This window comes from Photinus pyralis, unplaced genomic scaffold (genome assembly GCF_008802855.1).
Source record: "Photinus pyralis isolate 1611_PpyrPB1 unplaced genomic scaffold, Ppyr1.3 Ppyr1.4_LG3b, whole genome shotgun sequence".
NCBI lineage: Eukaryota > Metazoa > Arthropoda > Insecta > Coleoptera > Lampyridae > Photinus > Photinus pyralis.
Window position 1 is genome coordinate 17,574,131 of NW_022170510.1, and position 72,089 is coordinate 17,646,219.

A 72,089-nucleotide genomic window follows, 5' to 3' on the forward strand; every position below is an offset into this window, starting at 1 on the left:
GCCCTTAATTTTCACCCCTTCGCTTTTAGGTTTTCAGTGTTTATACCGCTCACAACTGTCACGCTAAGTATATTGCATAATAAGTGTGCTAAGAAGCCTATTTCGCACGAGTATTTTGCGACACGAGCGAGCGTAGCGAGCGAGTGTTGTAATAAAATCGAGTGCGTAATAGGCATTAGCACTCGAATTATGTACTATACTTTTTCTACGACTTGAATATATTTGATAAAAGATTGATAGATTACGATCGATTTGGTTCTAAATATTCGAACTTCGAACTAAAAATTAGAACTGTCAAGTGTCAAATGTCATGGTCTATTTAAAAGGAATACAAAATACAACGTAACCTCACTTATATTCCATGAATGCACGCCAGCGAGCAAGAATTTTATAAATACTTTTTACTTAGATTGGAAGTGTATTGCAGGGTTTTGACATCCCTATTCCTTACTGCAATGTGAGTTTCATTTTAGCACCATAGATGCAATAGCCAATAGGATACAAGATACAAGTGTTGAAGTTGAAGATTACTACCTAACTAGCTCAGGTGGTGTTTGTGCTCTTTTTCATTACAGTTTTGAACGATTTCTATTGTTGCAGTTGCCAATGTATTAGGTACCTAACTATCGATAATACTAAGGCCTTCAAAACGCTGCGTCTTTTAACGAGTTTTCCCGGGAAGGAAGCATCGGACTACCCAGTATTCTAAAGCGCATTATTCCGTGTTCCATGCAAGTCGTAATTAGCACCATCCATTAATTCTACGAGTAGGTACTTATTGTAGTTTTCTAAAATACAAAATAGTAGCAACAGAGTTTGCTTAATTAACTAAACGCAGCTTCAAACCATTCTTGAGTAGCCCATTGCGATTATGAAAAATAATTGGGCACGGCTAATAAATTACATACAGGCTCCATTCCCATACAAATGGCAATGTTTAAACAAATTATGAGTAATTCTGTTCAAAGAAGTTTGCAAAATGTGAAACATAACCTACAACAACAAAATCTGACGTTACTTCATTCATTAGGCAGGGCTGACAACCTACTAAATTAACATTTCGCGTTTGACCTTTAACCTGTTACGTAATATATATATATTAAGTAACAGTTCTAATTTTCATTATGCAACCGTATGATATAATGAACGATTTAGACGTGCAGTACAGGGTGACATTTTGGGTATGTTTACGACATAGGAGTAGAAAAAAGAATTAAAGTCAACGTTTTCCTCTCCGTACAAAATGCAATTCGTTGAGTTAGTAATATTAATAAACATTATCACGCCGACAACTGGTTTTTTTTTTTCGTTATTGAATACACAAGAGGATTAGGATATATTCACTTACAAATATGAAAGAATAGTATATTATGCACCGAGTGCGAAAGTGGGTTATTTTTCGAAGAATGTTAATCCTCCGAAACCATAGAAGGTACTGAAGACGGTCAAATTCGGGAAAAGTTGCACAATAAGATTATCATGTTGTAAAGAAATCCAGAAAATTCCGATTATTTTCGAGGATATGCCAGAAAAAACGAAATTTGTCGATTTCGTTTTAATTTGTTGTTATTTCAGCAGGTACAAAAAAAATAATAACCACGTTCTCATTGCCACTTTTTAAGCTGTACAAGACACCGTTAACAGATTTTCAATACAACAATTTCGTTTCGAGAAATCATCATCAACTTTACTCTTTTATGTGGTCCGTAAAAAAGCCAATAGGTACTACGAATACAACGATGTATATGGCACACAAAAAAACAACAATTGGAAACTGGTGCTTTCAACAGAATGTTGCACCTGCGCTCCACGCCCTCATCGTGCGTACTTATCGTACATTAGAGTTTAAATCCACCCTACACCATAAAGTTCTTGATAAATCTTAGAAAGAATTCCGACAATTTTGAAATATGGGGGGGGGGGGGTCAACATCGCAGTTCCTCCCATTGTGTCAAAAATGAGCTTTAAGTTTTGAAAAGACCATCAAAAATTTCTGATACGTTATTAAAATATTTCTGCGAAAAATTGACTCAAAAGGCCTAGTCAGACTTCTTGAAATAAAAACTCCCCCTTCACTTTTACCAAGCATAGAGTTGGTTCTGGAAAATTGTGGTGCCGTATTATACTGCACAAAAAAATCCTCCATTGTTTGCGGTTATTATAAACTCTTGAAGGGCAATCTAGAACTCGAATCAGAAATGAAACATTTGATCAAGAAATGGTCCAAACTATTCCTTTGCTTCTTGAACTATAAAACAGCGCATTTTGTTAAATATTGACAAAAATGTTGTGCCCGACCGTCCGGACCCACTTCTGAGCTTTTCAACTACAGTTTTTACCAATAGCTAGAGAGTCTACATCTTGAAGGTATGCCAGATCAATGAATTCTTTCGGGAGATTTTGTTCTGGAAAGTAACGCGCAGACCAGGTAGTTTGAAATTTTGCATACGCATGACTCTAGTAGTGCCAATTAAAAGTGAGGGGGTCAACAATATTTTTCTACCTACCTTTTATGGTATTTTTAATTTATTAATAATTAAAATTACTTTTCTCCGCAACTTCTTGTCAGGAACTGGCTAGTGAGAACTGTTTTCTACTTATTACCATCCTTCTCCTTCGACCCATATCGATAGGAGGTTGGGGAGAGGAGAACTGCTTCTATCCTTCATGGAACTCTTATGAAAGGTCTTAATGAAATGAATTCATTTCTAGCAACCTACGTACAGTCCTCCTCCTCGATCACTTATCGTGATCGGTTAGAATTCCTTATATAGGTCATGAGCGGAGTGTCGGAGGAGGGTACTCACAAGTCACAAAGAGCGATTGGAACGTCCCAAGCGTTAGAACTCAACCACTTTCTCTGATTGAATCTGCTATCTATTGAAACCTACCCATAAGTATCAAGTTAATAAAACATTTGCATCTAATGCATTTCTATTACTCTAAGCTTAAACTTTCATCACAGCCATCAGTCCATGGAGCATGCTAACGTTATGCGTTCATTGCAATAACATCGACTTGACCTAGTGTACAAATCGCTAACCAAAAACTTTTTGTAGTTACCGGGTATATGTTTCATGTCACGTGGGTGAAGCTGAAGGTGCTGCCGTCCTGGTGAACAGGTGAACTAACCTGCAAATTGTTTGAAGGAATTGTGAGGTTAAATCTATTTTAGTTATTATAAATAATGTTTTTAACAAATGTTTTATTAAAAAAGGCGAAAAGCAAGTAAGTAGATTTTCTGTTTTGCATTTATAATTTTAAGAAAGAGCACTGAGAGCTGTTGTTTTTCCTTTTTGTTAACAAAGTTTTGGTTGACTCAAATTCTTTCTGCTATTGAAATATTTGGGGGGCCAGAAGGCTTAGGGATGGAATCACGAGCATTTTTAAATGAAACAAACACTGTAGAATCTGAGCTCGACTATAGTGTACATACACTTGTTAATCATTTACCGGTGTCGGAAAACTTAAAGAATGATCTTAAACAAGCAACTCATTCTGATCAACAACTTCAATTAATTATAAATTTTGTACACAAAGGTTGGCCAAAAAAGAAGTGTATACCTGAATTAGCACAACATTTCTATAAACTTAGAGAATTCCTTGTTGTTTGTGACAATTTATTATTTTTTAAACATAAGCTAGTAGTGCCTTTGAAGCTCAGAAAATATATGCTAACCAAATTGCACGAAGGTCACATTGGTATAGAAAAGGTTAAGATAAGGGCTCGACAAATCTTGTACTGGCCTTGTTTAAGTCAAGACATAGAACTGCTCATTAAATCTTGCAAAATTTGTGAACGCTTCAGTAGAAAACAACAAAAGGAAACACTTTTAAGTTATCCATTACCAGATCGACCATGGCAGAGAATAGGTGTAGATATTTTTTCATATGCCAATAAATCCTATTTAGTAATCATGGACGCATATTCTAACTGGTTAGAACTTATTCTTATAAAAAATAAGTCTGCACATGAAGTAATTTTAAAATTAAAGTCAGTTTTTTCCAAATATGGTTGTCCAGATCTATTAGTGTGTGATAATGTTCCATTCAATAGTTATTTAATGTCACAGTTTTCAAAAGAGTGGAATTTTGATATTGTAACTCGTAGTCCGTATTACCCGAAATCCAACGGTCTTGCTGAAAAAGCAGTTGGCATAGCAAAGACCTTACTTAAGAAATCAATTGAAGAAGGAAAAGACATATTTGAGAGTTTAATGCAATATCGAAATTCTCCGTTGAAGCATATTAATTATTCACCAGCACAGTTGTTAATGGGGCGCATATGCAAAACCAAAGTTCCAATATCGGCAGATTTGTTAAAGCCTAAAGTTTACGATGACGTGCAAGAAAAACTCGGTCAAAGACAAAATTATAATAAAACATATTACGATCATAATGCACGAAATTTAAAACCACTAATGCCGAATGATAATGTTGTAGTTTACGATCATGCATCAAATCAGTGGAACCCTGGTAAAGTAATTGAACCCCATAGTTCACCAAGGTCATACATTATACGTAACAATTCAAACAATGTGATTCGAAGAAATAGAGTAGATCTTAAGAAATCGTTAAATGAACATGTACCCGATAATCACACCCTTGATGATGATGTTAATATTGAGAACATTCGTGATGCAAATGTAGACGTACCAATTAAGACAAATGTGACTGCCACTGATAGTAATAAGGTAGAAAATAGTTTCCAGTACCAAACTCGTTCTGGTCGTTCTGTAGTTAAGCCTGTTAAGTTAAATTTATAAGGGGAGATGTATTATATGGTATCACCATTGATTATATACTTACGAAAAGATAGGCCACCTCCTTGTTAAAAAGCGTTATAAATATGTATGTACTTACAGTTACGGAGCCATCTATGTAATAGTACATCTTATTAAAATAAACGTTTCAAGTGCAGAATTCTATTAATTTTAGCCAAGATTTTCGTCTCAGATCCATAGGAAAGTAATATTGATATTAATGAAGAGAAACTACCATTCATAACACTCGTATTTAAAAATGGTATCGTGTTCCCTTCTTATCACAAGTAATTTTATAATGACAATGTTTCCCTTTATGTTCAAATTTTCTTCAAAACGATACACACTACAGTCTTCGTATTAGCATTGAATAATAATTTTATGGTATTGTATTAGGTACATACTACCAATAAATTCAATGATACTACCATTGTATTTACAATGATACTACATAGGTACAGGTACCTATCCAATTTTGTCTTTAAGGCAGCGCGATTGATTTATGGAGATGCTTTAGTTTTACCTCCTTATGATTGTTTAGGAATTTGCTTACGCGGCGCCGGGATCTCATTGATGTGCGAATAGGGTAGATGACAAATTTTTTAAAATCCGTTATAACTGTTCGTTTACCTCTACTATAACTTTAAAAAATGATATTTCAGAAAAATAAATCATATTATTGCAGATTTATGCAATTTAAATTGTAAATTTTTATTCTAGCGCCAAAACACTGTTTTGTGTCATGGCGGTGTCTGTGACGTCACAGTCCTGACAATTATAAACACATAACCCCAGCGTAAATAGTTTAAAAGATTTCGTGATGAATTATAACTGCTATAAGTGGTGCCCTACCATGGGGTACACCTTGTGGTGGCGGTAGGGCTCAGTGGTCACATTTTTGTGTAGCACAGATAAGTATCCCAGGCGGGTAAATCTGGTTCCAAAGATCCTGTATCATTCAAAAGCTTCATGGAGTAGAGAAATCCAAAAGGATTCTCGACGATTGCTGATTAAACGTAATATAGAAAACTGTATTGACATGAGTAGCACATTTTTCACGTACGTTAACTCCTGAGGCGTGCGGTAGACGACAATTTGGACAACTTCCGAAACCGATTCGGCCATTTGCCCATAGAGTTTCGAATAATCGGACTAGATCATGACTTGTTAAACATGATAAAGAAGACTTTATCGACACTAGTACTCCTTTGGACTTAGAGGGGTTGTAAAAGTCCCGTGATGGTAGGGCAAAGAAAATAATTGTTTTCTTCGTTGTCAACTAAGGAAACTGCACACAATTTTGCGTGAACCGTATATTGCGGGCAAATTTTGACTTAACTGTGAATAAGTTGCCATCACGCTTAAGAGTCTTCTGTTCGACTGCACCCAATGTAAAGTTCCATAAGAGCGCCCGCCATAAAAACTGTTTTTCCAAAAAAAATTCTTTTAAGAACTACTTTATAAATTTAGACCTTTATCTACAAAATGTTCGTAATGTAAAAAAGTTGCGCTTACGTACAGTTGGACATAGCTTACTGAATCATGTCCATATGATAGCTTCGATGACCTAAAAACATAGCATCTTAAGTACACATTCCTCTTAAATAACTAAATTTCTTGTAAAAACCTATCTTAACTTAAAAACCTACAAGATGCAAGATGCACTTTGATGCAAGAAATATTCCCATCATTACATGAATTTTTGGCAGATTTGCTGCTATCAGCGTTCGTACACCTACTTTCCATTCATTTCTGGTTTTAAAAACTGAACTTGAGGATAATACAATCACTATAAAATGGAACAAGCACTAAATTAAAAACGTGGACAAACTATAGAAACGCACAGAGGATTAGGATAATGACGTCACGCGCTCTGATTGGCGTTTGATATCACGTGACAAATGTCGTTATTTTTTTATTTTAGTTTTACTAAAATATAATAGTTACTCGTGTACATTACCAAAGAAAGTTATTTTACGATACCCTGGCACCTTACTCTATCTTATGAAACAAAAATCTATTTATTCTTTTTCCACTGTCATGTACCCTATTGTGTAAAACAAATAACCAAAAAAGTGACGAAGTGCGCGCAACAAACGAAATTTTAATTTTTTTACGGGATTATGGCGAGAGTGACAGTATAGATTTTTTATATCGGCCAACAGATGTCATTGTACAAATTGTTTTGTTTTGTTTAAATATTATGGACAATTTTTTTTTAAAATAACAAACATATACCTTTTATTAAAAAAACACTTGTTTTAGAAATTAACGAAAACTTAAAAAATAAATTTCCTATATGGTTAGATAAAAATAATAAATGTGTAGAACATAACCTGTATATAATAGATTTACTTGTAAATTGTAAACTTTATAAAATGCCAGCGACAATGTTAAAATCTTTCAAGACCGTTAAAGCTCAATCGTCATCTACTAGAAAACTAAATATAAGGCAACATAAGTAGTTATATGTAGGTATAATTGTACTTAGGTATTTTTACGAAGGTACGGATTTTCACATTTAATGTATTTTGTTCCAATTTTTAGTTTATAGTTATAGGGAATATGAAGTATGAACATAGATAGTATTAAGCTCGGTGTTAAGTATAAGATAAATAGGTGGGCATGTTAGCAGTTTTGAATTATTTTTTGCGGTGAGAGATTGAGGCGAATATCGAACAATTTACACTTTACATGCATTAAACTAAAAAAATATATTGGTATAAAGAAAACTCGACTAAGTACAACTTTTTTTAAGCTTCATTTAGTATGCTTCCTAACATTAAATTGGCATTCTTCTTTGAAAGGTTATTTGCGTAATGGTTACGTAAAATCCGTGTATTTTGTATAGCAATATCATAGGTATATAACTCACAAATACAAATTGCCATAATTCTTAATTTTGGTCATCGGCATCCCTAAAATTTAATTCATTTTAAATTTAGTAATATTTATATATGCAACTAGTGAGCAAGAATAGATTTTCAGTAAAAAAAACAGTAAATACTACCGTCTAATGACTACTACGTTTTTCTTTCGTTAAAATGATATTCGAATTTTTGGAGTGGGTATTCCGAAAAGGTTATACTATTAGTTCATGTTCAGGTAAATTTAATTTTTTCGGAGTCGCCATTTCTATCAGTTAATATGCGAAACAGTCGTTCATTCATGAATGAAACTCGAAAGCATAAAAATTACTCTGTCATTATCAGCATCACTATACATATACCTACATATTAAATTTCAAAACATTCTTGCCGTGAAAATTACAGTTATAATCAAAACTAACTTCTACAATCAAGACGCAAACAATTTCATTATGAAAAGCGCTATCTGTTGTAATTTCTTCTCAATTTTGTGTGGAAGTAGCACTTCGAATTAAATAATTATCATTTTATGTGTAACGTTTCTTGCTGTACTGTGGCCTATCTTGTTCGTAGTATATAATCAATGGTATCACCCTGCATGTTGTTATGTTTAGTATCACTGCTGTTATACAATAGACACAGAATAATGTTCAACATACTGACATGTAGAATGGCTAAAAACATGTAATAAACGTTAATCCACATTTTATCTGTATCAGTTGTCATCATCGTTAATAATACAGTTTCTGGCCTAACAAAGTAACCGCGTGCAGCCAAAGGAGTGGGGAACGGTGAAGCGACATATAGCAACAAACAATACCCAAAATTTATTACATACCTTCCACTTCATAAAAAACTTGTATCTGATGGTGTAAACAAAAACCCATAATTTGTACACCATCGTTGAGGTATGACGTATGTAAAATTGTAATCACAAGAGTAGGTAATTTATGCAAAATTGTTATGTAGCATAGGTATATTATATATGTATATTTCGCTTAAATAGTTTAGTTTACGCACGTTATCTCAGAGTCTTACAACACCCCAAGAGAAATATACGAGATGTAGGGAGAGTTTACAAGCAAACGCTATGTTATGTATGCCCTTGATATACTTTTATTTACATGAAACTCGAATTGACCCAGTGCCCCTCAAAGCTACCGTGGAATCAACTACGAAAACATATAATATTATATTAACACAACTGCCAACTTCTAAATTGTGATGGTTTCTCCTTGGGTTTCTCTGGTTACGGTTCGCAGTATATCTCCTAACACTTAAACTTAAATGGTACTGGAGTGGAAATGGTGAAATAATTTAGAAGTTATAATACAATAGGTAAATAAAATGCCCTCTAGCGCCTTTATTGTAAACCTGACGCAAAAAGTGTACAAGCCTTTTTTGTAGATCTCATCAAGATACGTCTTTTTCGTAATTAACATTTTTCAATCTGATACTTACTTTTAGAGAAAAATGCAAATTAAGAAAAATAAACTAAATAGTTTATTAAACATCTCAAAAACAAAAGAGCTTTCAAAAAATAGTAATGAACTTTTTTGTAGAGTAGAGCCATTTTGGCGTGTATGCGAAAAAAAATTAAAAAAAATTGTTCAAGCCGTAATGGCTCTTTTAAACTTTTAATACCCTCAACAACCATGAAGATGGTTACGGATCAAAACCAAAATAGGACGTTTTAATAATTTTGTAACAATAAATCTCATTAAAAAAACAATTAGAAAAGCACTATAGAAATGTTTGCTGATTTAACAATTGTTGTTAAACAGGTTAATAATGGTCCAAATGGAGAGCCTCGTGAGTGGTCACACTATGAATAAAGTCCGCGAACGTTTGGGAGATAAACTAGAGATGATAAAATTCGACCCATTTAGTAAGTATTACTTATGTGATCATGAATGATTCGTTTATGAGTTTTCATATTTAACTCTTACAAAAATCTTTATGATCAGTAATGTGGACAGGGTGAGACTTGAGGACTGATATTTGATTGAGTATTTGATTAAGTGAGTGGTGCAGAGGGATTTCGTACACCGTTCCGGGTGCCCTTAACTCGTAACAGATAAGAAACATTCACCTTGGCTTATGGCCTTATTACCATATTATCTTGCACCACATCACAAGCAGATCCTCTAGTTTCCGGAAACATTACTGTTTCACCTACTGTATATATTTTATTACAGACTGTTTAATTTTTGTTGCAGTTCAGCAGAAATCAGTCTACAGAGAAAAAAAGAAAATTAAAAGCATTAAGTAGAAATTGTATAAATATTATAAATGCAAGTAATACACATCCAAATAGCTTTCTAGAGTAACAAAATCACACAATTTATCTTTGAAAAGTTTAAATAAATAAACTATAATAAACATACAATTTTTTTTATCTACACATATAGGAAGAATCTAATAAATTAGCAAAAGGGCGAAAGTCATAAATATTGCAGTTAATCAATTCTTTAGCGTTTTCTATCTGCTGGACACTGGTATGGACTACCACCGTTACGTTCCCATTCCTTGTTGAATTCGTTTTCCAATATTTCTGCTCCTCGCTTTCGAGTCAATCCTGTTTCTTCTAGAGAGAGTTCACACATTTGCATGTCGTCCTTGCCTAAAATTACAGTTTATTGTGTGTGGAAAGTGTTGCCACCATTACCTGCAAGTAATAGTATTGGAGCTTTTTCCGGATGTAACTCCATCTGTCTGGCAACATACTGCCCATCAAAATGCGCAAACCACCAGCCTCTTTTATGATGTTCTCCAACAGCGGTCGCTTGCCCAGGACGTATGAAAGGAATACGAAAATAACGATGGCTATTTTCGATAACTGCAACTTTTTGTTGTATTCTAGGCGCTTTTGTCGCCGCATCCATCACGGATTTTGGCGCACGTTCGTTTTCGTCCATGGTTGTGCGCTTGCGATTCTTTGCTTTCCAAGCGTGATACACCTTTAACCGTCGATGAAACTCATGTCGGCATGCCTGTGTTTGTTACTGTCATTTGTTATCGGAAATTGGTTATTGACGTACCTCCAGCAGTTCAATGTCACAGGATGTATTGATGGTGTCCCGTAGTTCTGAGTATTTCATTTTTGACAAATCATATTTTCCTTTATTGGCTGTTTGGTTGTTCTTCAACTGATCATACCTATAGTTACAAAACCACGTATTAAAATTCTTAAACTTGACTGTTTTGGGCTAAGAACTAATGTAATGCCAATGTCTGTTTTGCTCATATATTTGGTTGCATTACATTACTTCTCTCTCTCTTTTCTCAAGGTTAGTAATAAGGTAATACATAAAAAAAATAGGTACATATATAAAGATGCATGTATAGAGAACTGTGATTGTGAGGAAATCAAGCAACACAATGCCAACATGATAACTGTACACAGCAAGAAATTATTGATACAATGAGTATTGTTCAAGTATTGATTTTTATTAATGTTCCACAGTAGGGCCAAGTTTTACTACGGTAGTTCAACGTTAGTTCAGTTCACTTCATTGGAGAATTTGTGAATTTTAAGCAATCAAACTTCTTTATTAAGTCAATCCGGCCCTTAATACTTTTAATTATGAAACTAAAGAACTGCTAGCTGAATTTCTATTAATTGAATGAAATTGACTATTTAGCTTAATTGCCTATATTTGTGTCGTTATTGGGTTAGTAACTAATTGAATTAAAAAAAATACCTGTTGAGTTTCTTTATTTGCTGAGTAGATCCCACTGGGCCGCTGAATCATGGAAACAACAAGCTTTGACAGTAAGCTGCCACCACAGGTGTACGTTATACTAATACAAGTAAATGTGACAGAAAAGTGATGATGTTATTCATCATTTTAACATAAGCATCTAATTTCTCATTTGGTAAAGTAATTACTATTTCTATCACCTTGTTTTGAAAATAGTAGTAGTATGTATACAAGATGTCCTCACCATTGATTCACTATAATATATGGTTTTTGAAGTTTCAACCTAATACTTTCGGTTTGAATCATGGTCTGAAATAAGAGGAGTGTATGGATCCCTATCTTTAGAATAAGCACAGAGAGAATTCCGTTTATTGTTGATTGAATGCGAGAGAAACGTAATATTTCGAGTCAGCATATTACACTCCTACTAGTGGAGTTTTATGGTGTTTTCTTACAAGAATCACGACCGGGTGCATTTATCTCAAAACGCGGTTTACGAATTACAAACATGGAGTATTGTGGTTGCTTTTTATTCATAAACGGTTGAAGATAGATATATGGCGTCGATGAATTGACAAGTTCTCTTCTATACATATTTTCTTATTTCGATTGGCCATGAGTTTTGAAACAAATGCGTGCGGTCGCGATTTTCGTAAGAAAGAAAAGAGTGAACCAACGCTTCGGTCTCTTTCTTATTGCATCGACATTGATAGTACTTCACGATTTAACAAACAGTTTATACGCTCCCCTTTATTTGACACCATATGGTTTTAATTGATTTTTTATTCAATGGAACGCCTTGATCATTTTATATTTTGTGTTCTTTAATTTTTTTGCAATATTTGGGAATTATTAGCCGTATATTCCCAAAGTGCCATGTCAGGTATGATAAGGATATACGAGGCGTGTATTTAAAGTAAGTACCGGTTTTCAATTACACCATCGCAATCCTACGGTCGATATTTAGCGCATGCGCACCGTGTATCTACATCTGGTGGGAAGTCACAGACTGTCATTATCTCTCTTTTTCAGTCCTCTATCTCATTCCATAAAAATCCAATATGGCCCTCGTATGAAATAAGAAAGTTGTAGCCTGTTGCTTCTACATCTAACGTCTTATGGAAATTCTGATTCAGATTCTCCGAAAAAAAAGTGCCCCTGGGAACCGCCCATTTCCGACAGTTTAAGCTAGGGAAAATGGGAAAAACATTTGACAATTTTCAGGTTTTCGGTGATCTCACTTATTGAATGCTCTAGCATTAATATTATTAGGAGGAAAATACTCTCGCGTCATTTATGTTTACATGGGTTTTCAACTTGTTTTTTTTTTAATTTCAAAACAGTAAGTACTTGCCTACTTTAAAAACATGCCTCGTAACCTCTTAAATAAGAATCAACCTAAAAGCATGAATTTGACCCAATGATTCGTCCAATAATTGTTCTGGTCAGATCACGTATGTTTGGCAGTTGTCACAAAAAAACAAATGCCTTCTCTTGTTCAAACTGTGATATGACAGCTGTGCCTTCTGATTTTTTACTTGGTGTCTTTTTAATTTCTGTGCATTTTTACAAAATAACCATAAGTAATACCTTTTTCCAAAACTTACAAGTGTTTTTGTTCATACATGCTTGTTTTTTTAGTGACTTGACTGTTGAAATCGACGAACTTATTAACAACCGTACATTCGTGCTAGACAGAGAAAATACGCACAACCAACTGCTACCGGAACAATTATTGATCTCCTGTTATTTGTGTTCTCTATTGATACCACCTGCTAATTAATACCTACATCATGTATATTACTAGTTAGGTATGAGCCACAGCAGGATAGGTGTAAAAAAAACAGTTTGTAAAAAGTGTCATGTTTTCTGTCGAGAATTTGAAATGCGCATGATGAAAGTGCCCCAGTTTGTAATTTTAATATTAAAATAAATTTCGGTTCGCATAGTGTTATAGAAAATCTAATGTTCCTTTTTATAAACCGTTTCCAGTCATATTTCTGAAAGAGTGATAAATCAAAAGTAGAAAATTGGCTGATGAGAATATGGTGTGGACACCCCGTACATACTTTGCTATAATACTACGAGCTACAATTTTTATCGTGCACTTAAATCTGTACAAGTGCTATGTACAAATATAAATGTACAACAGAGGAAATGAATTACTTTGAAAACTTACTTTCTTATTACAGATGGGCTTTCTTCAACTTGCCCGTTACTTTCTTGTGCTAATCGCAAGGCTAACTCATGATCTTGCCTTTCTTGCTCTAACTGTTCCTCATAAATGCGTTCTTCATTTGCTTCTTTTTCGTGGATAGCTTGTAGTTCTAATGCCGCTCTCCTATCCGCGTCTTCCTGTAAATTAAAGTGTGATGTCGAATCAGGTTGTTACTGTCTACATTACTTGTTTTAGCCGTTCTTCCTCTTCTTGTTTGCGATGCGCCTCCATTTCGGCTTTTTTCCTTCTATTTGCTTCTTCTTCCCGTAGCTTTCTCTCCTCCTCCTCCTTTCGTTGTCTTTCTCTTTCCATTTCTTCTTGAATTTTTCTAAGTCTTTCCTGTTCTTCGGCAATTTTCTCATCTTGCACTTTCTTCTTTAAGATATTCATCTGATCATTAAACTTCTTTAATAGTTCGTTATAAAGAGAATCAATTACTTCTGCCGATATTGCCTCTTCTTTCTAATTTGCACAAAATTATAAACAAATTATTATACAACTCGTAGGTACTACCTTAATTCTTCCAACTGCAAGCGAAATTCCGCCTTTCAACGAATTGATTTCGTTCATGTTGTTTTCTTTGCCCTTTTTTAGTTGATTTGCAATCTCATTTAACAATTTGAGATTTGCCTCTAAGGATTTCATCTTTCGTATGCCAGTAATTCTGGGTTTCTGTTTTTTCTTAATCAAGTATCCTCGCACAGTTTTTTGGATTTTAATTAATGCCTCTCTGCGATATAAAATCTTATTTTTCACTATAATCGTTATTGTGAGAAAACAATTATTATCAGATGTATACTTACGTTTAATTACGGTAAGTGCACAAAATTGCGATTTCAACCATCTGGATTTGGTAAGCCATTTCTTTACAGTTAACACTATTTCTTTAAGATTTTCGGGGTCAGATTTCATAATCTTGTCAAACTCTGCATACTTTCCTGGTCTGAAGAATACTTTTGTGACACCAAATTTAAAATCCTTTTCTCTAAGTTTTAAGCTTTGCAGCATAGCCTACAAAAATAAAACCCAATTAAAAATCATCAATCAATTAATAATTAAAAACTTTACGTGTGCTGTGCAGTAAATTGACTAAACGTATAACAGGTCATGTTACAGTCTTAATGTGGTAGGTATAATGCAGAAAAAATCCCTTTTTTTGAATTATCTCTTTTTCATTGAGTTTTCTAACTCAATGCTCTTTTTTGACTTTTGATAGGTACCTATGTCATATAGGTAGTTGAGGTTGACAGAAGGGAATTTAATCCCGAAGGGATGAATACAAGATCAAATTACAAGACTCGTTATGTTAATTCTCTCTTGTAGCATTCTTGTAGTCAGTAATCCTCGTAGCCTATACATTTGCGTTTATTTAAAGGTCCACTCAAACTGACGCAGGGAGCGGTAAGTTTGTCGTTCACGCTCAAAAGTGTTTAAACAATGTAGATTTAAATGGATACCAAGCCCATTCTAAGTGTGCGGACACAACAGAGCGCCTACCATCGCTCCACTCATCAAAAAATTGCAATACTAGATTAGTGTGGTTACATCGAAGCGTCGACCATGGCTCCGTACAAAGCTAGGAGCGAAGGTGGGAGTTGAGGTCTAGTGCACAAAATTGAGCTAAATATTTTATTTCCCTCGCCCCACTGCACTTGCTGTATTGAATTGCTGATGGATAAAGAAAAATCAATACTTCTTCAAATCCCATTGGTTGGCGATGGCACTACTGGCGGTTTTTGTTAAGTTTATCTGCAAACTGTTTTAAAAGATAATATAATCAAAGGTTTCTACCTATATTTTCATCCTCATACAATTAAAAAAAACGGATTGGGTCTTTTTTAATTTTTATTCTCCATACAACATACGTTTTACCTTCTTCATGTGTTGACATTCGTTAGGTATAGGTACAAGTACCACTTTTTAGCATCTGAATTAAGAATCTGAGCAAGAAGATGCTGAAAAACTGATACAAAATTCTGGTGCTCCAAGCTTCGATGCGCGTGTATCGGAGCCTTATAATTTCAAAATTAAATACTTTGAGTGTTCCAAACAAAAATAAAAGGCAAAATAAAAAAAATAAATAAAAATCACACAATGAATTTGCAGACGTTACCCTAACCCTTCCGTGAAATATCTAGTTATAAGTTGTGGTGGGGCAATGACAATTTGTCCCTTCCATTATTTATGCGCGTTCGCGCCCCAATGCGATTACGATGAAGCTTGTTGCGCCCCTAATAGTTCATTAAAAGGAAGTGACTATGTGCCTCCAGTTTCACAATGATCTCTTCTAAGTCTCACTGTCTTGCACGCGCGCGAATAAAAGGAAATCAATTTAAAAGCACATACCAAAGTAGGTATGCCATCTAGACATCACTCCCTTACCTCACAAAAAGTCCTTGGGGGTAACTTTTTTAATTCAGCGGGTAAATATTGTTGATACATATTATAAAGTTCACTAAACGGTGTCCTACTAGGGTATCCATGTCCCATAAGGTCTAATACGTATGTCATTCCTGAACACTTTAACTGCATAAGACTAAGAGCACCATCAAATTGCTGATCGATCATTCTATTATTAGGCTTGATGCAGCGTATAAAATTTGTGCCCTAAAATCGAACAGATCAGTACACAAGTTAATAAAGTAGTCATATAAAACATGGCAAGTCTCTGTATAAAACACATACGTTACTTCTAATCTTCTCCATTAACTCCGCAAGTTGCGTTTTAAACTTGTTTCCAACGCTGATGAAGGTCAGTTTGCCTTTTTGAGCGTTAGCGGTTGCAAAAAGTAATTGAATAAATTTATTGGAACTTTCCTGGACAATTCCTTCCAGGGAGGCGTGCAAGGCGTCATTATTTTTTTCAATGAATTGAACCTATGAAATAAGGTGATGATTATCTATCAATTTTAGTGGGTGAAGCGTTACGGTTTGATAACACACAGCACCGGCGAAATGCCTAATCATGAATCCTTCGTCATCTCTTAAATTCCTATGAGCTTTCAAACGTGATGAGCGAGGTAACCCAAGCCGAAAATGATTCTTCCATCGGCTATGCAGTTCAGAAGTGAAATGCATGTATGACGGTTTGGGCAGTTTCGATTCCTCATCCAGTATAGTAAAAATACCATTGTTTTTAGTTTCGATAAGATCTAAAAATTAAGGATCAATTCATCGCCCCAAATTGCATGTGAACGCTTACCAATACAATCTTGATTATCTACAAATTTGATCTCAGGAACATTAAGTCCTTCCCTTTTGTATAATTCCTGTTCAAATTTAAGCACAGTTTCATTAAAAAATTGTTGTAATTTTTCGTTGCAATAATTTATACAAAATTGCTCAAAACTATTTACAGTAAAGAACTCTAAAACAACAAAGTCATCTTTGTTCTTGTATGGATTGTATACTTACCAAAACCCGCAATGTCTAATATACCAATATAATAACTAGATGCCGAAAATGGAATGCTTTGATTAATTCGATGCACAATGTAGTCAAATAACTTGCTGTAGATAGCCTTTGCCAAAGCGTCTCTTGCATTGGCGGCTTCATACATTTTTAAAGGCACCCTGAAGTTGCACGATTAGATAAAGAAATAAAAATGGCCAATTATTACATTATCACAGTTCCCTTCACACCTCCTCTACTACTTTGCATAACTCTAGATACTAGTGATTGCCTCAGCTCCGAGGCATCTATTCCTAGTAATGACGATGATATAAGAAGCGTTTTCTCACTGGTTTGCGACACCCTACAACCACCCCTGGTGTCTTCTGGGTTGTCTTCAAAATTTATATTTCCAAGATGTAGCACTGCTGCCACCATAGAGTATATTTGTTGCCTCTCGGAATCATTTAATCCCAGATTTAATAAGGCTTTGTCAAGAACTTGGAAATTTTCTACATCGTCGACAATTGTGTCATTTAATGGACCATGCAGTACTTGATCGGCACTCTTTTGACTAGAAGACAGAAGCTTTTCATTTTTCAATGATGCAAAGTATCTTGTACATCCACTTTTTAAATACTGAAATTAAATTACACTGTTGTTAAATGTTTATAGTAAATTCTCTTACCTACATTAAAGTGATCAGGTTGTGTTAATTGCAATTGTTGCCTAAGACGTTCGGGAGCACCCGCCATAAGGCTATAAAATACATGATAGCTTCGCTCCTCGCCCGTAGAAGAACATATGCGCGACTTTTCCAATAAATAATGCGAAATGTAACCTCCAGCAACCTGAAATTTGTTGTCAAAATGCACCTCCATAAATTTCCCAAATCGAGAACTGTTATTGTTTCTAGTAGTTTTTGCATTGCCAAACGCTTCAAGGACAGGATTGGCGTCCAGAATTTTTTGTTCAACGGAACCTGTACTGGAATTGCAAAGAAAACGTAACAAATGTTTCGTAGATTCTGTCTTTCCGGCTCCCGATTCTCCCGAGACGATAATTGATTGTGATTGTTTGCAAACTCGCATGTCGCGAAACGCTTTGTCTGCAATTGCAAAAACATGTGGAGGTTCTTGACCTAGTGATTTGCCTCTGTACTTCTGGATGGCTTCTTGTGAATACAGTGAAGAAATTTCTTTGTAGGGATTTACAGCAATTAATATGTTTGCAACATAAGTCTATAAAAATAACTGTTAAAGTGCAGGTTGTACTATAAAAAGTGTTACAAACATAAATTCTGTTTTTGTAGTACATTCTTTTCACGTTATTTAATAGTGTGCTCTCATTTAGGTACATCATTTCACCTAAAAGTATGATGAATTGTATTTGCTTTATAGAGATTTTGATTCGTCGACTTATGATTTGGACAAGTGAAAATTTGGAATTTTTATGTGGTGTTGGGGTTACTACAATTTCATTAAATTAATTTGTTAGTTCCTGAAGTTAGTTCCTCCCAACCACGAACTTATAAATTAAGATGGACTGCTGATCAAACAGATGTGCACGTTTTATAGTTATTTTCTATGGGAATTTTCCTAGTGCTCAAGTTTTGAGACTATTGTAACTTTGAAAAATGACATGTGTCACTGTAATTGATTTAGAAAACGTGAGGGCTTGTTTATTAGTTGATTTGAATTTCGCGCCAAGTGAGTGCACATGATGGCTGCCCCCATGTAGGTGTCATTTGTCAATTCAGCATTAGCAGTTCATCTTAATTTATAAGTTGGTGGTCCCAACATTATTTTTTTAAATTATTAACGATACAAGCTCGATTATATGAACACCATAATGAAACGGGTGTAAAGTTAAAATCATGAGGCGTAGTTTAATTTAACGTTCATCATTCAAAATTTAATTCATTTTATTCGCGTTTTGAGTTATCTAAACGTTCTCGTGAATTGAAAATCAAAATTATCAAGTGCCCATATTAGTAGATGTCATGGTAATCGCGTTGGTCAATTTTGACGTAATTACTTATGAATTCATAAGAACCACAGCCGTCTATAATTACAAGCCATGCTGAGAAGTTTGGCAACGTTGTTCGAAAGTCAATCGGTGGGCCGATTCAAGTTTCTCTTGAAAAATGGTATTTTTCCTCTCTCCTGTGTTTCGCCTTGGTAGTTTTAATACAGAAGAAAGATACTTAGGCAGCTTACAATTGTACATATATTTTATTTATTTACAAAAATGGATAATAACATTTTTATTTGACTTTAAAATTCGGAACGCTGTAAATTGGTAAATGCATTATAATGAGTTTTCCATCGAGATCTCCGAAATTGGTGAACTTCTGTCGAAAGAGGTCGAGGTGAAGCACACGCTTGAGCACTTAATTTCGGTAAAAGGACAGTAAATCGCTCTGCATCAGCGAGGTTTTATTAACGATCAGGTGTGATTCGGAATGGCAGACTTTAAGCCAGTCGCTACTCCAGTGGGTCTAGGTACGAAGCTTTTAAAGAGGGGAGCCCCGTAGACTTCAAATTACCGTATCGTGAACTCCTGGGACTAAGTCGGAAGGTTCCTTCAGAAAATCGACTAGACATGTCCGTGCTAGAATACCTGAAATACAAACTAATTGTATTTTTTCACGATAAACACTTACCGTACTTACGTACCACGTAGTGTGTAGGTCATATTTGAGCTTGTACAGGTACTTTGAACAAATACAAGTGCTTGTAAAGGGTCCAGTAAGGAGTAATCTGCTTTAGAGGTTATGACAAAAAATCGATATATTTCGATTAGCAACTTACCTGCATAATAATTTCTGTTGATTCCATACGGAGTAACACAAATTGTCGCAATCTCGCTCACTTAAAACAAGTAAATAGGAATATTACACCCAAAACACATATAAAATACACCTGACATCTGCCAAATTGAATTAGGAAATCGGCCTACCATGCAGTGTTGCCATAATTCTCAGCACGGCTTGTAATTATAGACGGTTGTGTAAGAACACTAGTTCTTTTATGATAGCTGTAATGCCATTCAATTGGCCATCCACATCTGTCATAATGACACCGTCCTATATTAAAGCTATTAACTTAGACCAAGGAGCAATTTAAGCCGAATTTAGTGCGCTTTTTAATAGATTTTTGTGATTAGGTTGACAACACTGTACTACAGTCTACCTATTTAGGTCACAATAAAGAAGATGGAACAGAATCCTTGTAACATTTGTGTAGGGTGTCCAAAAAGTTAATAAACATCAAGAATAGATAATTCCCATTTTTTAGGATTATTAGAGTTTTGGATTAATTAATAAAATAAATATACCTATGTTTTATATGATCGTATAATTACCTAGGTACCACTACACTAGTACTAGCGGTATAACAGAAATTCTTGAAAGATACTGCATTTTTTTTATACCAAGGTGCCACTTGGTACAGTTGTTCCTTAGAGCCATTTAAACGATTTGACCCGAAGAACACTTGACATTTTCCGTGTGGGTAGATTTTAGAGGGGGTGGGGGTGATTTATTGTAACATTTTTTTAAAAACTAAATATGGCCTAGAGACGAGATCTGGATGTCGATTTCGTATGATTTTAACCCGAGGAATCCAATGGTAGCGCTAGAAATGTAATCCGGATACCGGAAGTCCGTGAAAAGCCGCCATTTTTAGAAAATGACAGACTTTTGATCGAATTATATTTTTAAGGCACACCGGGTCGTGTAAGGTGTCTAGACTTATGTTTTTGGGGTCAGGGAATTCATTTTTGATAACAAATATAACCTACTGGCATCGGAACTGCATGAGAGGCTTCCCTACTGCACTTTTTGAAGACATCGCGCGCGGTGAAACCCAAGATATTCCAAAGTTGTGATATATAAACTTATATTATTTTGTTTAATAAAAATACACATTAACAAGACATAAGATATATTAAAACATGGGGTAAAAAATGTATAAGCCTATGAAGAATCACCAAGTACATCGCTGACCTCCTCTGAGATTGCGTTATCACCACTGAAAAGGCACCTCTAAATAGCATGATGCGGGTCACTCTGTAATTGGGCGCATGCCTGTTGAGGGCTCAGAACAAGAGAGGGATAATAAATAAATAAATTTTACATATAAATATTAAAGGTTCGGTAGTAAATTATGTATATCCAAAAGTATACAATATTCTTACCCTTTGTTTGAGCAATCTCCCATACATTTTTGGCATGCAGGGGAACATGGTAATCCGTGTCGCCGCAGCACGAGTTGGAGGAGCACGTAAGGAGAGCGGCGTATGTCGCTGGCCATATCTGGAGATGTGCAAACCAGGTGATGAGAAGCTCTATAAGTCCAGAAGGATGGGGATGGACTCTTGAAGACAAAGGCAGGAAGGTTCTGTATTGTAGTCCAAGCTGCCACAAGTATGGAAGGCAGTCCGTGCTCTGAACAGGTGTGGTTGCGCGACAGGCTGCGAGACCCTTCGGTGCAGCTGCCGGCGACAAGGATTGCCATGTCCCCCGGCATGCCAAAAATGTATGGTAGATTGCTCAAACAAAGGGTAAGAATATTGTATACTTTCGGATATACCTAATTTACTACCGAACCTTTAATATTTATACCGAGTGAATATTCCCAAAACGAACAAAGAGAATTAACATGGGAAAAGGGGTTTTTGTAGATAGTTGCTCCCCATGTTAACTTAGAGGGTTGACCATGACACCAATCGAAAGAAGATTTTTTCCTCGTCTAATGATATACGAATTAGTTCATTTTCAGGTGTATTTCTTACTATATTATCAAAAACTCGAGAAATCCACTTACCAAAATCATGTTAAGCCATGACTAAGACAAAAAGCAGATTCAAACGTCGAAATCAATATCAGTTTATGACGCCTGGCCTGGCATTAATTTTTTGTAAAATGCGGTTCACTGAGGAAAAAGTATTTATAATAAACAACGTTTACAGCGGAAATGTTTACTCTAGTACGCGATATTTGTTTTCCGTGCATGTGAAAACCTATTTCAATTCGTTAGGAAATTTCCATGGCTTAACATGATTTTGCTAATTGGATTTATGGCCGAATTTTTGATAAAATAATGAGAAATACACCTGAAAATAAGCTAATTCGTATATCATTAGATGAGAAAAAAATCTTCTTTTGATTGGTGTCATTACAAACCGTCTAAGTTTGGGGGGCAACGATCGGCAAAAAACGTTTTTCGCATGTTAATTTCCTACGTTCGGTTTTATAATATTCACCCGGTATGTGAAATTCTTTTTCAGTGGTGATAACGCAATCTCAGAGGAGGTCAGCGATGTACTTGGTGATCCTTCATAGGCTTATAAATTTTTTACCCCATGTTTTTAATATATTTTATGTTTTGTTAATGTGTATTTTTATTAAATAAAATATTACAAATTTATATAGGTATTAAAACTTTGGAATATCTTGGGTTTCACCGCGTGCGACGTCTTCAAGAAGTGCAGTAGGGAAGCCTCTCATGCAGTTCCGATGCCAGTAGGTTATTTTTGTTATCATAAATGAATTCCCTGACCCCAAAAACATAACTCTAGACACCTTACACGACCCGGTGTGCCTTAGAAATATAATTCGATCAAAAGTTTGTCATTTTCTAAAAATGGCGGCTTTTCACGGACTTCCTGTATCCGGATTACATTTCTGGCGCTACCATTGGATTCCTCGGGTGAAAATCATACGAAATAGACACCCAGATCTCGTCTCTAGGCCATATTTAGTTTTTAAAAAAATGTTACAGTAAATCACCCCCACCCCCTCTAAAATCTACCCACACGGAAAATGTCACGTGTTCTTCGGGCCAAATCGTCTAAATGGCTCTAAGGAACAGCTGTACCAAGTGGCACCTTGGTATAGAAAATGCAGTATCTTTTGGTATACCGCTAGTACTACACCTTTTACACAAATTATAGTACACCCGTTATCAATTTTTAAAAATAAATTATTTTTATATAAGTTTTCAATGATATCTCTCTAGTCAAATAGAAGAGATTAGTAATAAGTACAAGAGCATATATTAAGCACCATATAAAGGGCAAAATGCAGTAAAGTCGACAGAAAAGAAAGCCAAACTCTGCATTGACTACGCCAGTTTTTCACTTCTTCAGTACCTAACCAAAAAAAATAATTTCATGAAAATGTGGCAACCCGAATGATCAATGAACAAGTGTATCAAGATTAGGGGACAATCCAACATCCGGAATTTACTCTTGTCCACTACACAGACTGTCTTGAACTGATTTACTTACAATTATCTTCATATTCTTTGTTGTAGTCGCCCGTTTGATGAATTTCACTGAACGCACAAACGCGTTTGGGATATTTTGGGTCTAATGGTTCCACTTCCGTACCATCAGGTAAAAGCTCCGAGATTTGCCCAAGGATATAACCCTCTATGGGATCTCGAGCCCACACAATATCCATCTTTATCTAAAATAAAATAGAGAATGTTAAAAAAGTTAAGTGTAAGCGATATACATGCAGTAAGATTGAATTTAGGGTCCTTTCGGTCTTGTATAAAGGGATAATTTTTAAGAGGAACTCAGTTCCACTTTTTGGAAAGCAAAAGTTTATAAAACTACTCGCTAAATCATCATTAATTTATGTAATTCGCCAATCTACTTTATATACCTAAACTCATCACATTTTATTAACGATCCTCGAGATCGTTTATAATTTTGTATTGCTGTCTGTCTGTCAGGGCTCACGTTCCATTCTCTACCTCTGAACTTTCTCGCTGGGCCACTGGTATGTAAAACAACAAGAATTTGATTTTCTGATTTGCTTGGAAACTTTTAGGATTCTTGTGATTTCTGCGTATTTGCGATCGAGAAAACAAGTAAAAATCAATTCTCGGTAGTTAGCTAAATGAAAGTAAAATTCTTAAAATGGTCCAGTAGGTCCTGGCTTTATTTGGATAATCTCTTGTTTTTATTAGTTTTGACAGTTCACATTTGAAATTGTATCTTGTTTGCATAATTACATTATGTTTAATTTGTAAAGTGTACGGCGAAATTATAACACTCTGTATCGCTAGCTAAATGTTTGAGGACCTATGTTTATATGAACGTTTAGTTATAGAATAAGGCAAAGAATTAGTGCCTTTTGTATTTACATCATATTTAGGAACACCCTGTATAATAAATTAAGGTTAAGGTTACGGGCGCAACAATACATGTCAGATATCATATCTATTATAAAATCTTAATCCTCAAGGAGTTGATGGCTTTTTAATGTTGACTTTTATATGAAACATGTCAATATGCCCAATTACATACCTAGGTATTTGAAGAGGGTGGCGACGATGAAACAGATATTCGGTTAGAAACGAATGAAATCATTTTTCCTAATTCATAGCGTCGTACTGTGGCCACGTTTTAGTCTGCACTTATGACTGGTATGATTGAGTGTTTTTATTTCCAAATGATACAAATTTTAATATAAAAAACATAAGAATAAGGTAAAAAAATAGATATTTATTTTTAGAAGATCTGCAGTAGGAAAATAAAACTAAATTCACCATGATCAAAACTTAAAAATTGACTTTATACATAACACTAGCCCTTACATATTCCAATAGATCTGCTATGTAAACTGTATTAAAAAAAGTCCTGTGACAAAATCGCTTTTCGAACCTTGCGATTGGTTGATTACACGATCGTGAACGCTGATTTCACATGCGCACTCTGAGCGAGCACGAGTCGAATGCTATAATTATTTTGCGTTCAACATTTGATTGACAATAGTGTAGTAGAATTTGGAAAGTACCTATACACTTTTTAATATCCCTCTGTAAGATCAAAATTCAAATTATACATGATTCTTTTATGCAAGGATGCAGCACAATCTAGAGCACAATCTTACATTTTTACAGGTACCCTACACTTTGCCAGGCGCCTCCAAAGTTTGAAAAACGTACACTGGCCGCCATAAATACATGAACACCCAGTGTACTTGATGAACATTTCAGGACAACTGTCTTTATTATTAACGAGCTTCTGCCAGTTCATAATTTTGCAATGTCTGCCTGTCTGTCCGTTAGTACGATATCTTGAAAACGAATGGGCCATGAGTTGGAAAATGCGCTAAAAAGTTATACACGGTTGAAAATTTTGGAGGAAGTGTTCGAAATTGAGGTGTTCGGTCAATTTGCTGCAATTCCAATTGTCTCAAAAGTGACTAATGTGACTACCAGCAACCAGGTCAGTTCATAAGATTCTGAAAAAGAACAAGCTTACTCAATAGAAGATACAAGTTTTACAAGAATTTGGCGAAGATGATTAATCAATTACGATCGGAGAACGAATTAATGTCTCAAGGAATTGATGGAGAATGTTTCCAAAACATCGGCTTTAGAGAGAAATCTAGTCTCTTCTGGAACGGATTTGTAAACAAAACAAACACACCTCGAAACACACTTATTTGACGAAAATCCACACTTGTTTCGAGAAGATCTCCACTTCCGCACAAAATCATTGCTTGAACAGATATTCTCAGAAATTAAATTCTTCACTCAATATATTCTTAGGAGGAAATTTAACAGGAGAGGAGAAGATTGTGAACCATTTTGGGCATTTAATAAAATAAATTTTGTGCAGTCAGAACGTACAATTTGTGTGTGCAATTCATTTATTTTGTGTTATTTATGGTCCGTAACTCAATGGGGTGGTCTCTAGTTATCTAAATGAGCACTGCAATTGACGGTTCCTTTTGAAATGAAAACGATGTACCTATAGTAGGTACCAAAACAAGTCATGTTACTTACCTTCATACCTCCTAGTGCATGAATCCTCGGCGCGAAAAGAGATTTAGGTCCTGTTCAATGCCAAAAAAATTTGGTCACTAAATCTCTTGTCACTCACTGTGTCTTTCGAAACATTACGCATGGTAAGATATAACCTGTTGCAACAGCGAAGTATGATAACAGCTTCACGCATTTTAATTAATCGTATTTACTCACATTAAACAGTAATTTTCAAGATCAGTTCCAATTCACAAAGGAGATTAAACAAGAAAAATAAGAAATTAGTTCTTAGAAAGTCGGTTAATCATAATTGATCCGTCATTATTTATTGTTTAATCTATTATCAGTATAGCAGTAGCAGTAACGGATATCTGTGGTCTGTAATTTAGAGCGAATTTAATTTAGGTAGGACTAGGAGCAAGTCACTTTACTTGTGCACGGCTAACTTAGAATGTATGATATGATAATGTGTGTACCAAATTCGAGGGCGGCCATTATTGAGAACTCGGAAACAGAAAGAAGTGAGAAGCAAAGTTGCTTATTTTGGGACCGAATCTAACGCTGCTCAAGAAGTGAACGAGTTCTGAATACTTTCGGAGATAGGTAACCAGAATAAACTGAAATTCCATAATTTCTTTTTTTGTGACTTTATATGAAGAGATTTTCGAAAACAAGTGACACTTTCTCCTCTACAAGTCCTCGTTATTTTGAAACAAATACATGTATCACCCTATTGTTTAATTACTACACGCTGCCAGCTGCCATCCGAAAAGTGACAATAAAGCAACATTTACATAAAAAAACAGATACGAAAGACATACGTTTCATAGGTGGATGAAGTAACACCATTCCACTCTTCAAAAAATGGTTAGTGTAGGGAAAAAAGAAATTTACTCTTCATTCAATTAATAATTCTAATTAGTTCGCGGCAGTGGATAATTTTTTATGGTACGTTTTCCCGCAAATGCCTCTGGTCGAGTCCCATGTTCTTGGGACTTTTTTATTTTACTTCTGTGTGTGTTTATTACTAATAATTCATTTAATGTCTACAGTCAAGCAACGTTACTCCCAGTTAATACGCGTGTTTGAATGGGTAACTACTCGAAAATTTCGCTCGTTGTTACTATTTGAAAAAATAGTTCTATGGCGACAGGGCGCTAAAAACTCATATATTAAAAAGTTTCGACAATTTTACATCCTTTATACCTAATGTACACTGCTAATTCTAATAACGGTTTTGCCAACAAAATATTTTAGTTTTTTAACTGTTTCTGTTTTTTTCGTGCTAAAATCTGGCACAATTTTAAATACTGGAATCAACCAACAAACGAGTCGTGTTGGTTCGCAACAGTTGGAAAGCGTGTACCTTTTTTTACGCTATTTATTCTATTATACCCTCGATTATACCAACGGGCAAATTTTCCATTTTCCACGAAATTTGCCCGATCGGTATTCTCGCGGGATTAGAGCACTGTACGCGGGTGCACCATCCTGTTGAAACCTACAGTTTCCAAGGTGTTTTTTTTTGTGCCATACATCGTTGTATTTCGTAATAAAAAACGCTACTCAATACAGTATGTACTTTTTTACGGATCATATAAAAAAAATAAGTCTCCGAAACGAAACGTCGGCGTTGTATTGTAATTCTTTCAACGCTGTCTTGTAGAGCTCAAAAAGTGGAAATGAGAAAGTGCTTTTATTTTTTTTGTATCTGTTCAAATATCATCAGAAAAAAATAAAAACGAAATCAGCAAATTTCGGTTTTTCTGACCTATCTTCGGAACTAATCGAATTTTTTAAATGATAATAACTCTTTAATTGCGCATCTTTTCTCTAGTTTGACCATCATCGTATTTGCTATGGTTTCGGAAATCCCGATGACATCTCATCTATATCTTTGACATAAGTAGTGTACATTAAAAAATGGTCAATTATCCTCAATTACTACTTATTAAATTAAAGTCATTCTATCGGTAAACGCCAACATTTCAATAACATAACATACATTAATTTGAAATTAAGGTTATGAGTATGCACCCACATTCAAATTGTATAACTATAAACCTATATTTATTACTCATTTATGTTATCTTCATAAAGTTTAATAAGTAGTGCGTTCAGTTTCGATATTTAAAATATATGCATTTTCTTATTTTTTTTGTTCATCATTTGCAATGTGAGTATACAGGCTCATTCAAATTCGAGAGCCACCATGGGGATGTTGATGCAGTTAACCTCAATTAATCATCCTTGAAACTGATATCTATCCTAGGCAAAAATGCTTGCTTCCAAATTATGGTATATAACCATTACCACCTTTTATACGTCTCGCTATTTATTTTCATTTGTTTGAGATTCCATCGTTATACTCGGACAAAAACAAAGTTTACCCCTTAAATTAATAATTCTAATTAGTTCTCGATAGTCCATAAGTTTTTATGATACGTTCTCTCGTAAATACCTCGGGCAGTCGAGATTCACGTTGCTGTGTTACAACTTCACGCGCTTTTTTAGCGTAACACAACGAAGTTGAGGTAAAGCTTATGTGCTCGTGTTTCCGTCCGTCCGTCCGTTCCATCGAGATCTCGGCCCCTGGGCCACCTAGAGACTTCGCGTTTTCGCTAATTGATAGCTGTTATGGTCTATATTTGCCCATTTCGATCAGTTTAATTTAACTCCATATTTTGCGCAGACTGCGCAATGCCAACTTTCATATTTATAGGGATATTTCTCTGAAATTTTAACCACAGACCCTTCTAGTAAAGATAAACATTTCGCGCATAGAAAAAATTATGTGGGCATGCGCAGTGACTGCGCAATGCCAACTTTCTTATTTATGGAAATATTGCTTTGAAATTTTAACCTCAGACGCTTCTAGTAAAGGCAAACATTTCGCGCATAGTAAAAATAATGTGTGGGCATGCGCAGTGATGTGTGCGCAATGCCAAATTTCTTATTTATGGAGATATTTCTTTGAAATTTTAACCACAGACGCTTCTAGTAAAGGTAAACATTTCGCATATGGTAAAAACTATGTGTGGGCATGCGCAGTGACTGCGCAATGCCAACTTTCTCATTTATAGAGATATTTCTTTGAAATTTGAACCACAGATGCTTCTAGTAAAGGCAAACATTTCGCACATAGTAAAAATTATTTGTTGGCATTGCGCAGTGCATGCGCCGTAACTGCACAATTGCCAACTTTCTTATGTATGGGGATATTTCTTTGGAATTTGAACCACAGCTGCTTCTAGTAAAGGCAAACATTTCGCACATGGTAAAAATTATGTGTGGGCATGCGCAGTGACTGCGCAATGCCAACTTTCTTATTTATGGAGATATTTCTTTGAAACTTTATTTTACTTATTTAACTCCTCTCTTTCTCTGGACGTGGACGTGCTTCAATATGCAGATTCGACATTTTGTGTGCTTTCGATGGCAACGCATCGTTTCAATACTTTGTGTTACGCGGCAATACCCACGAGTGGGTTTTGGAACATTTTTTTTTACTGTTGTTTGCGTTTATTACAATATTACCTACTAAAAAAGGCAAAATTAAATAAAATACGTACAACACAATGCAAATGACACAGCTTGTCGGCGGTGTGTAAGAACGTACATTATTGTGTTACTCTGTCACTCATATGGTAGGACACCTACGCTTTGTCTACATAGGTAATGTGAGTGTGACTAACTGTGGTTAGTGGCAATTTAGAATTTGCTTTACGTAAATTTTGAATTATAGCGAATGCAAGATGGTACACCATGTTATTTATATTATATTCGGTTTGCTGGGGGAAATCTATCAGTAGTTCTAATTGAATACACTACACTACCTACGCTGTTCGATTTACCTTTTATTAGTTTTATTAATTATTTTGGTCGACATTTTGGTGGAATAATAAATAGTTCTCATTTACCTAGTCATTTGTCCAAATCAGGTGTGCGTGTGCCAGCAAATTGTATATTTGCTAAAGAAATAGTTTTCGTCTAATTGCTAGAGCACAATCCACAATCCCACGTAATCATGTGTGTGTGTCATCAAATCTATTGCTCGTGTTATGTGCAAATGTCACGAATTGACCTTCATAAGTAGTATAGAGATAATTAATTTACAAATTGTAGGTCTAGGTTTCTAGCTTAATATTTTCCTCTGGAAGTAGGTAGGTACCAGATAGAGATCGAGGAATAGCAATGACTTCTAAATCCCCTTTATAGGAAACTTATAAAAGCGTGCTTTCATTGATTATGTAATCAACAAGCAATAATTTGTCATTTTCGTTTTAAATACTTGCGAATGGTAGGTACGTACGGTATCTATATTATTTTAATTGCAGTTCTATGGGCGCTATCAACAGCCGGTGTAATATAAATGCTAAAGCTAACAAGTAACTATAACAGTAATACAGCTAGTTTTTTTGTAAATACCTTATTGTGCATTAATGACGGGTCACGCACGCTCCTCACACAGCTTCCTGTTTCACAATGGGGCACGATTTGCAACTGTCGTGTATAGCCGGTCATAAAATGGGATTCCAGTCTCAAAAACATATGGTATTTATGCGAAGCAAGCATGTTACGGTCTATCTCCGTTATTGCATTAATACATTGACTAAATGTTCTGTCACGCTTTTGCCGAGACGTTGGCCTTCTACGTCCATTGTTTAGCTAAAGGTCAATGGGGTAGTAAGTGTGCTATTTTGAGTTGAGGGATGTTTAACACTGTATATTATTAAAACTTTACTATTAGCGCATATTTATATACCTATACAGGGTAGTGACTTGCGTCGCGCATCATAGGGATTTCAATGTAAAATTCATAACATGCCATTATTGGCTCCCCAAATTATGTTAGAGCAAAACTGTATTAAGGTTTTTTATAGACAACAATTTTTTACGTCAATCAACCGCGTTAGTTTCCAATTTTTGACATAATGAAGACAGAAAATTGGAAAAATAACTCCCGCATCTTTTTCAATAATCTGTGATGCCATGGAATTTTATAATACAAAAACTACAATATCCGTCATGCCATGGAATGTCTGCTATAAAATCAATATCAGCGAATTCAACATAAAGAAAGACCAAATTACTAAAAACGATTTCCTAATATAATAATTTACAATAAATGTTCGAATAAGTCACCATTAACTGCAAGACAGTAACCAAGTCGATCATAAAATCCATTTCGAACTGCTGCTAATTGATAACTGGACATCTTTTTGTTTTAGAAAATTCCATGGCATCGCAGATTATTGAAAAAGATGCGGGTTTTATTTTTCCAATTTTCCGTCTTTATTATGTAAAAAATTGAAAACTAATACGGTTTATTGACGTAAAAAATTTTTTTCTACAAAAAACCTTAATACATTTTTGCTCTAAAATAATTTGGGGAGCCAATAATCGCATGTTATGAATTTTACATTGAAATCCCCATGATGCGTGACGCAAGTCACCACCCTGTATATACCCGAGGTTTAAGGAATATTTACTAACACAGAAAACCGGACATTCATATGTTCTTTGTAACAAGAATTATAAAATAACGGACGGACGGACGGAGAGACCGACGGACAGACAGACAGACGGACAGCAATACAAAATTATAAACGATCTCGAGGATCGTTAACTAGTAAAGCGGCCATCGTCGCGCAAGTGGCCAAAGCTTATTTTATGTATTATTAGGGCACGTAAGTACTAAATATCCTTCCTAAAACCGGGTGATTTTTAAACACCTAATGCCGTCTCCGATTATGTACTTTGGTTCCGGTTCTCTAAAAAAACCTTATCCCATAGACGCTGTTTCTTGGGTCGGTTAGTTGAAACAGAACATATCATTCGACGTCAAACAACGATAACTTAGGTGCGATGCGCTTGTAATTTTTTAAAAAATCACTAATTTCTAAAAATGTAATTTTTTATTTTGTCGATTTCTACGGTTTTGAAAAATGGAATATTATAACTAATATTGTGAACAGATGCAGTATTTTTTTTCTCTAAAACGTATTTAGCCTTTTGCTCTAAAATAATTAGGGGAGCTAGTAATTGACTATAAAAAAATTACCATTGAAATCCCTATGCTGCGTCGCGCTAGGCACCACCCTGTATATACCACATGTAACAAGCCAATTGAAAATGGGTCTAATCCAATGACACCGTAGGGTCACACCGATGTGCTCTGCGGCTTTTTTAGATGCTCTGTAGGGGTTTATTATTATAAGCGCTATCCATTATTGAACTTCATTCAGTTTACGGACTATAGCATACTCTTAAAATGCAAAGTATTTTTAGCAGCTATAAAATGAGATCACTTATTTAAAAAGAGCGTATTAAGATAATGGTCTTTTAAGCCGAATCAATTTTTTTTTCGCTTTTTTCTCCTTTTCGAATATTGTAACTCCGTTTAAACAACTTCAACAACATTTTCACAACGGTTAATGAAATAAATGAAAATGCTCTAGCTAGAAGTCTAGAATCAGAATAATCTACGATTTGGTTGTAGCCCACATGATGTCCCTGTTGTCCCAAATGTTTTGTTCGAGAGTTGTAATGTCCAACAAATTTTTTTACTTTTTTTCTCAGCAACTCGGTCATGACGCCCCACGCATCTAGAGTGGTCGCGCGCCACCCTATTAGTTCTCTTTGGTTATCACAAAATCGATTAAAATCGGTGATTGCTTTTTAGGATGGATGAGGGGGGGGGGGGGGTGAAAATTTGTTTTTTTTGCACAGATTATCAGTTTTTGGTCTAGGTACTTAATTGACGTGGCTTTCTTCCGCTACAGGAAGGTAACTTTGTACAGAGCCGCCCTTAGCAAATGGGAGGCCTGGAGGGAATTATTTTTGCGTGGCCTTTTTTAAGAATGATTGCCAAGGGGTGTAGTGAATGCTCCTTGGGGTGGGGGGCCCGAAATTTTTGCAAAATTATACATGCAAAGTCTTCATTTTAAGCACTTTGAATGACTTGTCACGAGGCGACAGGGAGAGGAGGATGCAAGAATGCTTTCTCACCGGCCAGTGCGAAGCTCGGGCTCCGTCACCCCTTCACCTCTATTAAACGATGTTTTGCATTTGCATTATTTTGTTGGCGACTAATGACTATCTTGTACGAATGAGGTTCGTAGGTTTTTTAATTAATCAATAATTATCTCTCCTTTGTAGCTCAGTGCTAGAGCACTGGGATACAAAACCGGAGGTCGGGTGTTCGAATCTGGGCTGAGGTAGGAATTTTTCATCTGTGGCAGAGATGGGAATTTCCTTAGATTAGTTTCGAGCATTCTGCCGGCTACTCCGAATTAGGTTTTCCTGCAGTTTTCGTAATTCGTAAGGTATAAATACCCGAGTAGTATAGAACAACAAGACCTTCTGCAGGGGCACCTTTAAAAAAGCATTATGCGGGTCACTCTTTAATTGGGCGTAAGCCTGTTGAGGGCCTAGAACAAGAGAGACAATAAACAAACATATTGCGCCGGTAATCAGACCGATATTTTATATATTATATTATATATTTATATATTAAAATATTATTATATTATTTTCATTCGACCAAAATTTTTTTTGGCGAGAGTAAACTGCGAGGCCTTTTTCAGCGCGAGGCCTTGAGCGACCGCTCCACTCGCTCCACCCTAAGGACGGCTCTGACTTTGTATAGCCACTAGAGCCAGTGAACAGCATACTGTGTGGCTATTGCACGAATCTTCTGCTTCATTTTAGACTGTTCAATGTTCATGATCCAAATATTACTTGAAAGGTGCTTTTGCTGTTTCTTTTAGGTAAGTGCACGATTCAAGAATACACATAGGAGGAGTTCAGTCAAACACGCGTACAGAAGAATTTTATATACAAAGATAGCTATGCATGTAAATGCATAAGCATGCATATAAATCCTTTCATTCCATAAGTAAAACGGTGGTTTTATTAGTACCTAAACATATACCAAAAGGTCGACGATCCTACATATTATGCACTGGCCACTGTGATAACGTCTAAATTAAGTTTTTTGCTTTTAGAATTATTACCAAATGCATGTAGTACATGCAGATTGTGTGTGGGAGGGGCTTATTGCGGGCTCAAGTACGTCACAACGGCAGAGCGTTTTATTGGTTGTATGGAAGTGAGGCAACCGTTTAGTATACGAACCGTGGGTAGATCTTAGACCATATATGGTCTAAGGGGTAGATACATCAGCAAAGTTTTGGAAAGTTCTGAGCTGATTTGAAATCATTTTATTTTAAATTTAAGCAATCTGACAGAAGCCGGGAAATCAGTGCCGGGATGGTCAACGCCGGGATGACCGTGGCCTGTATTCTTTCATCCAGATCAAGACGACATTCTTCCTTGACTTTCCACTTTGCTATCAACATAAAATCTACTTCCATATAAATTCTACACAATACACAATGGAGGCGTTCCTCAAACCAATATTGTGCAAGATCAATAAGAAGAAAGTAGAAAATACGTATAGGTACTTAATATAATAGAGAAAAGAGTGAGGAATTCCATCCTTATTCCTTACCGACATTGATTCTTGACGCTTTTGAATATTTTATTACTTTTTATTATACCATGTTTATTACTTATTTATTAATAGATATGCATAGTTCCGGTTAACACGGAATAATAACGCCATTGTTGTCATACCCCTACATCCGCTTGTTTGAAATTGAAGACCGGAACGACAGTTGCATCCATAAAATGGTGATTTACCTACCTACAGCATATAATACGGTGATGATAATGCTACAGGTTATTTTAGAGACTTCTTTCATGTTTTGTTAAACAAATTAATAACATAAATTGACGAGTCATCGTACTTTAATTAAATAAAATGCGAATTGCTTTCAAGACATTGTTAATATTTAAATTAAACTTTTTCTATCCGCTTTAGAATTCCTACTATTTAATTTGTTGCACATCGCCCAAATACGTTACGGTGAAGTGGTTAGTTTATACCTAGGTACCTACATATAATTATATCGACGAAAACAGAATGGTGAAAAAGGATGTAGCTCTATTTACGGTAATTATAAGTATTAAATTACCATTTATCAACCATGTGAAGCATTTTATCAATCGCTGTGCAGCCCGTTACGAGTGTCACCCTTACCATTCAAGTAGACACAGACATTAGAGCTAGGCAAGAATTCCATTTCGTTATCCGAATAATCCCTGTTTAGAAATTACGGCTTATGTGAAGTGCTTGTAGAGTTTAAATTTTCAAATAAATAGGTAGATTAGCTAGTTTTCACCAAAAAGTCATACAAGGTACCTAATAATTATTTAATTCCATCAATCATTTTTATTTATTTATTATTATCCCTCTCTTGTTTTCGGCCCTCAACAGGCATGCGCCCAATTACAGAGTGACCCGGATAATGCTATTTAGAGGTGCCTCTGCAGAAGGTGTTGTTAGTTAAAATGGAGTCATATCTACAAAAATAAACAAAAAAATGCTTGAAACGTTCGTAGAAAATAAAACATCTAAATTGATATTGTAGCGAATTTTCTAGAGTGATATCAAGGCTCCACCACGTCGGTAAAGGATTAGTCGCCGGCGATACGGGATAAAAGCGGATGTGACACATTCTTTCCATGAAGTATGATATGCTGATTCGAGAATTCTCTAAAACCTTCTCGTTTGCTATATTTTATAAGTTGAATTGCGTTATAAAGTTGAGTATAAATAAGTGATATATAATAGTTTACTGTTATAAATCAATTGAACAAAATATACTATAGTAGGATTTTCCGATGGTTTCGCGCACGTCATCGATGTATTACATCTGAATTAAGTATGCTTACATAGTATCTACAATCGATAGAACAGAATCAATATGTAGGAAACCATACGAACAATTCTGTATTGTGGTTGGTATAGTGTAAGTAGAGGATCGTTGGTGTAATGGGTATACCAACGGCAATTAGCACTGTCAGTATGGTTTCCGAATTTCCGATATACTTATTCTGTTCAATCGATTGCAGATACTATATAAACATACCTAATTCAGACGTAAATGGTAGCTTATACGGGATAGTAAATTGCGATAGTACTTCTGAGAGTAACTTGCGCTAACGTTTACATACCGGGTGGTGCAAGGTAAGTAGGAACATATAGGGATTTAACATGGGAAATTAGTTTTAAGCAATATCCTGCCCTCCTGTACATTTCACAGAAAAAAACTGTAGACTTTAAAGTTGTTCAGAATTAAAAGGTGCATACAAAACTGTTTTTACATTTATTAAGCTTTTGGTATACCCGCAAATTTAAAAATAAATTTCAACATTTTTGTTATTAGTAGCAATTCATAAAACAACAAAAGTCATGGCTATTGCTACTAATAACAGAAATGACCGATGACCTGCGGCTGCGCGAATAGTAGTTTTAGATTTTAATCAAGTAGGCTCGGTAAATTGTTTTACCAATGGCCGTTTGCACCGACAAATTTAAGCGGGGCTTAGCCTAAGCGTAGCTTTAAATCCATGGCAACGATTATCGAGACAATGGTTACCATGGATTTTAAGCTACGCTTAAGCTAAGCCCCGCTTAAATTGGTCGGTGCAAACGGCCATAAGAATTGTTATCATTAGTAGAATGTGTTGCTTCCGTATTTATATTGTAGAGGACTATTTTTAGCGAATTTTTGAAAAAAATACGCTATTATATTCGTTATGGCTGGCTGGCCGGCTGTCCGGCTGAGATCTCAGCAACTACAATAGCTAGAGACTTCAAATTTTCACTAAAGCTTTCTGCTATAGTGTAGATGTGCAGAATCTAGTCTATTTTAAGTTAGATAGATTACTTGTGAGATCGATAATTTAAGAAAATAATTTCGATATGGTTTTTGGAGGTGCTATAATTTTACCGTTAGATAGCGCTACTACCATAAAAACTTAATTATTTACTTTGTGATTTGTACAAAATAAAGACATACCCTCAATTGAAATTAAATAAAATTAATTATTGAACGCAGACGCAGCCAAAATTACTCGTGAGATCGATAATTTAACTTCGCTAATAAAATACTGACCCGTATTACCAAAAATGTGCTTTAATCATGCATATGCTGATTTACAACTTAGTTAACTACATATTTAAACAATAATAGAGTAAATTCCCTCGATTCTCTCTTTTTCGCGCAATATTAATTGAGTTATTAAAAGTATAGGTAGTTACGTTACGGCACATTTTTAGGCCACTTTGTCGCAATTCGGCAATTAGCGTAATTTAAATAATTTAAATTGCATTTAATTAAAGAACAGATTACATATTTATCCAGTGGGATCAAGGCTTATGGGGAAATTTCACGTCTTGCACAATAATCAACAGTTTCGCAAACAAATAAACAAAGCAAGTTGTATTTAATATTCATTTGCAGAGCAATTAATAGAAGATGCTCATTGTTAGGTAATTGCTTCACATCTACTTAGAGGAAAAGAAACCGAGCAAAATTCTAGATTTGGCTTTATATTAAAATGTTCTTTTAACTGGACCGGCGAAACGAAAAAGGCAAAGGTAACTGTACCGAAGATGAATAGTAAAGTAATTTAGAGTAATTATATGGAAGTAGATATACTTGATATTACCTACGTTCCGCTAGCTACAAGTGCTACAACATCTAACTGTTTAAACAATTACACTTACAGTATCGTGAACATATTGCTTTGTTTTTAGTACACTTCTCAAACTTAATTAATAGTGAATTCCATACGTATACGAAGATCTAGATTTTCGTGCTCCGCAAGTAAGAAAATTTTTTAGAGGCGGCACTCAAATTTAGGACAATCGACAAATAGGCTGACACCCTAAGACAGTGGTTCCCAAAGTTGACTGGACTCCGACCCATCTAAAAAAAATTCCAATCTTGGGACCCACCTCTTAGTTGTTTTACAGAAAAGACTATACTCAGATTTCCTTGTAGCAAATCGTGGAACTACTTATCTTATTTGTGATAATTGAAATTTCAAATTTATCATGCCCTATTTTTTTTAAATTCATGCCTTATACAGTGGCGAATCGGCCATTAGGGCTCATTCAATATTCGCTCGCGACCCAGTTTTATGCTGCCCTAAGACAATTTTTTATATGTGTCCAAGATAAGGACGTCTATCATGGGGATCTCCGAAACCATAGAAGATACGACGATGATCAAACTAGAAAAAAGATGCGCAATTAAATAGTGATTATCATTATTTAAATAAAACTAGAAAATTCCGATTACTTTCGAAGATATGCTAGAAAAACCGAAATTTGCCTATTTTTTTCTGATGATATCTGAAATACACAAAAATAAAAATCACTTTCTGATTGCCAGTTTTTGAGCTCTACAGTTTTGAGTAGCATTTTTTATTACGAATACAATGACATACAGCACACAAAAAAACAAAGGTCGGTTGTTGGTTTCAACAGAGTGGTGCACCCACGCACAGGGGAAAGTGTTTAAGGATAAGGTGTAGGAATACCTAACAATTGGATACCTTTCATTTGGCACTATTATTTTAGATTTCCGCTAAAAGAAAAATTGCACTAGGATCTTAAACCCAGCTAGCACCACCTTGAATTTGCTGCAATACCTTCAGGCAGTGTTATTCCGTCTAACCGGTTTCCATAAATTAACCTAACTAAAAATGTATTACGTCACATTATTCAGTTTCGAACTGCATCGCCATTTCAATATTTTATTTACTAATCCGAATCTGCTTAGAAATCCAATGACGGATATGCTAGATGTCCGACGTGATGTTGTGTGTCCCTGCACTGACACGCTCTGTATGTATCTATGTAAGTAATTTAGGTACAGTCACTACATCATTGGCCCATGTTTCATTATGATTTTATTTAGCTTTATTCGAGGCTTTATTGGTATTATTAAGCATACCTGTAAGAATCGCCGTCATTTTTACGCACCTATCAGGATTATTTATTTTTTCCTCATTTGGGGCAAAACGAGGGGCAAAATAAAATGATACCCTTGTTCATTCAGGAAAAACAACAGGTCCTCGCCGAAATCCGCGAGACGAAGCTACTGAATGTGGGACTATGTCGCTGGTAAGGCAACTCCGTCTGCACTGTGTCCCGCCCCGCTGTGTAGTCGCTAGGGTGAAGGGGCACTAAAACCGAATGCACGTGTAGGTAAGTAAAATCATGCTTATAAATTATATGTATTGTGACTACACCACATCCTGAAAAAATCAGATATGGTTAGAAACTGAAGTTTCCGTGTAAACGGGCTGTAACATGGTCCAAGGCTGTAACACATTAGACACCGCACATCCTGACAGCACACGGTATGCAGCGAACTATTAACTTACACAAGGTTTAAACATACGGTTGCCGCCTCGTAGCTTGATGCATTGTCGAGGAACGACCATAAATCCATACTTCACACATAGGAATTACATTTGAAAATCAAAAGTTCCTTCCCACTCCGGTTAGATGGGCAGTGATACCGGAAGTTGCAATATGTGATGGGATAGATTGGAATAAAACATGTAAAATTGTATTTGACAAATTTTTCGTATCTCGCTTATCTCGAAGGCACTGTATGTAAGTGGCAGCTGGTGCAGGAGATCTGGTCAATTTAGCATCTGATTTTGGAAGTAAAGGAATCATAAATTGAACATACCCCTCCTCCCCCCAGTGAGGGAATTTATTACTCGATTTATTACTCCAATGTGCGCCCAAGAACCAAAAGGTGGCGATAGGTCAGAAGAACACAAAACGGCTACGTTTTACTCCAAAATCAAAACGGTGTTACTATAAAAAAAAATTGACACAACTTCACTGGGGTGTGGAGGTAGAACTTGCTGGATTGACAGCCGCAGCAACTGGTTTTGAAAGTGAGAAGGCACAACAATGGTGGTACTAAAATTAGCATAGCAACCACCGAAACAAAAAAAACCTTTTACGAACAAAAAAAATCTGGTTTCATCTATCTATATACAGAATTCGAGGACACCATGGAGGTATAATGGGGGGGGGGGGGGGGGCACGACACTTATCGGCTATCGCGCTACAACAGATCTGCCATATTGGTGTGACACAAATGTAATCTAGGTCTTGTTAGCAGGTATTATTAGTTAATTGGACGATTATGCCCAAGTGTTTTTGCGAAAAAAGTGGTGTTGATAAGAAGGAAACTTGTGGAATCACGTTGGACCGAGACGTACTAAATAAATTTCTCAAAACATTCTTGTAATTTGAGATTCCCAAATGAAAACTTCTCTGCTCGTCGACAGAGGTGGATCGATTTTATTGGCCGTGGTGAATGGAAGCTTGTATTGGTTAAGGGAGAATAAATTTCGATTCCTGTTTTGTTTGGTGGTAGATTATTTCGCTAGTTCAAAATAACAGAGGTGATTGATTAAAGCGATTCTTATAAAATCCAGCCCTGTCGTGTCGTCCATGTCGGTATGACCATAGGCCCCGCCTACTCATACAAGTTCATAGTGCACGTCACAAGTCTTGTTACGCTCATTTATTATCTTCATGGAGGGCATCAAGGAAAATTAGTCCTCACGTCACAGCGGGTCAAAAGAACAAAGAAGTTTCAAAATTTACCACAATCCCCAATCTGAGTGTTCGGAGGCCCAGGAGAGCTAGGCAAAGTGATTTTAAAAAACGCATTAAACGAAAGTTGCATCGATTTCCGGCTTAACCGAAAGTGAAAGTTACAATGTGCGACAGAACAGATCGTAATGTCACATATAAAATTACATTTGGCAAAGTTTTCGAATCTCGCCAAATAAAAGAGATGTTGAGGTGACCCTCTTATTTCGAACGCACTGTATAAGCGAGAACGTGGTCCGCACATAGGGGGCGGTCGAAAATGAGGGTAATGTACTAGCCGAGGCACTAGCCTACAACACCACCTCACCCCATCCTATATCTATCGCATTTTTACATCAGAAGTGGGATGTATCCAAATCCCGAGTTCGAAAAAAGTGTGGTGTGTGAGGGGGAATGCGATGCATCTCTCTTCAGAAGACAACAAAGTTTCAGACAAATTTTGATTTATTTGTGCAACAACACTTAGCCGAAATCCTTATAATAGTAGGGAACAATAAACAATTTTCGTCTATATCTCTCGTGTGAGTAGGGGCACTAGTGAAAATTCTCTCTCATTTTCCCTTTTCAACCACGCCTTATGTACCCACTTCCTTTTTCGGGTTCGAATCGACTCTTCTTCCTTATCAGAAGCTACAGTAAACATATCTATAATTAGTTGTCTGTAAAATTAGCCATTCCGCAAATTTTCAGAGAAAATCACTAGAATCAGATGACAACTATGACCAACGAGTGGTATGCATATAACGTTATACAGTGAAATTTTTTTAAATGCGAACATAGGAGTTTGCATGCAATGTAATTTCCCTATGTTCGATTTAAAAAAAAACATATCAATCTTAGTCCATTGAAAAGTTACATTTGGGGTTGTGTTTGTCAGAGGACACAATTTTATTTTTTAAATATCAAGGGGGGGTTAGTCTAAAGTTAAATCCAAGTTTGTGGGGTTGCAGCCCTTGTCCCGCGGCCGCCATCTTGAAAAAAGGGGTGCAAATGGTTTTTATGGTTTATCTGACGAACTATTGGTCTCACAAAAAATTTATTCAGACATTTTTGAATAAGAATAAAATTCTCTACAAGTTTGGTCGAGTAACTTTTAGTCGTATAACCAAAAGTAACAAAGTTATAAACGAAAATTGATGAACATTTTGTAAAAAAATTTCAATTGGTCGTTATAACTTTTTTATAGTCATTTTACAAAAAAATAACCTAAAATCATTTTTATAGAGGGGTTTTCAAGGAATATTTTTTATTACAAACTTTTTCAATTTTATTCATTAATTAAGATTTTACAGCGCTACGAAACGAATACAATTCTCTAGATTCATAAAATCAGAGTGTTCATTTTCGAGAATACTGTGCAGGAATAAAAGATAGTAACCGTGTGGGGATAAAAGAACATCTACGTATTAGTGTTGTCTTTACGAGACGGCTGCTCAGAAGACCCCGATGTCGCAGGAACTAAGTCTTGGCACCGTTTGCGTCGCACGAAGAAACATCAGTCGACAGAAGTACAATTCGATAACACCGTACCGACGTTATCACAAGAGAAATTTCTTGGCAATGAGAAGAACAAGGCTAATTTCATTGTACCTATACTTCTCAAAAATTCATTCTCAGAGGTGGGTTTCACTGTCGACCAAGCACAATCCGATGCAGACACCCTCATTGATGTTCGTTCTGCTTTTGTTGCATCCCAATCGTTTGACTCAGTTACTATTGTAGTTGAAGATATCGACATACTTGTGCTGCTCACGACTTTTGGAGCAAAGAAATATATTTTTTTAAACCGTGAAAAGGACGTACAGCCTAGCAATTGTATTCTCCGTCAGGTTTTATGCACGAAAACGTCATTGCGGATAATTGACTGTTTCTCCATGCTTTTGCAGGACGTAACACAACATCATCAGCTCACAACACTGGCAAACTAAAATTTCTCATAACACTGGAGAAACATCCAGAGTTAGCAAGTGGAATAGCGTTGTTCCTCAATAAGAGAATCGATCCTGCTTTGCTCACTATCATTAGTGAACATTTTTTCATCTTTTTATATGGTGGTAATAAAGATGATGATTCTTTTAACAGCATTAGATACAAACGATTCGCCAAATCAGTGACAAAGAGTAGGTACATTTAACTTGTTTTCAATTCCAACGCAGTCTGGTCCATCAAAAAGACTATGGAAACAGTAATTATGTCATTTAGAACATTAGAAAGGTACGTTAAAATCATTAATATTTATGTATAGTTTAACACTGGAGCGCTATAAAATCTTAATGAATGAATAAAACCGAAAAAGTTTGTAATGAAAATCATTCCTTGAAAACTGCTCTATAAAAATGGCCTGATGTCATTTTTTTTGTAAAATGACCAGAAAAAAGTTATAACGACCAATTGAAAATTTTTTACAAAATGTTCATCAATTTTCGTTTATAACTTTGTTACTTTTGGTTATACGACTAAAAGTTACTGGACCAAAGTTGTAGAGAATTTTATTCTTATTCAAAAATGTCTGAACAATTTTTTTGGAAGACCAATAGTTTGTCAGATAAACCATAAAAACCATTTGCACCCCATTTTTCAAGATGGCGGCCGCGGGACAAGGGCTACAACCCCACAAACTTGGATTTAACTATAGACTAACCCCTCCTTGATATCTAAAAAATAAAATTGCGTCCTCTGACAAACGCACGCTAAGCCCAAAAAAATGCAACATTTCAATGGACTATCTATTGAGTAGTTCAAATGAGTAGTAGATACAATTGACAGCTGTCACATTTTTAAAAATACCGCCGTCCAATTTAATTACGAAATCGGTTAGGTTATTGCTTAGATGTCAAGGAGGACACTTCGAACATTTATTGTAATTGTTTTCGGTATTTATTTTCTTATTTTCTTCATTTATGTATTGAATAGATCAAATTAGTGGAATACCAGGTGCACATTACCTACAAATAATTGAAGCTTGGTTCACAATGAGTTGTGGTGTCAGTGCGTGGCCTGTGAGGTCAAGTTATCGTAAGTTTAAGAAAAATGTATCCTAAAGTTGCTATGGGCTCACATGGCTTCTTTAAAAAAATCTTACCGAGTGCTCTTCATCGTAAAAACTATAGAGTTGCTGTTCATAGTCACACAAGTTGCGCGATTTGGGAATATGAACCGCGCACACCTCATAGATTGATGTGTTTTTTAAAAAATACATTGCATGCAAACTCCTATGTTCGCATTTAAAAAAAACTCACTGTATATACTCTTTCCTATGACTGATATGTACGATTTACCGTCACCGATGTTTACTGAATGAGACTGAGCGGAACGGCAACGAAACTGAGACGTGACTGATGTGTGAATAGACCTGAAATCTAAGCGGAGCCTAATAAATTATCCAAATTGTTTACAAAATTTAATGGTGAAGCATCAATTGGCACTTACGAATTACGATTTTGGTAAACATTTTGGTCCATTGAGTATTGACTATCCCAAAATTACCTCTTTTGTTTGGAGATGTATCTTGATCTCGGTCTTTCTATCATTGTGACTTTCTAAACAAGAATTACACAATGCCTTTAAATCCCATGATGTAAAAATGAAACGAAATGACTATGAAGCAGTGGGAACAAGTGAAGGGAGTAATGATGTTACAGGTGATCGGTCTCGCTATTCCAAACAATGTTGTCGGTACTTCGTCGACAAAAACACGCAATTTCAGCACAATAACACTATATACGGAAATAGGTATATATTTTTATTTTTTGTATTACTTTAGTTGGGTACTGAGTAGCAAGTTAGCGGTACGTGGAACGTCGCAATTGTATTGGGTTGGGTCCTGCAAATGATTGAGATTGACCTTATTCCATTAAGTACACAAACAATACCTCAGCTTTAGAGGAAGAGAATCAAAGATGAGTTCGATGACCTCGATTTGCTAATGATATTTGTAAACGCAATCTCCTAGCTTTGCAAGTTAGGCGAAACATTGCGAACGAATTGCAATTTAGTTTGGGCAAAGATCATGATCTTTAGTTTGGAGTAAATCTGGTGCTTTCATCGCGCCGATTATCTGCCTAGTCGAATGTTTTGTAAGGGTAATCATTTCTTCTATTTTTAATAGATAATGGCCAAGACAAATAATAACAAACATTGCCCATCGCAATTATAGTTTGGCCATCCGTTAAATTGAATCGCTCTTCTACGTTGCGCAACCAATTGGCATGTAGGTACCAAAATAGTTTGATTTGTTTGGTGATTACTTGAAGTAATTTCATTTTATAATTTTTTTAAAGTAAGGTCATTAACCGTACTTCGTAGGGTCCACAGTGTATCTCGATTGGCCCTCAATTACAAATAAGTGTTTTGAGAGCGTTACAGTTTCCTAAAAACGATTAAGCCGGTTGGGAGAAATAACTTATTTTTACTGTGAGTAGGTAATCCACCTAGGTGCGAAATTACATTAAAAAAATGATAACGATTACGTACTAATTACATACAGCATACACAGAGAGTGAGAGGGTTTAAATATATCTATGATTTTATTAAATAACCATAAATTCCGTTTATATCTATACTTACCAAAGAGAAAACAATTTTAAAATCAACCACACTCAAATTTCTAATTTCATGACAGAAATTATTTGGGGTATCAAAAACTTACCTACTACAATAATCCTCTGGTAATTAAATTTTATAGAAATAATCACCTATAAAACACAACCGTACTACTTATAACTCAAAACGATGAATGTACGAAGGTTATTTGACTACGTGTAGGAGACACAAACGGGAAGGATGATAAAGTAATTGAAAATGATAGACGTTGCGCAGACGTACCTTCAGGTAGAGTATTTATGCAACCACTCACCTGTCCTACACTACTGCTGTGTGAGTGGCGGATGATCGGTAGGATTTTTATTTTTCTTAAATGTTCTATCGTTTAGTTAATAGAAATCGTTCAATAAGAATCGCTTTTTGCTCAATAATAGAACTGTAGTTTGACAAATTTACTTGAACACAAACCGTTGGTCGTACCCTACCCGGTACCCACTTGAAGCAGTTAGTCTTGCCGGTCTTACTCTTACAAGTAGGAAAGTATACTGTTTCAGTGTTCCAATGAGCCAATCGTCACACATACCTATAGCAAAGAGTAATTATTAAGCATTCTTTGCCTATAGTTACATCATATCTATTTAGATGATATGATATCGAAATCAAATTAAAAGGAAATAAACCCCCGTAAGTACTTGTAAAGGTAGGGTTTTACTCAAAAGTGATACCTCCTTTTAGCGGCCGTCAAAGTACGGTGGGGTGGGAGACGTCACAAAAAACGGTCCGCGTCTTATAAGCACACTGGTTTCACACACCGTAAAGCCTCGGCTACGATACGAGCGGTGCGCGACGAGCGGTAAGCGGCAATTATTTGAGCGGCAAAGCGGCGCCGCTAACACTTTTAGTTGTATGATTCTGTGTCTGAACCGCTGCCCCTGGCTAGGATAGCGTGAAGCGGCTGCCGGCATTATAGCGTAGGCGGTACAACTGAATATCGAGGTAAACGCTGCACTTTGTGACAAAAGCATCAAACTCGGTACACATGTTCATTAGGTCCAATTAAAACTTTTGGCCCGCAGCACCCACCGAAATTTTCGTGTGGGTTCAACATTTGAACACTTTTGTTCAAAAGGGTGTTCAAGGTTTTAACCTGTAAAAATTGATGAATTTCGGCGTTCTAGGGGTCGTTTCTGAATAATTTAGGGTCGCTGGTGTCAATGGCGGCATTAAAAAAGTTGTATATCTGACCCTTAGGCCCCAAATTTGGATTATTTTCAAAATAATGGTTAAATTTTGAATTTGATAGTTTTAACTCTGCGTGATGTTTCGGATGTCGATTCCAGCTAGTTTGGACGTGCACTACACGCTAGAATTGTTATATTGAAGTTACAACAGTTTCTAGTGTGTAAATAGGCCCGTTAATCGTTCAATAATTTGTTCAAAATTTGGAAATTCCATACTTGAAGGATTTTGCCGTTCTTGGTGTCGTTTCCATATAATTTGTGGTTGTTGATGCTGATTTTGTATTCAAAAAACAGATGCGACTCATACCAAGTTAGGATCTTTTCATATTATTTTACCTATTAAGAGGGAATGTTCGCGCAGTCATACCCTTGTTGTCCCGGATTGCAACAACTATTGAATGACAAAGAAAGACGTAAGAGACGGGCATTTCATTAAGATTCGGAAGTGGGCATGTTCTTTGACGGGGTATACCACCTATGCTTCCATTTGTTGAGATTATTAATTAAACCTCGCTGTTATGATACGTAGGTATACATTTATTATGATAAACCTTATTTGTAAAAGAAACAATGAAAGGAAATCTGACATAACCACACAAAACGCGCGAACGCGAACATGTTAAAACTGTTCTGTAAACCATAGAATAGAATGTTGAAGGTCAAACAAATACAAGGTGTTTGCAAAGTAACACACCAAATATTACATATTTCAACACTCCCACCTATTTGAGTGTTACTAACTGAAAACAAAAATCAAAAAGATTTCTACAAATACATATGCAGACATACTCTAATACAGAACAAAATATTTCAAAAATCAACTTAATCTAAAATATTCATATTTTTCAGGCAATGATCTAAAACATTCTTTGTAACAGGTTTAGTTAAAATGTCTGCTAACTGATCACTAGAATTTACATAACAAACACAAATGTTACCCTTTTCAATTTCATCGCGCACAAAATGAACTTTAATGTCTATATGTTTGGTTCGATTATGGAGCTGCTGCGCTTGCGACAGCTTGATAGTTGACTGATTATCAACTTTGATTGTAACCTGGGGATGGTTTATTCCTAACTCCTGCAAAAACGACTTTAACCATAGGGCTTCTCGAACACCTAACGCCAAAGCGATGTACTCCGCCTCGGTTGTAGATTGCGCAACGACTGTTTGTTTCTGGCATTTCCATGTTACAGGGGCATCTGCGAGCATGAAAATATAGCCACTCGTAGATTTTCTTGTGTCTATGCACCCAGCGTAGTCAGCATCTGTGTATCCGAACAGGTTTACGTTGGAAGATTTTGCATAAACAATTTTGTAATGAGAAGTCTGTTTTAAATAACGAAAAATTCGTTTAACTGCTTGCCAATGTTGATCTTGCCAATTATTATAAAATCGGCTTACTTGATTTACTGCAAAGGAAATATCCGGACGACTGCAAGTAGCCAAAAACATCAATGAACCAACAGCTTCACGATATGGTTGATTTTGGCTAGATACTGTATCGACCGAGGCCGACAAAGAAATTCCGGGTTCTGAAGGTACTGACAAAGGTTTAGCAGTGCTCATATGGAATTTTTCAAGGAGTTTATTAATGTACTTTTGTTGATGAATATACACTTTACCATCGGACAAATACTGTTCAATTTCTAGGCCAACAAAATTTAGTTTAGAGTTATTTAAATTTACAACAATTTTGAACATTTGTTGCATATTATGGATCAGTACATTAACTGCGGCTTTTGACCTTGAAAGCAACAAGCCATCATCAACATAGATAGCCAAATAAACTTCACTATCAGCAAAATGACCAATAAAAACACATTGGTCTGTCTTTAGCTGCTTAAAATGATATTTGTTTAAAAATGTTATAAACTTACGGTTCCAACAACGGGCACTCTGTTTTAGACCGTACAAACTGCGGTTTAGCTTGCACACTAAATTATGTTTCTTTTTATTTTCGAATCCCGTTGGTTGTTTCATATACACGCACTCCGATAAGTCACCGTATAAGAAAGCTGTCTGTACGTCAAAGTTCGAAATTGTCATGTCCTTTTCAGTTGCTAAAGCAAGCAAAACACGAATAGAATCATAGCGCACTACCGGAGCGAATGTTTCTTGATAATCAACACCTTTTTCTTGAGTAAAACCGCGCGCGACAAGGCGAGCTTTATAACGTGTAGGTGTACCGTCTGAAGCAGTTTTTATGCGAAAAACCCACTTATTGTCAACAACTTTTGCATTTTCTGGTAAGTTCACTAATTCCCATGTATTGTTGCACTTTAAGGCATTAATTTCTTCTAGCATGGCTCGATGCCATTCCTCGGATTCTGCACAACTTATCGCTTCTTCATAGGAATTAGGTTCAAAAAGTGTACAGTATGCGTAGTCTTCTAAAAATTTAGGCTTCGAAAGCTTGCTTCTGTCTCTCAAAATTCTTGTAGTAGCATCATCTTGCTCAAATTGATCATCTTCGTCGCTGGAATATTTTTCGGACTTGTCGTCTTCAAAGTGTAAGGTAAAGGTTTCCTTTTTTGTTGTAAGTATTTCGAATTCGTTAAAATTAACATTACAGCTAACTTCTATTCTTCTTCTTTCAGAATCCCAGAGTCTGTAGTTCGATGAATGACCATCATAGCCAACTAGCATTAATTTTCGGGACTTCGGATCAAATTTAGTACGGAATTGGTTTGGTATGGCCATATATGCTGTACTTCCAAAAGTTCTGAGATGTTTTAATTGCGGTTTACGGCCAAACCACTTTTCATAGGCGGTCATGTCTGCTACTTGACTATTGGCTGTTCTATTGAGGATATAAACGGCACAATTTACGGCTTCTGACCACAGTTCCTGAGTAACGTTTTTATTTATCAGCATACTTCTAGCACATTCACATATTGTCCTTATCTCACGTTCTGAACGACCGTTTTGCTCATGAGTGTAAGCAGCTGAATATTCTGGCAAAATTCCTGCTTTTTGTAAAACATCTGTAAAAGCTTTACTCATGTACTCCCCACCTCGATCGCTTCGGAGAATTTTAATTTTATTCCCGGTCTGGTTTTCTACGAGGTTTTTATATTCGATGAATTTCTCTAGGACTTCAGATTTTTGCTTAAGAAAATAAACGGTACGATAACCACTACAGTCATCTTTAAAAAGTAAGAAATATGTAGATCCACTTGGTGAAGGAATATTGATTCTGCCACACACGTCGCTGTGAATTATTTCACCAGGTTTCTTAGCTCTTTTAAGGGATAAACTTTTATGTGAGACTTTACACTGCTTACCAAATTGACAACTTTCACAGAAAAACGGTTCTTTATCTGATAACTTTAAATCTGAGACCAAGTCAACTGTTTTCTTAATATAATCGTCATTAATGTGACCGAGACGATTATGCCAGAGTTTGAGCGAATTATTTGTACTTTTAACCGTACTTACATGACATTCAGATGCAGATTTCGGTCGAAATTTCATTATCCACAAGCTATCTTTTCTGTGTCCGGTACAAACAACGTTTTCTTGCTGATCACGAAACTCACAATGATTTTTATACGAATGAAATGTGTAATTTTTATCAGTCATTGCTCCCACCGAAAATAAATTTCGACTAAGTTCAGGGATATATAAAACATTAGTGATTGTTTTATTTTGCCACTTATTGTTCGCGAACACCTCTATTTCAATTTCACCCTTTCCGACCACAGATATTAATTTATCGTTAGCTACTCGAACAAACATTGGTTTATTAATTTCTTGGTATTCAGTAAACCAATCCATTTCGCTGGTCATGTGTACACTGGCACCTGAATCGCAAATCCATTCAAATTTTTGGATGTCTGAGCTTGCACTATACAAGGAAGATATATTGCAAATAAAAGCGGAGCTAGATGAGCTTGAAGGTGCTGAATTGTCATTTTTCTTAAGATTTGATATCCTTTTTCTACATTCTCTGATCCAATGGCCCTTTTTCTTGCAATAATTGCAAACCGTATTTTTCTTTAAATCGTTGATGTTCCTATTCTTGGGTTTTGCAGATTCGGATTTGGTTTCGGTTTCTAACTTGCTTTGTAGAGCTTTTACTTCGAGTGCGAGTCGTGATATTTCTGAATTATCGTTAGACATGCGAGTCTCTTCCTTTAGTAATCGGGCAGATAGATTTTCGAAGGTTTGTTGTTCGTTACTTACGGAATCCCATGCGGTCCTAAAGGCATTGAATCGGGATGGCAAACTGTTGATGACCTTTGAACAAATGGCGCTCGTGCTGATGGTTTCTTTTACATCTTTTAGTTGTCGGACTAAGAGTTCAATGCTGGAAATATGTTCGGCTATTTTGCTGTTTTCCGGCATCTTGTATTCATAAAATTTTTGCCACAGTAGTTCCTTAGAAATTTCGGTTTTCTGCTCATGGATGGCAATTAGGCGGTTCCACATTTTCGCTGCATCATCACAATTAATTAGATGTTGCATCTGCTCTTGACCAATTGTTGCTAACAAAATTACTTGCGCTTTCGTATTCTTCGCTTCCCAATCCTCCCAATCCTTGCTGGTTTTATTTTCGGGTTCCTTGGTACTTCCGTCAACAATAGCCATTAACTTTTCGGATTTTAACAGAATGGTAATCCCAAACTTCCAGAGTTGAAAGTTGGTACCGTCGAATTTCGGAATGCTGGACGTATCAATTTTTACAGAACTAACCGACATTTTCACCTTTGTTTATTTTACGACTTGAACGTAAATTTTATTCTGAAACGAAGGCAAAATGGCGAATCGCACACGACTTAAACGCGACGAAAAAACGGATGCCGATTTTGTTATTTTACCTCACCGTGTTCTGGGCCAATAACCTGTTGAGATTATTAATTAAACCTCGCTGTTATGATACGTAGGTATACATTTATTATGATAAACCTTAATTGTAAAAGAAACAATGAAAGGAAATCTGACATAACCACACAAAACGCGCGAACGCGAGCATGTTAAACTGTTCTGTAAACCATAGAATAGAATGTTGAAGGTCAAACAAATACAAGGTGTTTGCAAAGTAACACACCAAATATTACATATTTCAACACTATTACTGCCCTCCTGTCATCGCTTGTTGGGAAATAAGTACTTCCATCAGTCAGTCTTGAGCTCACTTCACAAGTAACATCTCTCAGCGAGCTAGTTCCGTCCGACTCGTGCCCCTGGAAATGTGGATATCGCAACGATACCGCGAAACGCGATCGATCGCGACGCAGTGTCTGGGCGTGCCCTGAAGTCGCCGAGGCAGCCCCCAAAGTACATCAGACGGCGGGCGGTACGATTAGGTCGCGGGTCACAGGCATTTTTAAGCCCTGCGTGTCGCTGTAGGAACTTGGAGCAGTTACTACCCTATGCACACACGCTAGAGGCCGGTTATCTGGTGCAACAGCTCAACGAAGAGAAGGGGATTAAAGCTGCTTTTATTCAGAACAAAGCAAAGTGGCACAAAGCCTGTGCGTCGAAGTTTCAAGGGGCTAAATTTGATAAACTTTTACTAAAAGTTCAGTCTTCTACCAGTGCTATTGATGTACATGAAGAGGCTCTCGAAGGCTGGCGGCCAGAACCAGCTTCTGGCTGGTCATGGTGGTAACGGTCCCTCAATATACGCGTAGGGTTCCTACAGCGACGCGCAGGGCCTAAAACGCCTGTGACTCGCGGCCTAATCGTACCGCCCGCCGTCTGATGTACTTTGGGGGCTGCCTCGGCGACTTCAGGGCACCCCCAGGCACTGCGTCGCGATCAATCGCGTTTCACGGTATCGTTGCGATATCCTCACTTCAAGACAAGGGCGTCGTCAGAGGGGGGACAGGAGAGGGCAGCTGCGTCCGTATAGAGATTAAAAAAAGTAGTAAAATGCAAAGCAACCAGTCCAAAAACCAAAGTGTCCTGGTTTTTTTGACCGATAATTCCTTATTACAATTATTGTGGTTGTAGAGGTACCTACAACTAATAATAATTAATATAAAAATAAAATAATTAAAATTAATAATAATTAATAATTTTTTTATCCTTCATATGTCAACTTGCCCCTCTCTGGGCCATCAGCTGGCGACACTCTTGCTTCAAGGGGTACCTCGCTGCGAGATGTTACTTGTCGTGGAGTGAGCTCAAGACTGACTGATGGAAGTACATATTTCCCAACAAGCGATGACGGGAGGGCAATAATGGAAGCATAGACGGTATACCCCGTCAAAGAACATGCCCACTTCCGAATCTTAATGAAATGCCCGTCTCTTTCGTCTTTCTTTGTCATTCAATAGTTGTTGCAATCCGGGACGCGCGTATTGGCATTCTGTACTATGATTCAGAGCAGCTCTGGTCTGATTCGCAGTATACTATGGCTTCACGTTATGCGCAAATGAATAATACATTATGTACTGCGATTCAGAGCACCTATATGGTTTAGTGTTTGTTTTATTACTAAAATCAGCTAACCACTTGTCGCACCAAACACTGTTAATATCTTCACCCGTTTTTTAAGTCGAAGTTTCGCTTTAAATCCATGTTCTACTCGTTCCAAATATTCGATCATTGAAAATGTATTCTCTTTACACATTTCAACCAATACCTCTTTATAGTTCATTTTAGTGCAGTTTGAGAACCTTGATCACACACAAACCACAAAAAATGTACCTTTCGTGCAAAGGTAACAATAAAAACACACGTCTTGTAAGTGTCTGACAATCTAAAGATGTTTAGAGATAACCAAACTATTCTCCTGCGCGATTTGACATTATTTCTGAATCGCAGTATAAATTTACTAAATCGCAGTATAATTTTGACTAATGTACACGCGCTTTGCAGAAACCCATTATATACAGGGTTTCAGAACTCTAAACCATATCGGTGCTCTGGATCGCAGTACATAATGTATAATCAATTTGGGCATAACGTGAAGCCATAGTATACTGCGAATCAGACCAGAGCTGCTCTGAATAATAGTACATAATGCCAATACGCTCCGGGACAACAAGGGTATGACTGCGCGAACATTCCCTCTTAATAGGTAAAATAATATGAAAAGATCCTAACTAGGTATGAGTCGCATCTGTTTTTTGAATACAAAATCAGCATCAGCAACCACAAATTATATGGAAACGACACAAAGAACGGCAAAATCCTTCAAGTATGGAATTTCCAAATTTTGAACAAATTATTGAACGATTAACGGGCCTATTTACACACTAGAAACTGTTGTAACTTCAATATAACAATTCTAGCGTGTAGTGCACGTCCAAACTAGCTGGAATCGACATCCGAAACATCACGCAGAGTTAAAACTATCAAATTCAAAATTTAACCATTATTTTGAAAATAATCCAAATTTGGGGCCTAAGGGTCAGATATACAACTTTTTTAATGCCGCCATTGACACCAGCGACCCTAAATTATTCAGAAACGACCCCTAGAATGCCGAAATTCGTCAATTTTTACAGGTTTAAAACCTTGAACACCCTTTTGAACAAAAGTGTTCAAATTTTGAACCCACACGAAAATGTCGGTGGGTGCTGCGGGCCAAAAGTTTTATTAGGACCTAATGAACACGTGTACCGAGTTTCATGCTTTTGTCACAAAATGCAGCGAAAAAATTTGTACCGCCTACGCTAATTACACTCAGCGTACTGTATACCGCTTGCCGCACATTAATAAAAAGGTAAAATCTGGCAAACAATTTTAAAAAACTGTGTGACAGAAGTGTAACTTCTCATGTCCCGGTAAACAACTAACACGTCAACTGAACCGTCCCCAGCCGTGCTCCGACATGAGGAGTGGAGGAACACGTTTTCTCCCCTCCGTGCCTATGGAATGACGTCCATAATGATTTTAAAAACGCGCTCGACCACACAAATCCGCAGCTTGTCTTCAAATGAACAGCGATTTGGAAAAAGAAATTTTAGAGTTGGAGGAAAGAAAAGTAAATGCTCTTATGGCAATGCAGACTAAAGAGGAAAGCACGGATTATCCCCATTTTTTTAATGAGTTTAATGCCTTTTATACAGCAACTAGATCCTTGGAAAAATTGGAACTGCGATCACAACTTCAGACTTCAGTATTGGGAGCCTACAAACCACGCGTGTCCAACAATACGCAATATATGTCTTTCCAGTCTTTCTTACCAGAACGGGGGTTCTTCATATTATTACAGATAAATCAGTAGTAAAGAATCATGTTCCTCATTTGTCAGTCACGTCTTTCCACCATCGATTTTCGAGTAACTGTAATGACGTGCATGTTCTTCTACAAGTAAGTAATGATCGAATCTCGTCTTTGTACAAATAAGTGCTTGCGTCGAAAGAAATTAAAGAAAACTCTGCAAGACCAAGACCTCTGTCGGCGAAACAAAGAACATCGTAAAAGAAACCTAGACTAAGATAATAACAAATTTACTATAGGTATTAACTTACATCTAAAACTAGTGGATTACAAACAAAACGGTTTAGATGGCGTAAGAATATTGACGTCGAATTTAAATATAAGCGAGGGCGAATACTAAATTTGAATTACGAGAGACAAGAACGTAACAAAGTGAAGCTAAATCACGCAAAGCACATGACCTAATATCTTTAATTATTACGCTAATAAAGCAGAGCTAGATTAATCAGCGACTCACCTTATCGATTGCCATATACAACACAATATGAAATATTTATTCGCTTTGAACTAAAACTATGTGGCGATTCTAAAAGATCAAGATAGGTAATAGCACAGACAACATACGCATAGTATATGTTGTCTGTGGTAATAGCAAATGGTTTGGCTTTAAATATCTGTTCAAAGTAATTAAAGCGATTTCGATGGATCTGATTACAGTATTTCAAACCATGTCTTAGAATTTAAAGGGATCTCCGGCAAATCTTCGAGGATTCTACGGGAATGGTCGGAGATTTTAGGGGGATCTCTGGGGATTTCAGGGAATCTCCGGGGATTTGGTTGGGTTGGTAGAGAAGACCTTGGCTGAAACCCCGTCCACTTAAAAATAAAGACCAAAATAATATAAATAAAAATAAAAGAAAATTTGCGAATATCATTACCCTGGCACGATGACTACTTTTTACGATTGATGGAAATATGTAACGTTATTTATATAACATAACAATTTATTTCTACATATGTACATTTACAAATTAAACTTTAATTCTAAATCTTACTATTACAGTGATCTTATCTACTATTACAGTGATCTTATCTTCCTCGGGAATGATTGTATATATCAACATAGTTTATTCTAATCGAGGTGAATAAATGTGCAAAACTTATTGAACGTGCTTCATTATGCCCTTTATTTTGTTTAGATGCAACAAAGCGTATACTAGAAGACCATGCTGTATAGGTGCAATTTTGCGGAAGTGTAAATGTAATTGGTATTCGCATTCATAAATCATCCTCTCTTCCGTGGGTAGATATTTACAAAGCAATGAATACAGTCGCTCTACATTCACTCATGAACAAATATCGGTAAAAAAGCGCGCAATGCTATGGTTGTTTCGCATTGACTACAACTTGGGTCGGTTGGGGCTTGAAACATTGAAGTAAAAAGGCAGTGTAGGTGACGAACGCTACCGTTATGGTCGCCAGAACATACATAAATAAGTTCAATTCTGGTTGTCTGAATCGATTTTTACGTAACCATTCTAAAACATCAGTTTCCGAATGCAGATTGCCTCTGAAGATGCTGGGGAAACGTTTTCTAAAGTATACGATAGCTGGAAGTTGTGTAACTCCCCACTTTCTGGCGTATCTCGAATCTGACATTTTGACAAATGTTATGTCGAAATTATCAGTTTCGCTGTCGATATTTTCCAATTTCTCGTTAATCACTTTACTTTCTTCAGAATGTGCTTCATCTAAAACAAGAGAATTAACAACCGCATAAACATAATCGACGTATCTTACAAAAGAATACTGCAACGAATTCATTTTCGTCCAACAGCTTGTCTAACATTTTCCGATTTACCTCTTCAATTTCATTCTTTATTTCAAATACATCTTGCGAAGTTAACCAGTCGAGAACTCGATCACCCTGTGTTAAATCCCCATCATAAATCATGGGAGTTTGTTTTCGGAAATATATCAAAGCGGGCAAGCTATGTAAACCGTGTGTCGCAGCTGCCTCTGCGCTGCAAATTTTGACAAAGTCTATTCCAAACAAATCAGCTTCGCCATCGATTTCTTCCAACTGTTCTAAAATTTCATCACATTCGGGACAATCCTCTTCATCTACAATACAAAGTGATATCAAAAACGCACTAACGGCAGGCGTGCTTACAAAAGAAAACTGCCAGAAGGGGTGACTCGTTTAGTAGACGTACCAACATTCTCTCATTTACAGACTCAATTTCATCTGCCAATTCGCGGTTGTCGTCGTCAACCAACCACTCGAGAACCGACTGTTCATTTTGCAAATCACCTTCGAAAAGTAAGGGATTTCCATTTCTGAAGTAAACCAACGCCGGGAACGTTTTGATGCTGTATCGCTTTGCTAGTTGGGGATCCTGAATGCGTACTAGATGAATGCCATAAACATCGCATTCGTCGTCAATATTTTCTAAATTTTCCAATATTTGTTCACAAACATGGCAATTTTGTTTGTAGAAATATACTGCTAAATATTGCGTATCTTCCACGTAACTTTCCAACATCACCCTCGTGATCAGCTCGATTCGATCCTCGGTGCGTTGCTGTATTAACCATTGCAGTACTTCCTCCTCTTCACTCAGATCCCCTTCAAACATACTTCCGATGCCGTTTTCAAAATAAATTAAAATTGGAAAATCGGTAGCGCCGTATCTTTCTGCTATTTTAAAATCTTGCGTTTTCACAAACATAATTCCGTGTTTTTCGCAGTCATCGTCTATGTTTTCTAACTCGTCCAGTATTCTTCCGCATTGCTCGCACATGTCTCCATCTGCCAAAGAAACGTAAGTTAAAGAATTATTCGTAGGAAGTGTACACACAAACACTCATTATCATAAAACGGATTGTTAAAGGGCGAGGATATACAAAAGTAACTCATTTATAGAGTTCTGCTGTCCAGTACGCTGTTAAAAATAAATACTAAGAGTTTCCTACAAGGAGAAATACTAATCCTACTAATAGGGTAAAATACCATGGGCCACGGGTGCCGGGTGCTCTTCTGATGCGACTCGATGCTTAGATTTGCGTTTCTGTTCTTGGGCATTGCAACTGTCACATAATGTCTTGTTCCCTGTACATATACATATAATACACACTAGTTGCCATACTACCATTTCTTTTGTACGAATTTTAATAATGTTAAGCAGTGAGTTACTTACAGAAATAAACAGCTACAGCTTCCTCGTTCTCTATAAGATCACGCAAACTATCTCCTTCCATCGACTCAATGACGTCTCCAGACGGATCCTTTTGTGTAAGCAACCATTGCAATATTTGCTGTTCGTCATAGAGATCTCCCGCGTAAATTACGGGATCTTTAGAACCCATTTTGAAGAACAAAATTGATGGTAATGCGAAAACGCCCAACTCCTTAGCCATTTTCTTATCGTCAATTTTAACGAAATTGATCCCCGCCGCATCGGCTTCGTCATCAATATGCTCGACCTCCTGAAGAACTTTGGGACATTGTTTGCAATCGCTACTATCTAAAATAAAGAATAAGTATTATTGACACCCTTCAATTCAATCCTACATAAAAATAAAGCGACGTAATCGGTTCGTTGGCGAATCTTTTCAAACATTTTCCTATTAATCTTTTCTATATGATCCGTCAGTTCCATATTTTCCGGATCTGTTAACCAATCCAAAATTTCTTCTTCATCGTCAATGTCCCCATCGTAATTGATAACTTTCCCTTTACGGAAATAACTCAAACCTGGCGGATCTCTAAATCCGTACTTCTTCGCCATGAGCCTATCTTTCATTTTAACAATTTTTATTCCGTATTCCGCCGCTTCGTCGTCGATAAGTTCAATATGTCTCAGTATTTTGGGACTTTTCGGATCTTCTTCTTTATCTGCAAATGAATTTGGAATCTCGAAGTATTTCCAATGCGTTATAACTTACAAAAGACAACCGCTAAGAATTCCTTTGTGTCTATGTATTTAAAAAGCGTATCTCTATTAATTTCTTCTATACTTTCGTCGTTCTTCTGTGCCATCATCCATTCTAATACTTCTGTTTCATCTAATAAATTTCCTTTAAAAGAGAATTGCGTTAGGGGTTAATTACCATGCACGATCTCGTAAAAATCTTGTTTGGAATGGCTAGTCCAACAGAAAATGTAACTTACCAAAAATAAATAATTAGTGTTCCGCAACACAATTATTATTTTCCGGATACATTTCGTTTAAGTGACTTGTAAAAAACAACTACTTTATAACAATAAAAAACAATTTATTATTGTACATTTTTTACAGTATTGTATGGTGAAGCCCATATGCCGTGGCAGTGATGTTAGCGCCAAATATCAAGTAAGTATTAGAAAACAGTATGGAAATTCATGAATGCAACCCTTCTTGCAAACACGTAGAGCAATCAGTTCGAAAGTTTGTCACTTTGATTGGTTGAATTCAGGAATTTAAAAGGTTGTCATTAAAACGTGCTGTTATGAGTGTTATAATTTAACAAACAATAGTCATAATAACTATATGAATGAAATATTCTTAAAAAAACTCGAAAATGATAATGTCAATAAATTATAATTACTTATATTTACTTAGATTAATGAAAAAAAAAATGAATGAGCAACATAATACCAAGACAGCAAATAATGCAATTTCATAAGTTTGTGTATGGCGAAAATTCTCACTCAAAAGCCTATAATAGTAGAGAGTGTAATGAAAATTGTCAGATGTAGGGAAATAATTGGATGTGCGGATCTTGGAGATCACTTTTTACGTTCCTCGTTGCCGATGTTCTTGTTCCACTACAGGAATATGGATCGAATAGAGTACACTAGAGTTACCACCACCAAATATATTTACCGGTGCCAAAAAAACCCTTTTTCCCTTTTCCCTTGTCCTGTTTGGCGGCAGGCTGCTGCGGTTTTCCCTTTTCACTTGCACTTTCTTTAGCAGCTGATTTGGTTTTTGGAGGTGAAGGTGCAGGTTTTGGCGGAGATTTAGGGACGGGGTTTGAGGGTACCTTACGGTCACGCTTTACGGTATCAAACGGCTTATTCGTAGACGGCTGGGGTTTTTTAACGGCCACTGGTCTGCTCGATCCGCTTATCTTTGGCACTTTCGATGGAGCCTTCGGCTTAGAAGGACAACATTGGTAAGGTTGGTAGGAAGAATGAGGAACTTGATTCTTTCCGCCCATTCCGATGTAGAAGCAACCATCGCCTGCAGCAGGAAACGTAATGTCAGAATTCATCCAAAGCAACTTTTACAGAAACTTTTTTGTATTTATTAAGAGCATTGACGCAACGGCAGCGTTAGTACACAAGACGATACAAAGGAGCGAGTCTGACACTATGTCCTGCATGCAGCGTGGGTTAGGAGACATGCACAGGCAAGGACGACCTGCACCGCTGGTAGGTAGTAGGAGGTTCAAGGCTGCAGCAGGTCGTGTCCTTCACTCAATGTAAAATTACCTGACGTCGTCTTTTCCATAAAAGTACTACCTCCATCTTTCTTTGAGCTGCTCAGAATCGGTTCCGAGGTGTCATCATCTTCCTCATCGTCGTCCGACGTAGAGTCGTTGTTTGAATCTCCATCACCTATAAGACATCACAAAAACATGCAGCTGTCATGCATTAACACACTGTTTTGCGCCCGAAGCAAAAGCTATTTGAAATAATTGTGTTATATGTAATACAAGTGTTTATGAGAAATTAATTTTAAAAATGACAAAAGTATTATAACATAATGAATCATTTCTTACTTTTCTGTTCTATTAGCCATTCCAGAACTTTCTCTTCATTTCTTAAATTTCCTACAAAACAACTACATGTTAGATAACAAGCAATTTGTTTTACACTATTCATTCCATCATGACAGCTGAGAAATAAACATCACACATAAACGTCCTTTAACTTAAAGCCTCTTGTTGATGAACATAGAGATTCCTTCCAACCTTATAGCGTATTTTGATACGAAATATGTATTTCTCTTCGCAATACGCCCATACCCATATCAGCACATTCCGGCAATATAACTGTATACAGGGTGTTACATATAAGTATGTAAAAAATTCGTTGGAAACGGGAATCAAAACAATCACTTTTTCCAAATGGAAGCCACCCTCAAAAAAGTGAACCGCTTTAATTTTTTTCTGGGCAACGCTAAGAGTTAGAAAGACTGGTGACACGTATTGTATTTAAATAGGTTTTGCAAAATTTTTAATTCCTACCACGAAAGGGCGCACTCCTAAATGGGGTGCGAAACAAATTTTGATTTCGACGAAATTTGGTATCTGGGGGTTTTTAAACATGAAAATCACGAATCCGAAATTAGTTCTTGAAAATAAAAAAAAATTCCACTACAATTCTTGGCTGGACAACGAAAATGGAGAGAATCCACGAAATTGGTTGTTTACATACTTGATGAGTTAAGGAACGAAATTGTCGAACACTTGTTTAAAAATTTTTCAAACAAAAGTTATACTCACTTGAAGATTGGTTCTTCGGGTCACAAAGTGTCCCCCGTTTACCAGTAAGTCATCTAATTTCGCATGTATATTATTATAGTTAGTTAAAAATGTCATAAATTGACAAAGAACAAAAAATGAACGATTCAAGTCAATATTATGATACCTACTTGGAATAAAGCTTATTGATTGTAATGGAACTCGACTCACTTAAATAACATTTTCCCACCACCCGCCGCCACGCACAATCTACATCTTCTTGGAATCGAATTTGTAGACTTACCATGATCGACAGATCGAATTTTGTAATATCATTGAATCCTACTATCGACTTAAATCGTTATTTTTTGTCATTTGCGATATTTTCAATTAACTACATGCGAAATTAGATGATTCACAGTAGGCGGGGGACACTTTGTGACCCGAAGAACCAATCTGCAAATGAGTATAACTTTTGTTCGAAAAGTGATTCAGACTGAATATCTCGTGAAGAAATGATTTTTGAAAAAAACTCGTCGATTTTGATTGGAAGGGGGACATCTTTCACTAAAAAAGTTACACTCCTTCAATAATTTTAAATGGTCGAGTGACACATCATTGGAAAAGAAAAGAAAACAATTATCTTTCCTGCACGCCTATGGTTTAGTTTTCAAATTTGAGGGAGTCCTTTGAATACAGGGTGTCAAATGACAAATAATTCAAACGGCTTTTATGTGAATGAATACGCTCATCAGAAATATTAGTTACACAAAGCAATCCTGGAGAATAAACACAATAAAACCTCCTAATAACGCTCAGAAATTTAGACTCGTAAAACTAGCTAACTCTATCCCTATTGTGAGCAACTGATGAATTATCTGATATATCAGATGCCAATGTTTTGTCTTGGGTTTTAGCTCGTTTTTATGGACTAACGGTAAAATACTGATACTATTTTATTTCAGTGAACCAGACATACTTAGGTTACATAGTTTGTTGTAGTTACCAGAAACCTACAGTTCAGTGTATTTTCCTAGGTATTTTCCCAACGAGTCGCTAGAATTTGAAAATAAACCATAAGCTTGCAAGAAATCAAGAGCCCTTTCCAATGATGTGTCGCTCGGCCCAACGTTCAATGTAAAATTATTGAAGGGGTGGCAACCCTGCTTAGGGGGCGACGTTAGGGGTGTAAATTTTTTAGTAAAAGATGTTCCCCTTCCAACCAAAATCGACCTGTTTTTGCCTTTTTTTCTAAAAACTGTTTCCTTACGAGTTACTCAGTCTGTTTCGTTTTTGTTGGCCCACCCTGTATATTTTCAGTTTAAATAAAGAATGCCATTTTATTACCTTAACTTTTTTGCATACGATTAACATAGCGGTCCTATGTGCCACAAAATATGGGGCTTCTTTGTACTTAATCTAGAACTGCACATTCGCTAAACTAATTCAATGCCGCTTTATAGTACCTGATGGATCAAAAGCACACTGCGAAGACATACTTTATATTTTATAAGTAAATGTTGTTAACTGTTAACCATTGCTAAAGATGTTAATGAATACTTGCCTACATAATCGTACGTTTAAGTACTTACTGCGTTTTTGCGTTTACATTAATAATCTTTCTATTAAATATTCTTACCATCGTACATGATTGGAACACCTGTTTCGTAATACACCAAGGCTGGGAAGCTAAATATTCCAATCTCTGCGGCAAGCTTGGAATCTTTCGATTTAACAAATTGTATGTTATGCTTGTCTGTGTCATCGTCGATAGTTTCCAATTCTTCCAAGATTTCGTTACACTCCTCCCCACATTTATCGTCATAAAAGAAAACCGCCAAATGCTCTACATCATCGATCAACACCTAAAAGCGGCAAGAATGAGTTTGGGTTTTCTGTAGTCAATATACTGACTTGCAAAGTTTTTCGGTCAACATTTTCGATTACGTCAGGGTTGGTGTGTTGGAGATCAAGAACCCACTCCAAAATTGCTTCTTCGTGCATTAAATCTCCGGGGTAGAATTCCCTAAACCGGTGCCTGTAAAATGCGAGGGCCGGTAAATTTGGCAAATCGTATTCTTTCTCGATTCCTTGATCGGAAGTCTTCACGAAGTCTACGTCCTGCTCCTCACATTCGTCATCGATGTTTTCCAATTCTTGCAGAATTTTTTGTGATTTTTTATCGCCTTCTTTGTCTAAAAGGAAAATATAAGTTAAGATTGGAAAAGAGAAATTGAGTGCTTACAAAAGAATACAACCACGTGGTCATTTTCAGCCAACATTTTATCTAACATTTTGGTGTTCACTTCTTCTATACGGTCTGGTATTTCCAACGTGTTCTCGTCTGTAAGCCAAGCTAACACCTCGTCTTCATCGTTAATGTCGCCAGTGTACATTAGCGGTTCTTTATTTCGGAAAAGTACCAACTTAGGGTACGTTTTAATACCGTGCTTTTTAGCGATGACTTGATCTTCCGTAGTAACGAAAACGATGCCGTTTTCATCCAATTCATCATCTATGTTTTCCAATTCGTCAAGGATATTATCGCATTCTTGCCCTTCGTCGCATGGCCCACTAAAGTAGACCACCACGTATTCGTGTTCCTCTATAAGATCTTCTAAGATTTCATCTGTAACCTCTTCTATTGTAGCTGTAGTTTTCTGTTCAATCAACCATCTGAGTACCTCGTCTTCGTTCATGAGGTCTCCTTCATACAAAGCTGGAATTTTCTCTTCAAAGTAGAGTAATGTAGGTAAATGATCTATTCCATATTCCTTAGCTTCTTCCTTATTATCAATGCGTACTATAACTATTCCTTCTTTTTCCAAGTCGTCGTCGATATTTTCCAATTCATTCAGTACTCTAATGTCTTGCTTATCGTCCTTATCATCTACAACAAATTATTATTCGTGTCCCCAGCTATCACAATTATTACAAAATAATACGGCTAAGAACTCGACAGTTTCTATGAGATGATCCATCATTTCATCTGTGACTGAGGGAATCTCACTGTGTTTCTTCTGATGAATTAGCCAACCTAAAAGTTCCTCCTCTTTAAGAAGATCTCCCTCGTACATACAAGGAATTCTTTTCTCAAAGAAAACTAAGCTCGGTATTATGTCGATCCCGTATTCCTTAGCTTCTGCCGAATCATCAATCTTGACGAATGCTATACCGTTACTGTCGCATTCGTCGTCAATGTTTTCCAGTTCGGCCAGTACCTTTTGACTCTTCTTCTGTTCCCTGTCATCTGAAAATACACGTACTGAATTCTGGAGCAGCATTAATATCTACGTACAAAATAACACTGCGACGTGCTGAAATTTGTTTATGATCAGATCGAGCATTTCGTCAGTAACGTCTTCAATCTCATCCTCTTTTGTTTGCCGTTCAAACCATTTCAGAACTTGTTCCTCTTCTTCTAAGTTACCTTGATATAAAGTCGGTATTCCGTTTTCAAAGTAAACTAGAGCGGGAACTTTTTCTATACCGTACTCAAGAGCTTCGTCCTCGTTGTCGATTTTGACAAAGACAATACCAAGCTGATCACATTCATCGTCGATGTTTTCTAGTTCGTTGAGAACGCGCTGAGACTTTCGGTCGTCATCGTCATCTAAAAAAAGAGAAATCACAGCGTGCAATGAATAATAGGAGTCATTATTACAAAACAACACTGCCAAAGCCTTGCTACTTTTTATTAATTTGTCTAACATTTCGTCAGTCACGTCCTCTATTTCGTCTTTCTCCTTCTGATGCACCAACCATTCGAGTAGTACTTCTTCTTTCTTCAAATCTCCGTCATACACATTAGGTAGGCCCTTTTCGAAATAAACAATTACAGGAAGGGAATCTAAACCAAATTCTTGAGCTGCCGATTCATCGTCAATTTTTACAAACTGCATTCCGATCTTGTCGCAATCGTCGTCAATTGTCTCCAAGTCATCCAGGATCAACATTGATTCTTTATCGCCGTGGTCATCTGCATCAACGCACTTAGAATAAAATTGCAACGAGCGTGTGGATAACTTACAAAACAGTACTACTAGGTTGTCTACACTGTTAATAAGGGTTGCTAGTGTTTTCGCCGTTACGTCTTCAATAATGTCTTCCTCGTCGCCGGTACTTTTGTGCTGCACAAGCCATTCAAGCACATCCTCTTCTCTTGTCAATTCCCCTGAAACGAAAATAATGCCATTTCGCCGATCACAAACACGCGCGCACTCACCTTCGTAAATAATGGGAATTTGATGGCGATAGTAAACTAACGCGGGAAGATCACCAAGGTTGTATTCTTCGGCGAGATTTTCATCGTGAATTTTGACAAACCCTATTCCCAATTGGTCGGCTTCGTCGTCGATGTTTTCCAATTCTTGAAGCACCTTAGTGCACTTTTTGCACTCCGGTTTAGCTATTGATAATTTAGTCTCGTTAATTAAGGTACGTTAAAACTGAGTAAATTCAGTTAGAATTAGAGAAAAGTTAGTCAACTTTGAGATACTTGGACAAAATTCTAGCACATAAAGATGGGTTAAATGCGATAGCGCACAGCAGATTATCTATCATATTTCCTCCTGATTTTTCTACTTTTTTAATAATAAATAATTTCCGCTACCAAAAGAATATCGGCAATGGCAAACAAATATATGGTGATTTGTTTCTCACCTAATTGAGTAGGGAGTTACCTTGTAGTAGACGCCACATAGCGGTTCCTAGTTTGTTTTTGGCTGTCAGATATCTCTGTAGTACCATTGTATTTATAAACGATGGTAGTACGTACGTACATAACATCGGCTCCATACCGCTTCCTTATGGTAATCCATCTTTAATTTGCTTCGCTTTGTGGTGAGGTTTTTTTCTTCTGCTGTGGGTTCGTGTTTGTATTCTTTCAACATTGTTAAGTGTAGGTACACATATAAACCATACTGGACAAATTATGGTATACTTATAATTTTAGTTGGAATTAAAGTCTTTCATTTTTTAAATTTCGCAACTTTTGACCTTTCTTATTTAGAAAATTGTATGCAAAACCTCGGAATGGTACCTACCCATTTACCGATCGACATAAATAAATTACTTATGATCCTACAAAATACGGTTGAAATATCTATAGACAATATAAAAGCGTTAAAAAGCGTAAAGCGGAATGGTGTATACGTCTTTTGTAACTCTAAAACAATTTGGCAGCAAATACAGGAGAGTAAAGCTCGACATAACTTAAAAAAAAATAAACCAATCAGTTTTATTCCAACATATTTTGTCATTTTCTCAGCATGCATGTGAAAAGGTTTTGTTTATGCTACTACTTAATATTGTAGATTTCCTAGACATAAATAAATATAGGTACAGGTAGGTATTTTGTTATTTCAAGCAGTGTAGGTATTTATGTGAAGTTGTCGTACTTACAAACGCCCACTCTCGGACAAGAAGACGTATCTGGACCTGTAATGTTCATAAACGTTTTGTGATGTGTACTTGTAATGAAAATGTGGAAATACATATGTAGGTATATGTGATTTATAAATATTGCAAGATGTGATAAACTTAGAATTCATGGTTTCAGCCCTGAAACTTACAATAAAGACGAAATACGCTCTTATATTCATACTGTAAAATAGGTAGTCTTTGCGTCAGTAGTAAAAGTTATCATCGATGATATAAAATACATCACTTAAAAATAGGCGCAAACATTTTTCTTCTTGGCCAGATCACCTACGTGATTTTAAAAATAGGGTACCTATAATGGCACGGTATTGTTTGCTTTTAACGATGTACCTATCTTATGCAAGATGTACAAAATAATGTTGACAAGTGCATAGCGTGGCTTTGTGTAGACGTGACAAGCGTGAAGAATTGACTTAGTGTATGTTATATTCAAAGGTTGAGAAGAACAATGGTGTATTGCGACCATAAAGCCAATAGGGTAATAGATACTAAAAGATCAAAATAACTTCAGAAGTATTCCATTTATTATTAGCATTCGCCCACGATAAGCATTGCGACCCTTATTTCTCAATTCATTATGAACCGCTTTATTCAAAATCTATAGAAAGAAGAACAGTGAAACACATAATTACAATGGTTAGCATAGGAAACCAATAACTACTTTTCTTGATGTTGAAGATACCCAACCACTAACGATGCGTTATGCACCGAAAGATTGTAAGCGGTACCTATTTAACACATGGCACCATCTCTAGTTTGCAAATACTGTACATTCTTCCACAAGTGCACTACGCACATTGATTATACGGTTTTTTTCCATAACGCTTTATTATCGGTATATGATTTGATATGATTTGTTGTACCGTTATACTTATTTTGGTAGTTCAAATGGTCACTGGTGAAGAATAATCAATAGTAGATGGCAGCTCAGCTCGGAAAAAAGTTTGTAACTGCTTAGGTGGTGAAGTGAAAGATGACAAGCGTCAAAAATGTAATGTTTTACGCACGAAAGATGCTGTAACGGGTCGCCGCTTTGCAGTTTTAAAAATTATTTTTTCGAATTTGTATTTCGTTCAAGATAGGGAAATTTATCCATATGCCGCTTCATAGTAAACGTGAACAAAAGTATGTCGGGAGATATGAGTGCTAACCGGCGCGCATTTCGAGTAAAATTAAAGCCGTTTTTAGTAGATAAGAGCCTAGCTCGACCGTGTTGCTAGTTCAAAAAACCGCTCGGAACTGTAGGAGGAACTTTCGCGTGTATGGAAGTTTATGCAAACAAAGAAACAAGAGAACTCGACGCTTCGAACGTATAAATTGGTGGATTCATTACCACACTGGGTGGCCTATGACGGGCAGTATATTTCGAAATTAAATGGTATACCCTATACATTTGTTTTATTTTTGGATTCAAAAGACTTACATCTGATACGTTGTTTTTGATCATTTATATGAGGTTGAACAAAAAAATAAGTAACAGATATGTCATAACAGAAAGATACTCTCTCATTCAACTGTAAATGCTTGGATTCATTTGAAAGATGTACAGGGTGTTTTTCATGAAAGTGATAAAAAATACTAGATCAACCATTAAACTCATAATCATCAACCAAAATTTTATATCTATATACCGCGAATTCTAGCAAAGTTGCAGCTTACTAAATAATGAAGCAAAAATGCGTTCTTCTATTTACTTTATGTTTTTAATTTATATTTATTCAATATTTTATGATACAGAGTGGTCGATTTATCTTCAGACAATCGATTATTGCATCAGAAACTAGCGTAACGGGGATATAAAAAAAAATCTCCAAAGTTTCGTAACAGGGAAAACGAAAATAATAAAATTCATAAGTGCAATACCACCTAAGAATGTGATCCCTGTTGTCAACGCTTACTTAGGTTTTTGTGATCTCAGATCAACTCAGTATTTATCCTTACAAATATTGGGATCTTTACGTTGTATACTTACAATGATGTTAAGATATACGAGTATATTTTGAGAAAACTGCGAAAAACCGCGCGTAGGATGTATTTCAACAACATTCAACAATAATCTGAATCGCGGATAAGGTACGTTTCTTCAACACTTTTGTGTCTCTACAAGCGCATGGTACCGAATAGTACTGCCGTACAAAAAATGTTAAATTTTATACTGTTAATAAAACACAACATTTATGTTAGCACAATTTGTTTATGAGCGCTTTTTCTTCCTTAAATTGATTGCTAGTGATATCTATTTACGCTTGTAAATCTTATGCAGGTTGTGAAAAGGGAAATTACTCACAAAATAATACGGCAACAAAGTCTGTTTCTTGAACGATTTTATCCAGAATGCGCCCGTTGACTTCTTCAATGCGATCTGGAAGATCCATGGCCTCTAAGCTCGTCAGGAATTCTAGCACATCTTGCTCTTCCGTTAAATCTCCTGCAAGCAGTGAATAATTTAGTTACATTCACATCAGGCATGCAATAGATTTGGCGAGCTATGCTGGTTTTATCATATAGCCGGTTTTGAGTGGCGATTACGTAGTTTATTAATGGGCGTTGTAATGAAATTGAGGCATGAAATAATAACAGTAAAATCTAAGTGAGTTTGAAAATATGAGGCATCATCAGCGTAAATAATTTATATGCCTCTATTACATTAACACTCAATTTTTACATAACGTCACGGCACCAGTTACTGCTGTCTCAAAATAGAGCAGATATAATTAGCCAGGCATAGTTTGTGATGAACTTTTCTATTGCTACACATATTTTCACATTTATGAATTACTTTTTACGAGATTGAAAATATTTTGATTAATTTAGCGTATACAGCTAAATATAGAGTTACTGTCTATATATACAGCACTTAATTTTCATGGAGGTAGTCGTCTACCTACTGTATACAACGTCCTTACTTACCTTCATAAATAATAGGTTCTTTCTCTCTAAAATAGGTGAGCGCAGGGAAATTTTTGATACCATACTGTTTAGCTAATCGTTTATCGTTGATTTTCACGAAATCTACCCCAAAGGTGTCGGTGTCATCGTCGATTTTCTCCAGCTCTTGTAGAACATGGTCGCAAGTGGTACAGCTACGAGCATCTAATCAAAATAAAGAACTTCGTCAGTTACTATTTATTGAAATCCGGTGTATGTACAATTGTATATTCTTCTGTTAATCCGAAAGTGTAAGGATTCGTTCAGAAAATTTGGCATTTAAATATGTACCTACATGATTAAAAATAAGGCTCTTATGTTAGGTATTTCAATTGTTTTTGTTTTACGTTCTAGACTTCACAAATTTCTAAAATATGTTATTACAAACGTTCCGTGCGCTATTTATAAAAGAGCAGATGAAAGACACTCGCAACCATGCATCTAAACAGTTTTTCACCAGGACCGGGGGCGCATTTAGGTAGGGGCTTTAAGGGCTGGAGCCCAGGGCCTTCGGGCCAATGAGCCTAGTAAAAATGCCAAATGATCTTTAATTTTCAGACTTTATAAAGCGCAAGTGTGACTGGGGTGCCATAGTGGGTATAAATGTAAGTTCCCCTTCTCCAACGACAAGTGGACAAGGAGGCAGGGAGCATAGAACCGAGAGTTAAGCTACGTCACTAGACGAAACCTTAGTTAGAGAATCTATACACTGTGACATGTCATCTACGTTAGAGTTTCTTCTTATGATATATTTAATAATTACAGTAAAGTCGCGGTAATCTGGGGTTCTGTGCAACCCGAGGTCCCAAAGAAAAACAAGATACGAAACGAAGAATCGCATACGATTTTCAGTAGGGGAATTTTTTGAAACTCAGCTCGCTTTCGGAAACGCAACTTTTAAAGTGGTTCATATTCAATAGCTCTGATCCTTGAACTCGTAGAAATCGATTACATCGCTGTCTCTTTTCGTTCGAGAGTTAGACGAGTAACAGGCGGTGGGACAGACGCAGAGGCGGATTTAGAGGGGTGCCCAGGGCGGCAAATTTTGGGGGGCGGAAAATTGTTTTGATTAATCCAATAAATTGTTGAATAATCAAATAAAAATACTTATTACTTATAAGCATTTTGTTCTGTAGTCGAATAGTCCACGAACCAATAAACTCCCTTAGATTGCGATTATATTTTTTAGCCATAGGATTTATGAAGTTGTGGGCTATTTTTGTGGTAATAATGATCTAGGGGCGGCAAGTTTCCCAAAGCCCCTGGGCGGCAAGTTTCCCAAAGCCCCTGGGCGGCAAAAGTATAAATCCGCCACTGGACAGACGGAGGGACAAAACCATCACATATGGGGAGTTTTTTTCGAAAAATTCCTCTAAAAACCTGAAAACTGTAAACTTCAAGGCCTTATTCAATTTTCATATAATCGCCGTGCGCTTGCAATATTCTACGTTACTCGTAGGGTGGCGGCACTCTGGTCCCATTATTCCTTAGCCGACCGATATAATTATTGCTGAACCATTCCAAAATTGGTTCGAATTCATCACTGGCAAATAATTCTCTAATTCAGCAATGGCAGTAACCACATCCGATCCGCTTCTGGAACAAACGCCAGTGAACTGATAATTTTCGCTTGTAGTGCAAATTCTGGATCAGAATTGTACCGCCCAAGGAGATTGGAGGAAGATAAATGCCTTCGAAGATTCTTTACAAGGTGGAATAAACACCCCCAAATTCATGCTTCTGGGAAAATTTGTCGTATCGCCTGGTGAATACCCAATTGGTAGTCCACGCTGATGCTTTCCGGATTTAATTGTGGACAAAGTTCTCTGATCATTGTGAACAATTTAAGATATGTCTCTGTGTTTTTATAGGGTAGCAAACAGTACAGTACCGGAACAACTGAGCCCTTATCCTCGTGCATATCTTTTCTTACCAGAATGACAAATATTTGCGCGAAAAGTGGCGGACACAAGGACAAAGGTACATACAAACTTATCATACGAATACAAAGCATTTTGTTCATGTTCATATCTCGAGGTTAATAAAAGCGAATCGTAATGCTGCTTTAAACTTGAGCCCAGGTAATCTAATTGCCTATGACAGTGACAGCATAATAATTTTGTGAGTGTTTCGTCGCCTAGCTGACCGTCGCCGAGTTTACTATCGCCGAGTTGACGATCGCCGACTTAGAATCGCCGAGTTGGAATCGCCAGAGTTTACCATCGTCCAGTTGACCTGCTCCGGAACCCCAAGTACCTTCGATTATCAAGACTACCGTATTTCAATATTTTTCATTGTTTGCCTTACCTGTAATTTTAATAATATTTTTTAGAGGAAACAATAAAAATGGAAATGAAGACGTTGTTCGATAACCCCACATTCATGCAAGTATACGTCTCGTGAAAATATTATCCCAGAGCCCCCTGAGGCCTCGGTCCGCCCATGACCATGAGGGCTAAGTTTTAAAGACTAGCGTGAAATTATAACGGGTGTGACGTCACTTCCTGCACCAGAACGAACGTAGGTCATCTACTGGTGCACGGTAAGTAGGAACATAGGGATTTAACATGGGAAATTAGTTTTATGCAATATCCTGCCCTCCTGTACATTTTACAATTCCTAAAACGACAAAAGTCATGGCTACTGCTACTAATAACAGAAAGGTTGAAATTTATTTTTAAATTTGCTTAATAAAACATGGAAAAACAGTTTTGTATGGTGCATACAATTTTAATAATTCTGAACAACTTTAAACTTAAAGTTTTTTCTGTAAAATGTACAGGAGGACAGGATATTGCATAAAACTAATTTCCCATGTTAAATCTCTATGTTCCTACTTACCGTTCACCACCCGGTATAACAATTTTGGATTTCGCTTTCATTATCATGACCATGATATTTATAAAAAAAAAGCGTTTTGTTTTAATATGTATACCTGGTGTCTCAACGAAAGTTTGTATCCCCAACATCCCCAACTATCAAAAATAATCAAAACGTGCAGGCATTGACTGTGATTGTGGGAGAGAGGGCTGTGCAATTCGTGACATTCAAGTGTTATTTTTTAG

General features: G+C 36.4%; 2 protein-coding genes across 7 annotated transcripts in view; both read right to left on the minus strand.

Annotated features, from left to right (window-relative positions):
• Positions 1–9,894: 9,894 nt before the first annotated feature.
• On the minus strand, positions 9,895–45,072 carry LOC116166327 (myosin heavy chain 95F). 4 transcript variants are annotated; one of them, XM_031481259.1, is made up of 18 exons: positions 44,946–45,072; positions 23,237–23,417; positions 18,236–18,309; positions 17,635–18,183; positions 17,172–17,581; positions 16,967–17,124; positions 16,755–16,919; positions 16,481–16,704; positions 16,238–16,429; positions 15,935–16,159; positions 14,356–14,563; positions 14,066–14,307; positions 13,739–14,014; positions 13,514–13,689; positions 11,335–11,376; positions 10,672–10,789; positions 10,299–10,623; positions 9,895–10,253 (listed from the first exon to the last, which is right to left on the minus strand). In XM_031481259.1, the coding sequence occupies exons 2-18, from the start codon at positions 23,409–23,411 to the stop codon at positions 10,102–10,104; spliced, it is 3,711 nt and encodes a 1,236-aa protein (XP_031337119.1). In that variant the 5' UTR covers positions 23,412–23,417; positions 44,946–45,072; the 3' UTR covers positions 9,895–10,101. The 4 variants fall into 4 exon arrangements, 3 of the variants coding, with proteins under 3 accessions (XP_031337119.1, XP_031337117.1, XP_031337118.1); XM_031481257.1 differs by lacking the exon at positions 44,946–45,072 and adding an exon at positions 30,160–30,235; XM_031481258.1 differs by lacking the exons at positions 11,335–11,376; positions 44,946–45,072 and adding an exon at positions 30,160–30,236.
• Positions 45,073–55,187: 10,115 nt separating this feature from the next.
• LOC116166353 overlaps positions 55,188–72,089 on the minus strand; it is a 30,422-nt gene continuing 13,520 nt past the window's right edge. Inside the window, exons 2-19 of one of the 3 annotated variants that reach the window (XM_031481307.1) lie at positions 69,007–69,189; positions 68,384–68,524; positions 66,058–66,093; positions 64,880–65,062; positions 64,685–64,828; positions 64,319–64,633; positions 63,953–64,267; positions 63,590–63,904; positions 62,900–63,544; positions 62,569–62,849; positions 62,294–62,519; positions 58,150–58,281; positions 57,776–58,099; positions 57,402–57,728; positions 57,215–57,313; positions 56,375–57,013; positions 56,002–56,325; positions 55,188–55,952 (exon numbers count right to left, since the gene is read on the minus strand). In XM_031481307.1, the coding sequence (XP_031337167.1) occupies positions 55,582–55,952; positions 56,002–56,325; positions 56,375–57,013; positions 57,215–57,313; positions 57,402–57,728; positions 57,776–58,099; positions 58,150–58,281; positions 62,294–62,519; positions 62,569–62,849; positions 62,900–63,544; positions 63,590–63,904; positions 63,953–64,267; positions 64,319–64,633; positions 64,685–64,828; positions 64,880–65,062; positions 66,058–66,093; positions 68,384–68,524; positions 69,007–69,189 (5,000 nt within the window). In that variant the 3' untranslated portion in view covers positions 55,188–55,581. The remainder of the gene's footprint in view (positions 55,953–56,001; positions 56,326–56,374; positions 57,014–57,214; positions 57,314–57,401; positions 57,729–57,775; positions 58,100–58,149; positions 58,282–62,293; positions 62,520–62,568; positions 62,850–62,899; positions 63,545–63,589; positions 63,905–63,952; positions 64,268–64,318; positions 64,634–64,684; positions 64,829–64,879; positions 65,063–66,057; positions 66,094–68,383; positions 68,525–69,006; positions 69,190–72,089) is intronic. The other 2 variants (XM_031481308.1, XM_031481309.1) reach the window with 2 other exon arrangements.

Excerpts from the sequence above, each read along its gene's own strand:
- LOC116166327 (XM_031481257.1), bottom strand. Across the intron at positions 17,125-17,171 it reads GTGAAGGGAACTGTGATAAT|GGTGCCTTTAAAAATGTATG; the intron begins GTAATAATTGGC and ends GTGCAACTTCAG. Across the intron at positions 13,690-13,738 it reads AGGAAGAACGGCTAAAACAA|GAAGACGCGGATAGGAGAGC; the intron begins GTAATGTAGACA and ends TTTAATTTACAG.